We start from the raw sequence: 72,089 nt of genomic DNA, 5'->3' as shown, positions 1-72,089 counted from the left end.
CCAATTCACCAAACCTGATCGTGGAAGGAAACCAGAGCACCCGGAGGAAACCCATGCAGACAGATGGAGAATGTGCAAACTCCATACAGACAGTCACCCAAGGCTGGAATCAAACCCGGGTCCCTGACGCTGTGAGGCAGCAGTGCTAACCATTGAGCCACTGTGCCACGCCAAGAACTTGGATTCACACAGGACAACTAACCAAAACTTCCAGTGCTCATGTCAATTTAATGGTAAGTGCATACACTGTCTTAGGTCACAAATCTGGTTCAATAGCCTGTAGACATTTGCTATCCAGTCTTACACATCAAAATTGGATAAATCACCAGAGGATTGTTAGTGTTGATAAGTCTGAGTCAGTGCCTTCAGGAAAGGCGAGAAAAAGGAAAAGCAACAATTCAAACTTGACCATGAAAACAGCTGAGGGATGTTGTATTTAAATCAAGTCTTTTTGATACTGGGACTTGTAGTACTGTTTTCATTATTTACTTGATGAGCAGGGATTATATTGGAAATTTATCCTGTTGTTCAGATGGGTAGCAACACATCCATACTTACAAATTAATGATGAGTTTTAAACATAATATTAAAAATGAATTAGAAACATCGTGATAATTTAAAGGCAAGGAATAGGTCATTCAGCTTGGATCTGGACCATTTTTGAGCAAAATTGCAATGTGCATGATGAGTATTAAATGTTTGTTGGTAAAATTAATATAACTGTGAATATATAATTATGATTACCTCATAATGAAATGAAAGAAATCCCAATGGATGTTATTGTATTGCTGAGGCAGGCAGTAGAAGACAGCTCAATTTGAAAACAATTCTTTTGAAAAATTGGAATTTGCAGAAATATGAATGATCTGTGGTTTAGTTCCATTGAGTTTAGGGTATCATTTTCTCTGCATAGATAAATATTAGATGAACTCATGCACTGATTCTCATTTACACCATACCGAAAACCACATAATTTTCAGTAACAATGGAATCCAAACTGGATAACTTTTGCTATTCATCCCTGAAGTTATTTCAAATTAGCACCTATCCAGAAAATTAGTTCATAGGCTTTTTGGCATGAACAATGCAATTGCTAATAGATAAGGCATATATTGGCTTATGACAAAAGGCCACACCAGTGAAGTTTGGCCATTTTAATTAAACTACATTTTGGTGAATTTTCCGACGATGTTTTCATGATGAGAGTATTTGGGGTTTATGTGGACGCCTGTAGAAAACCAATTTGAATCAACGATTTGCGATACAATGATAGTACAATTAAATAGGCCAGGACGTGAAGCATGTGCTATACCATAGAAGGTTTGCAGACTAAAAATGTTCTGGTGCCGTGTTCTATATTCAGGTCTAAGTTCTTAATTGGTAGATAGGAAGTGCATGTCTATTAAGATTCAGACTTCTGACTGCATTGATGAAAACGAGGCTCATCGGGGAGATTCACAGCGATGCTCACCAATCCCAGTGATGTCACATGTAACAATTTCAGTCATAGTCCCTCCAGATCACTCAACTTCCAATTACTGCCAGTCACTTCCCTCTTGGATGTATGCCTTTACATTATCCTTTTAATAATTTCCCTGAGGCCCATCACTGATGATATAATGGCCCAGTCTTCCAATGAGTTGCCTTGCGAATGTATATTCAATGGTTCCAGCTCACAGTTTTCATGGATAATGAGGTTCAAACCTCAATGTTGTATTTACCGCAGATTTATCTATCAGGCTGGGGGATTGTGCCCTGTACTCTCTCCAAGCACATCTGCCTTCTCAGGTGGACATAAAAATTCCATGGAACTGTTCAGGTTAGCAGAGAAGTCCTCCTCAGTATCCTGACAAACTTTTTTCCAGCAAATAATAAATAATCAGCAAAATAGATTACCAAGACACCATCGTATTTCTCTTCATTAGACACTTCAGAAAATGCTGCAGCTTTAAAATGCTGTGAAATGCCCGGAGATTGGAAAAAGAGTCACCTACTTGTAGGTTTTCTCCTTGCATTTGCATACAAAAGTCTAAGAGATAATTCATTAGCTATGAATTACAATGAAACTTTTATTTGTTGTGAAAGGAATATTTTGTAATTTTATACCAGTACAAGTTCTTTATTTGTCTTTTTCTTGTACTTTATATTTCTTTTTGTTGATATGCACTCATTTGCTACCTTACTCTTTATAATTTTCCTTTCTGTTTATTTTTCATATTTTACATATTGATCATGGTATCATTTTTCAAGGTATTTATTGTGTTTGTAAATGCTGTCTCAATTTCAAATTTGATCTAATCTTGTACTCATGCATGAAACCCTGCCTTTTGATTTTTTTTTCCTGCTGAAGTGTACTTTTTTTTCCTTTCTATTTCTTGTGTAAATATTGCCATTGCTGATTTCATGGTTTGCTGATATTTCCTTCCATTTAATCTGGGTAATGTCTCTTTCTTATCTTGCTGTAATTTGCTTTGTTTTTTCCAGCCAAGTACCCTTATTTTTGATGTTTTATTATTCTTTTCTATCATTACATTGAACCTAATTTTACTGTGGTCAATGTTCTCTTACTTGTAGGTTGCTACTTGTTCTGCTTCATTATCCAGAATCAGATCAAGTACTTCTTCCTTATGTGTTGGAACAGAAAGAACCTTCAGGCTATATAACTTTCACTCCAAGCAAATTTCCGGTTCCAGTTTATTTTTGATAACTAAAATTATAGTTCTTTAATTAACATGTTTTTTTATTTCTGTATAAATTTCTCTCTACTGCACTTCCAGCTCTGTGACCTCTTGTCATTCTAGTCACTTTGAAATCATTGTTTGTTTCATTTACCTGTTTAAGTCTTATACTCCAGTAAAATTATATTTTGAATCAACATTAATCCTTCCTTTCTGTCTTCTGTAAGTTCCGTATCCAGGAATCTATAATTGCCAAATAAGACATTGAATCTACTCGATAAGCAGCATGTAGAAGTGTTGCAATAAAGAACGAGAAGTTTATTTAGTTAATTACATGCTCTGCTGGTGAAATGTGTCCTGTTTAGACAGCAATGTGAGAGAGGCATGATAGAACAGCTGAAAAAACATGGTCAGCCCAGTACTTAAATGATGGCAGATTTTCACAATGTGTTTATTTTTAAAGTCTTGCTGAATGATAAGATCGTGTATAGAGGTGGGGGGTGGGGGGGGGGGGGGGGAGAGAATGCAGCTGTACTGTTTAAAGAATGGAAATGGGATGCTGTGCTAGAAAATTATTTTCCAAAACAAAAGAGCAGAATTTAATGTTGGCAATGGAGCATATGCCCATCAACTAGATAGCCAATGGGGACTCATTGTCACTGTTCTCTGGGAGGGCGAATACTATGTTGGAACAATCAGATACGTCTCTGGACAGCCTCAGGCCTGTTGTTGGACTAAGCTCCATGCAAAGCAGAAAAACTGCTGGTCATTCCAAGGCCAGCGACTCTCAATACCCAGATTGGAATCCTGTCTTGGCAGATGGTGGAATTTGAATTGAACAGAATCCGGAATTAAAAGCCTAAAAGAAATATGGAGTCATGCAGCATAGAAACAGACCCTTCGATTCAACCAGTCCACACTGACCATGTTCCCAACCTAAATTAGTCCCACCTACCTGCATTTGGTTCATATCCCTCCAAATCTTTCCTATTCATGTACTTATCCAAATATCTTTTAAATGTTGTAAGTGTACCTGCATTTACTACTTTCTCTGGCAGTTTATTCCACTCTGTGTAAAAAAAGCTGTTCCTCAGGTCCTTTATAAATCTTTCTCCTCTCACCTTTAAAATATGTGCCCCCATTTAGAACTCTCCCACCTGAGGGGAAAATCCTTTGCTATTCACCTAATCTATGCCTTTCATGATTTTATAAACTTTTATAAGGCTCACCCCTCAAATTTCTATGCTCCAGTGAAAGAAGTCCCAGCCTTGCCAGACTATTTTTATATCTCCAGCCCTCCATTCCGGGCATCATTGTTTTCTGAACCATCTCGAGTTTTAATAATTTTAATAGCGGAGCGACCACAATGCACACAGCGCTCCAGAAGAGGCCTCACCAACATCCTGCACAACCTCAACATCATGCCCCAACTTATCTATTTAATGCTCTGAGCAATGAAGGCAAGTGTGCTAAATGCTTTCTTAATCACCCTGTCTACATGCAACTTGCTTGCGAAAGCTATTCTTCTCCGTTTTTGAGCTAGGGTCATTCATTTAACCTTCTTCTTCCATTTTTTGTTTAATTGTCCTCCATTATTCAGAATTACTGGAATAGGACTGGAGGGCTTTCATCTGAATAATAGGTTATGGGATTTGGGCCCATTTGAGTTTGGGACAGAGCTTTAGAATGATAGATACACTGTAAAGCAGTTTAGTTTCAGTTGCATGTGAGGTTAAATCTTTCTCTTTCAGAATAATAGTCTGTTATTACGTATCACACATAGGGGGCAGCAATACACTTCACTGACACCCACAGCAGCTGACTGATGAAAACTCCCCTACGTGAGACAGCTGCTAAAGTATTACTGCCGCAGCTATTGTGAAGGAATTATGCAATGACGTGACCACATTACTACACTGCATATTATGATCTGAGACACAAGCATTAGGCTTTGTTCAAATTATTGATATCAATGAGGTCTCATTCCTTATTTTAAAATAGGTTTCTGAGATGAACACAAAATGCTTTGCATTAAAAATCAATTTGTTTTTTTAAATTGTATCTCCTCATTGTCCCAGCAGATAAATTGTTCTGACATACCTTCCTTTCACGAGAATGCTAAATTCAACCTTCTTTATTCACGTCAAGAGTGTGGTGCTGGAAAAGCCCTTCATCATGATTTAGGGCTTTTGCCCAAAACATCGAGTCCCCTGCTGTGCCGTTCCAGCACCACACTCTTGACTCTGATCCCCAGCATCTGCAGTCCTCACTTTCTCCTTCTTTATTAATGTGTTGAGGTTACCACAGGTACAGTAGATATTTTGGTTGGTTCGACAATGCCTACCATGCTGATTTCAATACAAGATAAAAACTGATGTCATTAATGAGATAGTTAACATTTAGTTCTTAGGCCACAGTATGACAGTAAACTAAGCCACATCACCAACTAACTGCCCAATAACCCACTGGAAGAAATAACAACCAATATATGCATCCTCTCATGATAATATAAAATATGGACCAGTCAATTTTAAGTAATGTTGTCTGCTTTAATATGTGTGAATTTTGTGGACTGAAGTAATTTTAAAAAGAAACCAAAAATGCTGACTTGAAATGGTCATAGGCATCACCTGATCGCACAAGTGGCCAGTTTTCAACATGAGTTTTTTAAACTTCATTCAAGGGTTGAGGGCGTCGCTAACAAAGCAACATTTATTGCCCAACCCGAATTGCCCAGAGGGCAGTTCAGAGTTAACCACATTGCTGTGTGTCTGGAGTCACATGTAGGCTAGACTAGGTAAGGATGGCAGTTTCCTTCCCTAAAGGACATTTGAAAACCAGATGGGTTTTATGACAAATTGACAGTGGGTTCATGGTCGATCATTGTATAGGATGTAGATTCGGCCACTTTTGGAACATTGTGCGCAATTCTGATCTCCCTCCTATCAGAAGGATTTTGTGAAACTTGAAAGGGTTCAGAAAAGATTTACAAGGATGTTGCCAGGATTGGAGGGTTTGAGCTACAGGGAGAGGCTGAATAGGCTGGGGTCGTTTTCCCTGAAGCATCAGAGGATGAGAGGTGACCTTATAGAAGTTTATAAAATCATAATGGGCATGGATAAGGTAAATAGACAATGTCTTTTTTCTGGGGTGGGAGAGTCCAGAACTAGAGAGCATAGGTTTTGGGTCAGAGAGGAAATTTAAAAGAAACATAAGGGACAACTTTTTCACGCAGAGAGTGGTGTGTGTATGGAATGAGCTGCCAGAGGAAGTGGTGGAGGCTGGTACAATTATAGCATTTAAAAGGCATATAAATAGAAAGAATTTAGAGGGGTATGGGCCAAGTGCTGGCAGATGGGCCCAGATTATCCTAGATTATTTTATGGTATCAAGTCGGCATGGACGCGTTGCATTGAAGGATCTGTTTCCATGCTGTATGTTTCTATGCTCTAAGATTGTGTTAGATTCTTAATTGCAGGTATTTTATTGAATTCAAATTCCACCATCTTCCTTAGTGAACAGACGTTAGTGAACCAGGTGAGTTATTCCGACAATCAACAATGGATTTATCATTACTGGACTCTTAATTCCAGGTTTCTATTGAATTCAATTCCACTATCTGCCATAGCGGGAATCGAACCCAGGTTCCCTTGGTCTCTGGATTAGCATTCCAGCAATAATATGACTAGACCATTGCCTCCCATATTACAAAGGATACAATGGATTAACAAAGAATAGTCAGCATGGATTTGTCAAAGGGACGTCATGTCTAAGTAAACTAGTTGAATTTTATGACAAAATTCTCATGTTGAAGATGAAACTTTACCTAAAATTAACAAGCCTGTAAGCTTAATTTTTACACATAGAATGCACAAACAAGTTTTCAGCAGAAAGATGATACTAAGGACACAGCATTGAGCACAAGTTGAGAATGCTCTCTCTGTTTCTCAAGCCTCCCAGTGACAATAAAGAAACACCAGGACATAGAGAACTTGAGGAATAACTGAAATATTTACTGCTACTGATTGTCTAAGACACCAACTGAACAATTGTGGCTCCAGCTTATCTTATACCTCAGGAACACTGTAACGACTTGAAACTGTATATTTCTTTGTTTCCTTTATGCTAGTCACTATCGCCTTTGCTTTGGGTGTGTGAGGGTCCAAATAGTTGTAAGAAGGACGTAAGCTTGATGTTGCCTCTTTATTATTTTTCTCTGGATTAGCATAATAAACTTGCTCTTTATTTCATTCAAGGAGATTTTGTGATTGACTCCTTACTGTTTCTGGTGAAATCAGTTAGTTACATTTTAACTGGGGCAAAGTATATCTGTGCACTAAAAAGAATATGAAGCTTTGTTACAACAGAGGAGAAATGAATGGAAACCAATTCACACCTCCTCACCTGGTCAAAAAATTCTAAGAACTTTATGTCAGAAATTGACCATAGATTTTCAGCCCTTCTTAGTCTTGGCTGTGCTGCTCGAGGACCAGAGAATACTTGCTTGGAGAAGCTTGGATTAATGAGGAATAGTCAGTGTGGATTTGTTGAACGAACATCATGTCTGACTAAACTAGTTGAATTCTTTAAACAACAGAGAGAAGTGATGAAGATAGTATAGTAGAGTTTGTATATTTACACTTTCTAAAAACATTTGATAAAGATCACACAATGGACTAATGCGCAGAAACAAATGATATCGAAAGGATAATGGTAACTTTAGTATGTAGTTGGATAAGGGACAGGATTAAGAAAGTACGAGTGAATGGATATCTGGAGAGAAGTAAACAGTGGGATCCATAAGGCTCAGTGTTGCTTTTCTTGTTATATACAAACTGCCAGGAGCAAGATCAAGGGAGTACATTTTTGAAGTTGATGAATGATTAAAACAAAACTTAGCAATGGAGTAAATAGCAAATAGACTTTGGAAGGGATAGGCTGGTGAAATAGACAGAAACATGACAGATGCTATTAAATGTGGTTAAGTGTGGATGGTGCCCTTCAACAGAAACAACATGACATGCAGTATAATGCCTTTGAGTGAGCTGCAAGAGCAGAGAGACCTGGGGATGCATTTACACAAACCTTTGAAGATGGTGGTGAAGTTGGTAGGACAGTTGAAAACACATGCAAAAACAGGGATAACATACAAAATCACTAGTTATAGGATTCATAACAAGTGGAGTATTGTGTTGTGATTCTAGGCACTGAACTTTAGGACAGGTGTTTATGACATTTGGATGACCTTAAGGATGGGGGTTCTTTCGATCTATGGGAAGATAGGAAGTGCAGAACAGAGAGCAAGATCTAATGTTGATGTTCAAAATTATGGGAGTGTTTGATTGGGTACATCGACGTTTCTGGCATAAGCCCTTCTTCAGCCCGATGCCCAAAATGTCGATTCTCCTGCTCCTTGGATGCTGCCTGACCTGCTGCGCTTTTCCAGCAACACATTTTCAGCTCTGATCTGCAGCATCTGCAGTCCTCACTTTCTCCTGTTTGATTGGGTAGGCAACAGTCTCTTCTGGCAAACCGATGAATTATGAGAGGTCAATAATTTAGAATAATTGGCAAAAAGAAGTAGACAGAAAATGAATAGAAATTATTTCATAAACAGCATTGTTATTCTTTGGAATGCATTAACTGAAAGGATTATAAAATCAGATTTTATAGGAACTTCCAGAAGCCAAATGAACATGTATTTAATGAAAATTATTTTGCAGACCTATGGGAGAAAGCTGGATCATAGAAAGATATTAAACAGCTCTTTCAAAGATGGCCAAATGGCCTCCTTCTGTGCTGTGAGATTCTATGATTGTAAACAACTTTAATAATATCTTCATCATAATTTTATGACTCCCATGAGGATTCACAAATCAATATAATCAAATTTAACAAATCATCGCCAAATGATGAAATGACTAGAACAGTATCAAATTTTGTATTTTTTTTATTTGAATATGAAGCAGAATCAATATAAATTACAAAGAAAGTAACAAGCAATTTACAGTTGGTACAAACTATAAACGACATGTACAAATACTGAAACAGCAGAGACTCCCTGATTACTAGGCAGTGTCCAATTGGCCTGTATGAGAGCTGCTGGACGGAATGCTTGGCATGGCCTCATTGCACAACAGTCACACTGTTCTTCCAAATGGAATTTCAGTCCTGTTCCTTTTGCCAATTCTCTGCTGGCAACATTTCTGTATAACAGGAATCTGCCAATGTATCTTCTTTGTATGTATTTCTTTCCAAAGGCTTCTCAACTCTTCTCTCCAGCTCTTCTGTTTCTGCTACTGTCTCTGTGAGCCACATGATATTTGTACTTCAAATATGTTTCTATCGGTACTGCTTCCAGGATAAGAATCACCAGGTCACATGAATTGTATGTGTACCTTTCCTTTTAGAGAGTTCATCTTTAAAGATTTTGTGTACTGTGTTTACACAATGTTGTGACTTTGCCTTCCAATTAGTCTATTGTGGCTTTGCAAACTGCACATACAGAAATCTGTTGGCTGCAGTAATGTCTACTTCATAATTTATAAAGTGGTTTATTGTTTAAATAAACAGAGTTAATCCCTGACAAGCTTATGGATTGTTAAATCCAATCGTTAACATGACAACATGGGCCAATGTTATTTATTATCCAAAAAAAAATTACAACTGATGCACTTACAAATGATGCAACCTGGTTTAAAGCCTTTTTGAAACAAGTTTTTAAAATTACAGATTACCCAAAAGGTTTAAAACGTTTACAGATTTTCCTTCCTGTTTCTGCTGAGTCACTACATTAAACATTTTTGTTTGAGTTGGGATTTAGCATATTTTAGTATTCCTTCTGTTTTGGTCACCTTAATTGATGAATGCGACATAATGTGTAATATGAACGGATGACTCATGTCTCTCAGCGTTTTCTCCCATCTGTGAGAAGTGCAAGCATATTGGATTTTTTAGTAAATGTGTCTTTAGAGTCTGTGTTTTATCATTTATTCGCTAATATTCTGATTATGCTGCAATGATGGTACTAACATGAAAGCGGTATCATATGTGCTCTGCATGTAATCGTCATCCTGGAATTACTGTGGAGTTGGATTAGACAGTTCATAAACTGATAACTGGATTGCTTTCCTCATATGGCCATGTCGTCAGTGTCCTGATGATTTGCTATTTAAATGTTTCAGGCTTCGAGTCTACTGAGATTGGACATTTATAAATAATGCAATAGCTTTTAAAAATGTGAACATAAATAAAAAATTGATTTTGTGTTCTGCAGAAGCAAATGAGAATAACCCACAGTGGACGACACCTGATTCAGGCACTGTTAAAAGCTTCCCCTGATCTTGTTCCTAAAGCTGTTCCTAAAGTTCCAGAGCTACTTGCCTGGTGAGTAGAGTAGTGAATGAACATCTCGGTCAAATTGCTCTGACGATAGGCAGACCAGCTAAGGCAAACAGAGCAGTCAGTCAGTCAGTAAATATTGCCACAAGAGTGGTTAATGACACTGAAGAAAAGAAAATGTTAATTACAAAATATCAGTAACAATTATTTGCTAATACAGGACTTGAATAATGTTGGGAGGAGAGTCATGCTTTCAAAGCTTTCAGCCTGCACTCACCAGGACAAACACAGGAAGGCCAAATTTCAAATTCTCACAATAAAATACTACCAGGGAAAAGGTTGCCAATTGGTTATCTAGTTGACACTGATAGGCCAAAGTGTTAACATAGAGAAAAGAATAGGAAATTCTAAGCTTCAGAAGCTCCAGGATAATTCAAAAATGGAAGTTTAGAAGGCTTGGATAAATTAGCTTCATTTGTTGAGAATGGGTTCCAGCATAGTGTACAAAAAGCTCACTTATGCTTGCCAGAAGCAACACACATCAACACGCGGTGACCTTTCTGTGGTAAACTCAGTTTTATGATTGCACAAAGGAATGACTGGAAAATGAGTTAGGCTATTTTACGAGTGTGTGATCCTCTGCAATAATAGAGGGCCATTCACATAATGGAAAAGACATTGAAGGATAGGAATAAAAGGGCAGACCTCAGAATCCACATATGTAGACAATTTCTTTGGAGAGAATGCACAGTTCACATTTTGGAATCAGTGACCCTTCTTCAAGAGTTCTCTCTTTATATGCTGCCAGACTTGCTGAGTTTCTCCAGCAATTTCTGTTTTTGCTTCAGATATCCAACATCTGCAGTTCTTTGTTGTACTGTATGCAGACAATGTGTTTGTTTGGCGGTTCTACTGTTCCTCCGCCATAATTTTGCTGTAAGGGTGGCATGAATCAATTTGCACTTCAGAGTACTATGTGTACAATTGCCTAAATGTCTAACCACAGAAAAATGAAGGCATAAAAACAATTTTGGGATTTATAAATAGAGCATTGACATAGACATAGAGAAGTAATGAAAGATTTGAAAATATTATTTAGGTGAGTTGAATGTCTGAATGGCAGTTCCATTATGTAAACAACATTAAAGCATTCATCAAATGCTTTAGAATGACATAGGGAATGATAACCTTGAGTTGGATAGAGTCACACTGAGTCTATTTCCACAACAACAAAAAGGAAACTTCTCAAGAATTGTGTTTTTTTCCAATTATAAGGATTCTTAAAGTTACATTGACTCGGCAAACGTTATTTTCTCCCAAAGGAAATGCTGTGGATGCTGGAAATTTGACATAAACACAAGATTATATCAAATCATCTTGGTTCATATCATCAGGGTAATTTTTTTAAAAAAGCAATTCACTGGAAAAAACAGTTAGAGGATATATTTATTAGTTGGCTGTTGCCCTTGAGAACGAAGCTATTAATGTTAATTGACAGTTAACTGCCAAATGTTGAATGAATTTTAAACCAGGCAGGTTGACTCTAATTGGTGATGCCAGATTCCTGCACAACTCTTCTTTAGAACTAATAGTGTCTAGAAAAAGGTGGCATTGTGTGTGTGTGTGTCTTCAGATGGATTTACACATTCACTTCAGGGTGACTGGGGGTTCCACTGTCCAACAGATGCAGTGGGGTAATGTTAGGTTTTCCTAAATTTCAAGTTATAAATTACTTATTTACAAAGTAAAAGTTGTTGCAATTTTAAATACGAGCTGTGAGAGAAATGTAATAAATCAAATAATTTGGGATTTATGTCATTCGATGACCAGAATGAAAAAGGAGCTTTGGCGGATATTGATGGAAAGCTATTATTATAGTAATCCACATGCACATTACAAGAATTAAATTACCACAAAAGAAAAATTACATCCAATTATTCTAGGTTCAATTTCATGTTTCACATCGGCTCCTCCATAACAAAAATCATGCCACCATAATTTGCAGACCCCATGCAGTTTTAGTTTATTGCACTAATTGACAGGGATAGATGAGAAAATGGGCTCATGTAGAATATTACTACTGACATAGATGTATTCAGCCAAATAACCTGTTTGTGAGTTAGAAAGAATATACACAATGCACACAATTAATTTTTTTATGATTTATAAGATAACTCTTCTCCTTTAATTCATCAGTTTCAAACCACTTATAATGTAACATCCACTGTTTATATAGAAAATGAAATATGAATCTATAGATTTAAAACCATATTGAAAAAAAATGCAAAAAGTATTTGCATAATCCAGAAATTTTGATCTAATGGAATGAGAGTTAGTACAAAAACCACTCCGTACTCGCTCTGACACAGACATCCGATGTCCTAACATTACCATATTGGAATGAAAATTTCAATTCATAAAAAGTCACAGGTTGGGCAATGTCTTTGATATTTGTAGATTACAATTCTCCCTCTCTTCCCTGCAGTGTATTTGACATGAAAACCCATTAGCCTGCACTGGTTAGGTGATGACACAGGGAGATTTCAGAAAGGCTTGTCTCAGTATTCAAAGTAATTTCCTTCTCACGTATAGCAGTTTGTAGGACTGATGGCTTTGCAATTAAGAACAGTTCAATGAACTGAGTGAAGATTAAGGATGGTAACTGACTTGTTAGAAGATTCAGCACTATGTTGAAATCCCCATAGTCCAATCAAGGAGGCTTGTATTCATTTAAAATGAAACAAGTTGGCATAAAAATAAAACTAATGTCTATTGTTTTATTAATCTAACATGGTCAATGCCAGGTCCCGATATCTTACACTTTAAATTACGCCTACAATTGAAAGTCTATTGTCTGATGTGGGTCATCCAATTCATTTTCAATTCAGATAAACTCTTTAACCATTAGGACAAGAGTAGCTCATCATAACAATGGTGCAGAAGGCTAATTGGAAGGAAACATATCTGAACTGAACTGAAACAATGTTGGCATAAAATCTGATAGATTACAGCAGATTGTGGTTGATGTTGTTCACCGCTACCACATATTTACATGTCATTGAATCCAAATTGTCACTGTGGGTGAATGAAAATGTAATACCTCATTCATCATTATTTACTTACTAGGACAAGTGGACCTGGGAATTCAGACTTGTAAGGACAGTGTCATTAACTTCTGTGGCATTGCCTGTCTATCACAGGAAAATGCTACCTCTGACTATATCATTTTGGAAGTGTGTGCATTGATCACTGATCCAGACCCAGACCTGGTAGCACAGATAACTGAAGATCAAATTCACACTGTAACTTACACAGTAGGGCATAAAATTGAAAGTTGGTGGAAATCAAGATCAACTACATTTGAAGAACTACATTTATATAGCCATTTCACAAAATCGGAGATGCTTTAATAGTCTTCAGAACCAAGGAAGTACTTTTCAGGTTAAAGTATTTCTCCCTTGATTCTTGATAATGGATGTTGCAATTAATATCTTCCCGTATTGATTTAATTTATGACGGGACAACTCATTCACTTCATGCTTTCTTGATGAGGATGCGGGGTTAGTATGGTTTCTTGCATCTGGCTTCCTCAGCTGGTGTCTCCTGCACTCAGTAGTAGGCTGAACAAGGAATTGTATTCTTAATGGAAGCCTTTCCCATTTGATAGACAGCTGCACTGAAAAATATTGGTGGAATTTAAACTGTAGTCAAATGGGCATTGGGGCAGTGAGTGCCCATTCCCAGGGTAACAGATAATAGTGGTGGAGATAGACAGGAGGAATGACAAGTGACACCATAAGACTATTACAGGGAGAGGAGCCCTCATGGAGCACCAGAGCAGGATACTAGGGCAGGTGTCCGGAGAGGACAACTGGTGGAGTCTGGACCTGACACAAAATGGTCACAGTCAATGAAAACATCCTCACATGGCATTTTCTACCCCCACCTCACTAGCTTCATTACTACTCGGATTTGGAGAAAGTGAGGAGTGCAGATGCTGCAGATCAGAGCTGAAAAATGTGTTGCTGGAAAAACGCAGCAGGTCAGGCAGCATCCAAGGAGCAGGAGAATCGATGTTTTGGGCATAAGCCCTTTTCAGGAATGAGGAGGGTGTGCCAAGCAGGATAAGATAAAAGGTAGGGAGGAGGAACTTGTGGGAGGGGCATTGGGAATGCGATAGGTGGAAGGAGGTTAAGATGAGGGTGATAGGGTGGGGGTGGAGAGGTCGGGAAGAAGATTGCAGGTCAAGGAGGTGGTGCTGAGTCCGAGGGTTGGGACTGAGATAAGGTGGGGGGAGGGGAAATGAGGAAGCTGGAGAAATCTGCATTCATCCCTTGTGGTTGGAGGGTTCCTAGGCGGAAGACGAGGCGCTCTTCCTCCAGGCATTGTGTTGCCATGGTCTGGCGATGGAGGAGGCCAAGGACCTGCATGTCCTTGATGGAGTGGGAGGGGGAATTAAAGTGTTCAGCCATGGGGCGGTTGGGTTGTTTGGTGCGGGTGTCCCAGAGGTGTTCTCTGAAACGTTCTGCAAGTAGGCGGCCTGTCTCCCCAATATAGAGGAGGCCACATCGGGTGCAGCGGATGCAGTAAATGATGTGTGGGGAGGTGCAGGTGAATTTGTGATGGATATGGAAGGATCCCTTGGGACCTTGGAGGGAAGTGAGGGGAGAGGTGTGGGCACAAGCTTTGCATTTCTTGCAGTTGCAGGGGAAGGTGCTGGGAGTGGAGGTTGGGTTGGTGGGGGGTGTGGACCTGACAAGGGAGTCACGGAGGGTGTGGTCTTTCTGGAACGCTGATAGGGGAGGGGAGGGGAGGGAAATATATCCTTGGTGGTGGGGTCTGTTAGGATATATTTCCCCCAACCACATCTCCACTCCCGGCACCTTCCCCTGCAACCGCAAGAAATGCAAAACTTGCGCCCACACCTCCCCCCTCACTTCCCTCCAAGGCCCCAAGGGATCCTTCCATATCCGCCACAAATTCACCTGCACTTCCACACAAATCATTTACTGCATCTGCTGCACCCGATGTGGCCTCCTATACATTGGGGAGACAGGCCACCTACTTGCGGAACATTTCAGAGAACACATCTGGGACACCTGCACCAACCAACCCAACTGCCCCGTGGCTGAACTCTTTAACTTCTCCTCCCACTCCACCAAGGACATGCAGGTCCTTGGCCTCCTCCATTGCCAGACTATGGCAACACGACTCCTGGAGGAAGAGCTCCTTATCTTCCGCCTAGGAACCGTCCAACCACAAGGGATGAATGCAGATTTCTCCAGCTTCCTCATTTCCCCTCCCCCTACCTTATTTCAGTCCCAACCCTCGGATTCAGCACCGCCCTCTTGACCTGCAATCTTCTTCCAGACCTCTCCACCCCCACCCCCTCTCCGGCCTATCACCCTCACGTTAACCTCCTTCCACCTATCGCATTCCCAACGCCCCTCCCCCAAGTCCCTCCTCCCTACCTTTTATCTTAGCCCGCTTGGCACACCCTCCTCATTCCTGAAGAAGGGCTTATGCCTGAAACATCGATTCTCCTGCTCCTTGGATGCTGCCTGACCTGCTGCACTTTTCCAGCAACACGTTTTCCAGCTTACTACTCAGATTTGACTTTATGTGCCGAGTCAGTGGGGTGGACATTGATAACTAATGGGCTGCATTGTTTTTAAATTCAACCCAACTCTACTTGAACTCATTCTTGGGCTCGGCCTCTCTCTCCTTCATGGTAGTTACAGATAAGCCTGTATTGAAAGGGGATAACATAGCTGAGAATAGCATTCTGACTCACATCAGGCAATGTGTGTCTCTACTGGAACCAGTGAGAGACAAGTTGAAGTGAAACATTTTTAAAAATTCTGCAAAATTGATTACCTGTCATAAAAATGTTCCAAATTCTTCAGACTTAAAAGCTCCTTGCCTTTGCCTGTTTCAGGGAAGACAATTGCACCTTCCAAAATGTATATAGAAAGGCAAGGACTGATTATGGATAGTCAGCATGGCTTTGTATGTGGGAAATCATGTTTCACAAACTTGATTGAGTTTTTGAAGAAATAACAAAGAGGATTAATGAGGGAAGAGTGGTAGACGTGATCTATATGGACTTCAGTAAGGCATTTGACAAGGTTCCCTATGGGAGGCTGTTTAGTGAGATTAGATCTCATGGAATACAGGGAGAACTAGCCACTTGGATACAGAACTGGCTCAAAGGTGGAAGACAGAGAGTTGTTTTTCAGATTAGAGGCCTATGACCAGTGAAATGCCACAAGTATCAGTGCTGGATCTACTACATTTCATCATTTATGCAAATGATTTGGATGTGTGCATAAGAGGTACTGTTAGTAAGTTTGCAGATGACACCAAAATTGAAGGTGTAGTGGACAGTGAATAAGGGGGTTACCTCAGATTACAATAGGATCTTGACCAGATGGGCCAATGGGCTGAGAAGTGGCAGATTAATTTAGATAATTGTGAGGTGTTACATTTTGGGAAAGCAAATCTTAGCAGGACTTATACACTTAATGGTAAGGTCCTGGGGAGTGTTGCTGAACAAAAAGACTTTGGAGTGCAGGTTCATACTCCTTGAAAGTGCAGTCACAGGTAGATAAGATAGTGAAGAAAGCGTTTGGTATGCTTTCCTTTATGGGCCAGAGTATTGAGTACAAGAGTTGGGAGGTCATGTTGTGGTTGTACAGGACATTGGTTAGGCCACTGATGGAATATTGTGTGCAATTCTGGTCTCTTTTCTATTGCAAAGATGTTGTGAAACTTGAAAGGGTTCAGAAAAGATTTACAAGGATGTTGCCAAGATTGGAGGAATGAGTTATAGGGAGAGGTTGAATAGGCTGGGGCTGTTTTACCTGGAGTGTTGGAGGCTGAGGGGTGACGTTATAGAAGATTATAAAATCATGAGGAGCATGGATAGGGTAAACAGGCAAAGTCTTTTCCTTGGGGTAGAAGAGTCCAGAACTAGAGGGCAAATGTTCAGGATGAGAGGGGAAAGATATGAAAGAGACATACGGGGCGACATTTTCACACAGAGGGTGGTACATGTATGGAATGAGCCGCCAGAGGAAGTGGTGGAGGCTGGTACAATTGCAACACTTAAAAGGCATTTGGATGGGTATATGAATAGGAAGAGTTTGGAGGGATATGTGCCGGGTGCTGGCAGATGGGACTAGATTGGGTTGGGATATCTGGTTGACATGGATGAGTTGGACCGAAGGATTGGTTTCCCTGCTGTACATCTCTATGACTCTTATCCCTAGTATAAATGACCCCTCATCTTCTGGGTTTAAATCAACATCTTGGAGTGGTTGTGTGACCAGCTTTTATTTCCATTTATTGAAATTAGAGAAGTCAGCACTCTGTAGATAGATGGCAAGAAGGAACAAAATGGAAAAATTGGATGATGTGCTTTAATGGTAGAAAGGTAGCAGATAAAGTCTCTGTTCAATTTTTCTGCCACAATCAAACGCTAGAAATACAATCGAAAAAAATAAGGAAGTTCACATCTTTAGTTTATGAAATGGACAGAGTGATTACTTTCTGTTAAATTCCTTCAGGCTGGCTCACTAAATCACAGAATCATAGAATCCCTACAGTGTGGAAGCAGAGCATTAGGATCATCAAGTCTTCACTGACCCTCCGAAGTGGAACCCATCCAGACACCCCTCCCCCCCTCCCCCCACTTTAACCCTGTAAACCCTGCATTTTCCATGGCTAATCCACCAAGCCTGTACATCCCCTGGACTCTATGGAAAATTTAGCATGGCCAATCCACCTAACCTGCACATCTATGGACTGTGCAACTTATTGTGAGGTCTTCCACCCCACCATTAATTCTGAAGCAGAGAGCATGTGCATATTAACCCCTCAATTGCTGGAAAAGGAAGTCAGCAATGCAAAGTCCGGCAGTGACTAAAAGTCAAATCAATGGATCTAGCTTTGATGAAGTTCCCAGTCTTCCAGCTCAGCCTAATTCAGGTATAAGTTTTCCAGTTGGTTGGGACTGGCAAATCAAATGAATTTAGTTATGTGTACAGTTTCTGTTATTGTTGGAGAATTATGAAAGGTCTATAGGGTTAGCTTTAAAAGCATGAAAATGTGGATTATGGTCCATTTTGGAGTAATAGTATTTGGTTTGGAGTAATAGTATTACAATTCTAAAGAAACCAGTAGATTGGATACACTGGTGGAAATGGATCATTGTCAACATGGCAGATCTGTTTTCCACTGACAAGATTAACTTTATGCAAGAAATGACTTCATCAGGAATGTGGGGGTGGGGGATGGAAGGTCCAAGTGGGCTGAGAGAAAAATGGGAGGGGATGGGGCTGCGGGGAAGGTTGCTCCCAATTCCTTCATCTCTTCCACATCTGCTCTCAGCAGGATCAATTCCACTCCAGAACATCCCAGATGGCCTTCTACTTAGAGTTCTGCAATCTCCCCTCCACATGGTCAACAATGCCCTCTAGTGCATCACCTCCACTTCCCGCACCTTCACCCTTGAACCTCACCCCTCCAACACCAGCAAGGATAGAACCCCGTGGTTCTCACCTTACACCCCACGAATCTCCAGATATAGCACATCATCCTCCGCCATTTCCGCTACCTTCAGTCAGACCCCACCACTCATAGATATTTTTCCAATCCCACCCCTTTCAGCATTCTGCACAGACCATCCCCTCCGCGACTCCCTTGTTAGGTCCACTCCCTCCACCAATCCAACCTCCACTCCTGGCACCTTTCCTTGCCACCACAAGAGGTGTAAAACTTGTGCCCACACCTCACCCCTCACCTTCATCCAAGACCCCAAAGGATCCATCCACATTCGACAGAGATTTTTCTGCACATACAAACACCTCTTCCACTGAATAAAAGCAAATTACTGCGGATGCTGGAATCTGAAACCAAAAGAGAAAATGCTAGAAAATCTCAGCAGGTCTGGCAGCATCTGTAAGGAGAGAAAAGAGCTGATGTTTTGAGTCTAACTGAGCCTTTGTCAAAGCTTTGACAAAGGGTCAGTTAGACTCGAAACATCAGCTCTTTTCTCTCCTTACAGATGCTGCCAAACCTGCTGAGATTTTCTAGCATTTTCTCTTTGGTTACCTCTTTTACTGAGTCCATTGCTCTTGATGTGGTCTCCTTTACATTGAGGAGACAGGACACCAAGTCATGGAACATTTCAGGGAACATCTCTGTGACACATGCATTAAATAACCCCACTGCCTTGTGGCCAACCACTTCAACTCCCCTTCCAACTCTGCCAAGGACATGCAAGTTCTGGGCCTCCTCCACCACCAAATCCTAGCCACCTGATGCCTGGAGGAAGAATACCTCACCTTGCACCATGGGACCCTCCAACCACAGGCATCAACATCAACTTCACCAATTTCCAAATCTTCCCTCCCCATCTCATCCCAGATCCAACCCTCCAACTTGGCACCACCCCCTTGAAATGTACAGATAGGACATCTTTCTTCCCATCTATCTGCTCCACCCTCTGCTCTGACTTTTCACCATCGTCCCCCACCTTCATCTATTACCTTCCTAGCTGCCTACACCCCAGCTCCATCCCCCTCCCACTTATCTCTCAACTCCCTTGGGAACCCCACATTCCTGATGAAGAGATTATGCTCAAAACGTCAACTCTCCTGCTTCTCAGATGCTACCTGATCTGCTGTGCTTTTCCAGCGCCACGCTTTTAACTCTGATCTCCAGCATCTGCAGTCCTCACTTTCTTCTCGTGTTATTCTTGTGTCATTTGTTGTTTCTGTTGTAGCCATTTTTGTTCTATTTCTGTGCTGTGGACCTCTAGTTCTGATGGTTGATGTGTATAGGTGGTACATTAATCTCTGATAAGATGCCTATAGTTGTGGAACAACCTCTGCCATTGGGTATACTTATCTGCTGTTAAGACAGCATATCTGATCATTCTAGGCATATTATTGATGGGACATCTGCTTCACACAGGTTCCAAGCTGCCAAATGGCCTGGCTTTGGATGAGATTATTGAATACTTATCCACTGACCGACTTTCCAATACTCAGCCGTGGCAATGATTTGACAGTCTTGTCAAAATGAATTCTGACTTTCCACCATTACACCTTGATCTTTTTGCTCACACTTATTTCAGCTTTCGATAGATTTTTGCTACTGAAAGACTGGTTGTAAGCAGAGTGACAGTAACCTTTTTAAGTGGATTACTATCTGTGACTGCAATGCTTGTCCATGCTTGGATTGCTTTCAATATTAACACAATTTCTTTCAAGTTTCTTTGATGATTTTCAGTGCTGGGGGCAGTATGGAAATGATGTGTAGTGTTCCATTTCCCAATATTTCACAAAGTGACTGGATTCTTCACCATTGTTACTCATGACAATGCCAGAAAATCTGTAACTACTGATGTGTGCTCTTACACATTCGGTAAGTTCTATGCAGTCATTGAACCTGACTGGTCCACCTCCCAGTCGTTAGAACAGTAGTCTCCTGTGAGAAGATGGTGTATTCCTGTAAGTGTGAAGGGATCTATTCTTCATTTCATACACAATCTGTCTGGGATGTGTGTGTCATCAGCGGCTCTGTAGATTGCTTAGCTTGGGACTCATAACAAGTACCACACTAAGTGATGTTGTCCTCCATTTTGTTCTTCTTGCTTAGCTAATATAGCACATCTCTTGCCTTCCTCAGCATTGATTCAATTCATTAATGGCTTGAATGGATATGCTTTAACATTTCTCCAATTAACTCCTTTAGGATAATGACTCTATTTCTTTTGCACAATATGTCATCTTGGGCTGTCAATTCATAATTGTATGCCCATTGCTTACTTATAGCAATGGGTATGTTTTTGATGTTTTTGGGCCATCCTGTAAGAATTGTCACTTTCATAGAACATAGAACATAGAACAATACAGCACAGAACAGGCCCTTCGGCCCACGATGTTGTGCCGAACATTTGTGCTAGCTTAAGCACCTAAAGCTTGGCTATACCCTTCTTTTCTACATCTTCTTTCATGTCCTTGAGGCTGGCCCTAAGCACAGGTGGAACATTCCTTCGCAGATGTTGAATTAGTCCTACATTCTCATCTACTGGAGATTGTATTCTCCTAGAAGACCTCCTGACCCTGTGAATACATTATTCTACACATCTAGATGGTTTCTACTAATCATTTAGTGTGCTGTAACTTGGTGAATCACTTTTGGTATGTTGAAGATTACCAGTCTAACAATTCGTCTTGCTTTGGCTGAGATGAGTGGCATTAACCTACTTTTTATGTTCTGGAGTTCTAGATCCTTGTGTTATTACAATGGATTCACAATGAAGTCTTCCTTCTTAGCATGCATTTACTGGCATGAGATGCTATTAACCATATTCCATTTATGGATCACCAACTTGAGGCACTTTGCACAGATCTGTGAAGGTCAGGATATTGCATGTTGTGTATTCCTGATGAAGTGCTTATGCCTGAAACGTCGATTCTCCTGTTCCTTGGATGCTGCCTGACATGCTGTGCTTTTCCAGCATCACATTCTCGACCCTGATCTCCAGCACCTGCAGTCCTCACTTTCTCCTATTGCATGCTGTGCCAGACTCTATCTGACTCTGAGTTTACCTGAGACTTTCCTTCTGCAGTCCTCATTCCATCAATCACCAACCATGTCTTACCTATCAACTTGATTGAACTAACCTGATGTATAATGATTTGTCAGAATCTTCATTGGCTGTTTCTCCAGTGGCCATCTAGACCTGCTTGTTGTATACTATGTGTGTAAATCAATTCAGTCTTTTTTGCAGTGAGAACACCGCTTTCACCGGACTGGACATGCCTTCTTCTTTGCAAGATATTTTCTGCCATATTTGCATCCTGCTCTTAATGCTTGTTCTGCCCCATGTGTCTGGAGTATCTGTCATCAAAATGCAACACCTGCTCTGTTCTGCCATGCATATGTCCCATCTGTTGATTCACAATCTCTGCACTTCTGCACAAGGTCAATAGCTCTCCTGAATATAAGTTTATCTTCTCTCAATAGACGTGTTTTCACTTTGAATCCTTTAAACATAATACAATCCTGCCCCTAATTAGCTTGTCCTCTCATTGCACAAATTCATAAGGTTCTACAAGCTGAATTAATAATATTAAGTATTGATTAATAAACTCTTTTTCACTTTGTTCCCTTGTATTGAAATGCGTCATTCATATGCAATGTTCACTCAAGGCTCAAAGCATGCCTTCAAAGCTTTCAAAAGTCCAGCGTGTAAAATTTATGCTCCTTCAGACAGACATAGGGTGGAATATATTTTGAAATAGTCTCTTCCTAACAATGATAAAAACATAGCAAATTGTACTTGTTCTGGTTTGCTCAACATGTCTGTGCTTTTGCACAAGTCTGTCATTGTTCATGTAAGTTTTCTCATTTTTCTCCCTGACATCACCAGTAATTTGAACAGGAGCTGGTCAGGGAAGAAGTGCAGCCATTTTCCCTTAAGCAATATTTTCACTGTGACTTCATTTTTTTCCTTTCAATGCAACTGAGAGCTCTACAGCTGTGCTTTTAATTTGAGGTCTGGGCACTCACTTCAATGCCTCTTCTGACACTGTGTACCAAGGTCGAAGAGTGTGGTGCTAGAAAAGCACAGCCGGTCAGGCAGCATCTCAGTTCAACGTACCAAGCATAAGCTCGTCATCGGAATCCCGATGAAGAGCTTATGCTCAAAACGTTGATTCTCCCACTCTTCGGATGCTGCCTAACCGCTGTGCTTATCCAGCACCACACTCTTCGACTCTGATCTCTAACAACTGCAGTCCTCATCTTCTCCTGCTACATACCAAGGTGTTCAATGTGAGGACTCTATTGAAATGAAGCTTACCAGGGCTGCCTCCAGAGTGTATGCCTCGTGATAGAGTTCTCATGACTATGGCAGAATAGGACAGTCATTTGTATATAATTGTATTTCAATCCAAGCAGATATTGATCACATCAGATGAGCCAATATTCAATGAGCAACATGCTTCTGCTTAAATTTAAGAGTGAAATAGAAAATGCTTAACAATATGTTGACTGCAGGCTGACTCTCTATATAAAATGGATAGTAATCCCAATGACTTTTTTTTGGAGATGTGAGCAAGGAGACAATTCTCAGTAATAGATGTTGAGAATTATCCTGGAATAAGGATTGCGTGGATACAAGTCATTGGTATTAGACCATACTTTAATTGTTAGTTTCCTGAGATCCAAGTTCATAGATCCCCCTTAAGCATTTTTTAATCATTTCATGGGTTGCGGATGTCATTGGAAAAGATAGCATTTATTTCCCATGCTAATTGTCCTTGAGGTGATGATGGTAAAGTGACTTCTTGAAACATTTCAGTCTTGGGGGGTACAGGCACACCTGACAGTGCTGTTAGGGATGAAGTTCCAGGAATTTGACTCCATGACAGTGAAGGAACAGTGATAGAGTTCCAAGTCAACGTGGTGCATGGCTTGGAGGGGACCTTAAAGGTGATGATGTTCCCATATATTCACTGTTCTTGTCCTTCTCGGTAGAATTGTACTCTTGCACATTATTTTATCCAAATAATTGTCAATGCCCTTGTGAATACCTCAGTTGAACCTGCCTCCACACAATCCAGGCAGTGCATTGATTACGTACTGAAGAACATGTTTATTCTCATGTCACCTTTGCTACTGTTGCAAATCATTTACAATCTATGCTGTCTTGTTCTTGTTCCCTTTACACTGCAAACAGCTTGTCCCTATCTGCTCTCTCACACCTCCTCATGATTTTGAAATCCTCTATCAGATCTCCTCTTAGCCTTTTCTCTCCAAAAAGAACAGTCCCAGCTTTTTCAATCTATCCTCATAACTGAAGTTTCGCATTCCTGGAACTGTACTTGGCAGTTGCTTTTGCACTCTCTCTAATCTGTTCACATCGTTCCCATAATTGACACCCAGAACTGTACAGAGTATTCCAGGTGAAGTCTAACAAGTGTCTTACACAGTTCAGCATCACCTCCTTGCTCTTGTACTCGATAGTCCTATGAAGGAAACTGATGACACTCTGTCCTTTACTTACTGCTCTCTGTACCAGACCTACTACCTTCAATGATCTGTGCACATATATAACCAGGTCCCTCCTCTGCTGCATTGCTGTTAGAAGTTTAGACTGTTTTTTTACAAAATACACCATCCTATTCTTCTCTACAGAGAAATCCATGTGCCACCCATCTGCCCACTCCATCAGTTTACTATGCCTTGTCAGAGTTCTGATCATGTCCTTCTCACAGTTTACAATTTTTCCAAATGTTTGCAATTGAAATTGACATTACAAACCAATATCCAGATCATTAATATACATCAAGGGTCTCAACACAAATACTTAGGGAACAACACTACAAATATTCCTTCAGCTTGTTTCACACTTCTCTGGGTGCAGTGGAGAAGCTATTGAGAATAGGAGTTGGGAGCTCATGTTGTGGTTTTACAGGACATTGGTTAGGCCCCTTTTGGAAAACTGCACACAATTCTGGTCTCTTTCCTATTGGAAGAATGTTGTGAAACTTGAAAGGGCTCAGAAAAGATTTACAAACATGTTGCCAGGGTTGGAGGATTTGAGCTATCGGGAGAGATTAAATAGGCTAGTGCTGTTTTTCCTGGAGTGTTTCCCTGGAAGGAAGCCCTCCTGATGAAAAGCTTTTGCCAGAAATGTCGATTTTCCTGCTCCTCAATTGCTGCCTGATCTACTGTGCTTTTCCAGCACCACTCTAATCTTGACTCTAATTACCAGCATTTGCATTTGCTGAGAGGGATATGAGCCAAGTGCTGGCAAATGGGATTAGGTTAGGTTGGGATATTTGGTCAGTATGGACAAGTTGGATTGAAGGATCTGTTTCCGTGCTGTACACCTCTATGAATCTATGACTCTCATTGACCTTTTACGGTATTACTGACTTTCATCCAAACTGTCCTTTTGCATTAGCCTGAGATTCAGATTATCGACCAGTGACAGTACCTCAGCTCACCATCACACCATAGATCGTATGCTGGACAATGTTGCAAGGTTTAGTCTGGATGACAAACTAATGAATCTAAAATTAATGCAACATACAGTTATAAGTGAATTGCTTGCCATGTATTTAATTAAAGACTATAGAACATTTTGTCTGGGCATCCTCAATCTCTTAGAGCATTGTCTCTTCAAGATTATTCCCTCTCACTTCAGCAACAATTCCTCCTTGCCTCCCCACTTACCTGCTTGATTGGCACCACCAAATTTGGCCCCAGGGCATGCTCTATTTTGCTAGCAACATTTCTAAGCATTGGCCACCACATGCAGTGGTGTCTCTGGGACTGAAGAGCTGCTGGTCCTCTGAGAGACCAACAGGTCTTGGAGTTCAGATCTTCACTCTGTAAGGGACAAAGATTCTCCATGTCAGGCAGTAAGTTGCCTGATGGATTCAGACAAGTGCTAGGCAAAGGCAATCCCCAATAAGAGAGAATCTGACCATTATCCCTTACTAAGTAATCTCAGGATTACAACATGAGCCATGGGCAAACTAGCATAGGGGTACATAACGTAAAAGAGTTAAATACGTGGCTGAAAATCTGATGCAAAAAGAATGAGTTTTAGTTCATGGGCACTGGCACCAGTACAGGGGTAAACAGGAACTGGTCCGGTTGGACATGTTCACATGTTGAGACTAGTGTTCTGGCAAATCGAACAACTCAGGCCATAGGGAGGGCTTTAAACTAAATAGGCAGAGGCTTTGGAGAGTGTACACACAGGCTTTGAATGCAAAAAGATGTGCCAGCATTGTAGGGCAGTTAAATATATAATGTTGCCCAGAGGGAACAGAAAGGGCAAGAAATACAAGCATTAAAAGGAATTTCATAAATAGGGTCAAAGAGGGAAGAAACAGTAAAAAGGCAAAAATTAAAGCTCTTAATGCATGTAGTATTTGGAACAAAACAAATTAATAAACAGTTCAAAGACAGGTTAATGGGTATGTTCTTATAGCCATTATGGTGACTGGGAACAAGGAGACCAAAGCTAGGATATTCAGGTGTCCTCACACCCTGTGTGCTGTCATAGTTCAAGAAGGCAGCTCCTAGGCATTTTCTCCAGGGCAATTAAGGATGGGTAATAAACACTGGCCTAACCAGCATCACCCATATCCCATGTCCAAATAAAATAACAATTCCATCGGAGCTCTCAGAAGACCCAAGGCAGGGGTCACCTTATCTTTCTAGCCCTTTGTATTATCATCGCTGCTAGCATTAGAGTTACCCTATTACTTTCACAGTTTTGGGCATCTGTGGGATCACCTGGTGATGTTGCTTACAGCATACAAGTTTCTCTCATAAGGTCAACAGCAGGAATAGCACTTGTCCAACTGGCTCACAGCAGCTTAAGATCACAGTAGGCTTCTCCCCATTGTTCTCCCTTTCTGTGTCTCAGGACCTACATGTAGCCATCCTAGCAAGTTGCCAACCTGAAACTAGTTGGTACCAAAAGACAAGCTGCTTGCAGTGGTATTGCAAGTGCCAGTAACTTGTCCACATTATTGGGACGGAATTCAAGGCACAATTTTGAGACAGCCTCAGACTCAAGATTGCACTCATTGTGGCAGCAATATTCCCAATGCCTGGTTCTGATTGCGTGTCCAGACTCAGTAATACTGGAATCACTTCTATTTAAGAATGCAATTTTACAGAAAGGAAATACACAGCTCCAAATTTCAAAATATTTATATATATTGTTTGTTGTCTAATTTACCTGCAAATGGCCCATATGCCTCCAAATATTTCTTACTCTTGTACTTACCTAAATGTTTTTTAAATGTTGTAACGGTACCTGCATTGTCAGATGAAGGGGCAGTGCCCCAGAAGCTTATGATTTCAAATAAACTTGCTGGACTATAACCTGGTGTAATGTGACTTTTGACCTTGTCCACCCCAGTCCAACACTGGCACCTTCATATCATGTATAATAATATATTAGAGATATCCTTATTTGGATTTCTTTTCTCACAGCAGTTTAAATTCAAGAGCAAAGCTGGAAACTCTTATCTGCTTCACCATACTAAGATTAATGGAAGTGTTCCCTTTGTCCACTAGATACCTCCTTTCAGTGCATGCATTGCAGTGGTAGATTTTCTCTTACATTGTCAACCCTAATGACACCGTCAAATGCTTCCCAATCTTGTATGTTCAAAGCCAAATACAATTCATCATTTTGTTGCATCAGACCTATAAAATGTTTAAACCTGTCTCAGATTAACATCTTCCACTGTATCTGCTTTCCAGTGATGCAGAATTCAAGGGTAATTTTGTGCTTCAAAATCATTATCCTTTGTATCTGAAGTGGATATGAATCCCACTCCCAGGAGTGAAAACAAAGTGTTTTAGCACAGCACACCTTGTTCTTGATGCATAACTACTTAGAAGAGCTTTTGAGATAATAGCCATGGTAGGCTTATGCGGAAAGTCAGGAGGCATGGGATAGAGGGAAATTTGGCCAATTGGATAGAAAACTGGCTAACCGGTCGAAGTCAGAGAGTGGTGGTAGATGGTAAATATTCAGCATGGAGTCCAGTTACAAGTGGAGTTCCGCAGGGATCAGTTCTGGGCCCTCTGCTGTTTGTAATTTTTATTAATGACTTAGATGAGGGAGTCGAAGGGTGGGTCAGTAAATTTGCAGATGATACAAAGATAGGTGGAGTTGTGGACAGTGAGGAGGGCTGTTGTCGGCTGCAGAGGGACTTAGATATGATGCAGAGCTGGGCTGAGGAGTGGCAGATGGAGTTCAACCCTGCCAAGTGTGAAGTTGTCCATTTTGGAAGAACAAATAAGAATGCGGAATACAGGGTTAATGGTAGGGTTCTTGGTCAGGTGGAGGAACAGAGGGATCTTGGGGTCTATGTACATAGATCTTTGAAGGTTGCCACTCAGGTGGATAGAGTTTGTAAGAAGGCCTATGGAGTATTATCGTTCATTAGCAGAGGGATTGAATTCAAGAGTCGTGAGGTGATGTTGCAGCTGTACAGGACTTTGGTTAGGCCACATTTGGAGTACTGTGTGCAGTTCTGGTCGCCTCACTTTAGGAAAGATGTGGAAGCTTTGGAGAGGGTGCAGAGAAGATTTACCAGGATGTTGCCTGGAATGGAGAGTAGGTCATACGAGGATAGGTTGAGAGTTCTCGGCCTTTTCTCGTTGGAACGGCGAAGGATGAGGGGTGACTTGATAGAGGTTTATAAGATGATCAGAGGAATAGATAGAGTAGACAGTCAGAAACTTTTTCCACGGGTACAACAGAGTGTTACAAGGGGACATAAATTTAAGGTGAAGGGTGGAAGGTATAGGGGAGATGTCAGGGGTGGGTTCTTCACCCAGAGAGTGGTGGGGGCATGGAATGCGCTGCCCGTGGGAGTGGTAGAGTCAGATTCATTGGCGACCTTTAAGCGGCATTTGGATAGGTACATGGATGGGTGCTTAATCTAGGATAGAAGTTCGGCACAACATCGTGGGCCGAAGGGCCTGTTCTGTGCTGTATTGTTCTATGTTCTATGTTCTATGTTCTATGTTCTATGTTCTATCTATCCGTGCAGATCAGTATTGTGAAAGAAAGTCTTTTAAACATTGTTTTAAGCTCCTGATAAGTAAAGATCCTTGGAGGTCTGCATGAGTATCTAAGGAGAGTACTGTGTTCTAGTCATATAATGGGGTTGTGACGAATGTGGGCTTAATACAATCAGAATTATATTGCTGATTAAACTGCCTTCAATTGCACAGTTACTTTAATCAATGTTTGCCTAATTATACATTGTGATATTATTATTGAGATATTTTACATTCTTGTTTCAAACTGGTTCCTAGTTCCTTAGTTGGGAATTTATTTGTCTTGGCTGAAAATGTGTTGCTGGAAAAGCGTAGCAGGTCAGGCAGCATCCAAGGAACAGGAGAATCTATGTTTCGGGCATGAGCCCTTCTTCAGGAGTTTATTTGTCTTGTTGTAGTCATTAAAATATTTTTACCCTGGAAGCATCAGCAGTGATGCAGTGTCCTGGAGACCCTCTATATAGAGTATATTCTGTGCCATCCTATATGTGTCATTAAAATAGCACATTAAAATTGACCAACTGCTGCCTTACTGGATCAGATAAGAAAATAATTTAAAATTTCAACTTAGGCTACATTCTGGTAAATCTATCCTTATAGATGTGTGCCTCAATATTAATATAGACTATTTCCTAATCTTCCCATTCAAGCTTTTTAGACCCCTCCAGAGTGCTGATTCTGTAAGTTGAGCTGAGAGGTGGCTACGAATATTGAATGATTTCCAAAGGGAATAATCAAGTCTATCCTTGTGCATAAATATTAAGGTACTTTGATAGCAATAGACTGACTGAATGACGGAAACTCATCATGTTAATTATGCTGATAAAAAGTAAGGAGATGAGTTTTAGCTGGACAGGAGTTTGACATTGTTTTTCTTGGTTATTCTGTCTCAATCACTCTGAAGGACAGTGTGTCCAATTCTGCAAGACTAAACAGGTAAGCGAGAATTAGTTCTAATGAATTAAACCTAGAACAGCATAGGTTTTGGGAGTGCAGCACTGGTTGTTTTAGGAGCTAAACTAATGATGTATCAAGCTTATATGATGTGGAGAATTCTAAATCTGTAAAGTGTCCAAGGGGAGTCGTTGCTTGAAGTGGCAAACAGCTTTTCTTTTTGAGCAAAAGAATATTGAGATCTTGAATCAGCTCATGCAGCATTTGCGGACTGGAGAGTTTTTTTTTGGAATTTGAACTCCAAAATAGGGAAGCAAAGGAAGGGAGATGGAGACTATCCACAATATGGAAGAAAGGGCAGGAGCAGCCAATATATGCACAGGAAAGCACAGAGCATCTGGACTGCTGCCAAGTCCACTTCACACTTGATTGTTATGTTCCAATCTTCTGGGAGGGACATTAAAGGCTGTAACTACCACACATCTCCAGTTTGTCATTCCTCCAGTTTGCTTACCCATTTATTGTGAAATGAATCAATTTGGCAGCTTTTATCCTAAGCCCGAGTCTAGTGTACTGGAGGCAACCACATGAGGGAACATCATAAAACCAGTGAACTGAAATACAGTGACAGGAATTAGACAATAGACAATAGACAATAGATGCAGGAGTAGGCCATTCTGCCCTTCGAGCCTGCACCGCCATTCAATATGATCATGGCTGATCATTCCTAATTAGTATCCTGTTCCAGCCTTATCTCCATACCCCTTGACTCCACTATCTTTAAGAGCTCTATCCAATTCTTTCTTAAAAGAATCCAGAGACTGGGCCTCCACTGCCCTCTGGGGCAGAGCATTCCACACAGCCACCACTCTCTGTGTGAAGTAGTTTCTCCTCATCTCTGTCCTAAATGGTCTACCCCGTATTTTTAAGTTGTGTCCTCTGGTTCGGCACTCCCCCATCAACGGAAATATGTTCCCTCCTGCCAGAGTGTCCAATCCTTTCATAAGCCTATACGTTTCAATCAGATCCCCTCTCAGTCTTCTAAACTCTAAGCTTGCTACAAATTTTCTAGATATTGAGAGAGCAAAGGGTTTGTGATGGAGAGAGTTCATAACAAGGAATTACCTGCAACTCTGAACCTAAGAAAAATGTCTGGAATAAAGTCCCAAAACTGAAAATGATTTTTTGCATTAAATTAACAATGATATCAGTGTATTTATTTTAATTTTATATAACCTGATCAGTATTTATATGGTAATATGGCATAATTAATTCCTAAGTGAAATGCTGCTTAACCTTTCAATTATCATTCTGACAATTAAACAGATTTTTTCTTAATTGCACTGCAGATTTGATGGTCGTACTACAATAAAAGCATTATCTTTGGGTTTCAGTTTTCCTGTGTTCTATCAAAATAATTTAGATGTAAAATTGGAAAGCAAAGTCAGTTGATGCCTGATTGAAAACCTCAGTTGAGTTGAATCAACTTCAAATTAGCAGAAGCAGTAGAAAAGATAGTTGCCAATGAAAATGTGTATTGGGTAATATAGCACATTTGTAATTTGGACATGCCCAAAATGAACTGAGAATCATGAGCAATACCTGCTGAAATACCAAAGGCAGTGTTGCCAGAGGGCAAAGAAAAACAACTTATAAAGTTGCTCTATGTTTTTAATGTGCCCGTCTATCGTATCCGAATGGTTGACTCTTTAAATGAATATTCTTTCAGGCTGCTATACTGTCTCTTGCAAGTAAATGTGGAATGGATGGTGGAAGGAAATGACAGTCAATAAGAGCAGTCTGACCTTCATGCTGGATTTGTTTTGTTAGTTGGAACATCAGCTGCTGTACTGAATTGCAGCACTGGATGTGTATAAGCAAATATTCTGAAGTAATTTCCTGCAGAATTGGCAGCAGACCAGTGGCAAGCTAAATTTGTCAATGTCAAGAATTTGCGAGATTTCTCACTGCTTTCCCAGTCGCTTCTGGCACAAGAGAAGATGCTTTGTGGACTATTGGATGCTGCTATATATAAAGGGCAAAAGCTTTCTCAAAATGAGTTCTGCTTTGTAAGCTAACAGTTGAGACAATGAATGAGGGAGGCTGATGCATAATATAATCACTCCAAGGGAGTTTCTTGACCTACATGTATTGTCAAGCACTGGCAGATAATCACATTTAAATGGAGTAATAGACTTGTGTGAAACAAGTAGTGGATGCACATTTAGTCAAGGCTAATGATTACATCAAGTTCTCCATGGACGCTTTCAGCTGACAGGACAGATCTGTGAGGTTTGCATCAATTGTACAGTTCCCCAAAGTTCAGGCAGCCCTTGATGAAGCACATGTGGCCAACAGATCAATTATATTCCTTGTTCTCTGGAACCTGCTGTACATGAGGCATGTTTACTTGTTTGCATACACTGGCAGCCTGCCATCTGATGAGGATGAACAGGTCATAGGCCAAGGGATAACATTTACCCTCTTTGGAAATAGATAATGATGCTTCTTAGCAGTCCTTACAACCTGTTTCAACAATGTGAGTCATGAAAGCACTAGAGAAATAATAGAGCAGACAATTGGTATGCTCACTCAATTTTTGTTAGGACAGGCATTGAGTTGAGGCACAGATCAGCCATAACCTAATTGAGTGACAGAATAGGCCTGAGGGACTGAACAATGTACTGCTGCTCCTTTATATTGTTATGCAGTACTTTCAGATCCATGGTGGCTTAGGATATTTCTGTTGTTCAGACCACAAGAGAATGTCATGTTGTTTTGGTGCACTGTGTGTCACTCAACTTAATGTACAATGACAATTAGAAATGGAATCATCACTAACAGAGGCCTCCCCTCACTTAATGAGGAAGGGGTCAAGGATAAAGAGAATTTGGATAAGAGAATTTGGAAGTAGACTAACCTGGTGTGTGGCTAATACTCCATGCCAGTAACTGAGATATATCTGTCATTCACCCGAATACTATCCCAATGGTCATCTATATCATATAAATGCCTCTCCTGAATATGATAGCTGCATCCACTGACTATCACTGATGACCCTAAGACAGCGTGTTTAGTTCTTCTAAATGTATGTGATACAAAAGTTGCAACTTGCAAAGATGTGACATGATTGGCATAACAAGATAATTGCTCAGATGTTCCTTTTTTGCTCCTGTGGTACCTCATCCACAATCACACTGAAGAGCTCCCTCAATGGCGTGCACTTGATGGTAAAAGATTGTTAAACTTGGATAGGAGCCTTTGACATATTCACACTTGGTAATCACCCTCCTTGTAGCTTAGTATCATGAGGAGCTCCGAGGACAGGGGATAGTTGGCGCCCACTGTTTTGTGTTGCGGGGTGGAACTGAAGACCCAGACGAGGAGTGGCACATGATTTCTGTCCCACGTCATGATGATGCAGCTTTAGATGATAATATCCCTTGTCTGCTGGAAGGAGAGTCTAGTCCAGCCTGTATTTCTGCACAATGACAGGCAGTGGTGAATGGCATGGAAGCAAAGGGGGACATGGCATCAACGAATCATCAAATAGTTACAGCGTTAAAGGAAGTCATTCACATTTTGTGGACCCACATCTCTGAATTTTTCAAATAGCCCTGCAAAGCTTTTCTCTTGAGATAATTATCTGTTACGGATTGAAGGTCTCAATCAAATTTGCTCTCACCACACTCTCAGGCAGTGCATTTCCGAACTGAGAGCTTTTCCTTCTATCTCCTTTGGTTCTTTTGTGTTTCCTGGTTTTTGACCCTTCTACTAATATCTCTCTACCCACTCTATCCAGCCCCATCTGATTTTCAACATATCTCTCAGATCTTTTCTCAACCTCCTGTTCTTTAAGTGGAACAGCCCAGATTTTCCAATCTATCCTAAGGGAGTTAATAAATTTAAGTCCCTTATTCCAGTGTGTACCACTTCCATGAACCATCGACACTTAGAAAGGACTGTGGCTTATCCTCCCTGACCAGCCCAGGGACAGATTATAAGTGATCAGAAGCACAGATGAAGCCAAGGGCCCTTTTAAGATGGAAAGATGATACAGCTAAGAACTTGAAGATCTTCAGTTTGCACTTTGATAAGCTGCATTAGCTGGTGACACAGAATGTTTTGCATATTTTATTGTAGAGAATATGGTAGGATTGCCCCTGACCAGAAAGGGAAACATGCATAGTGTTGTCACTCCTAGGCAGCACGACAGTACCTCCAAGGATCCTATTATTGTATACTATGAAGGTGGCATCTCTGATCTCCACAGCAAAATAGGAAGTTCGGACTGTCACTGGGTAAGATGCCTCCTCAACTACCCTTTCCTCTAGCTCCTGCTACAAAACCATAATGTATGGGAGCAGAGGTAGGCCATTCAGCCCATCAGGTCTGCTTTACCATTCAATGATTTCATGGCTAATCTGATAATCCTCAACTCCACATTCCTGCCCTTTTACTATAACTCTAATTCCCTGATTAACTAAAATCTATCATAGCATTAAATATACTTAATGATCCAGTCTGAACAGTCCTCTGAGATAAATAATTCCATAGATTCAATAACCCCTGAGAGAAGAAGTTCCTCCTCATCTTTGCTTAAATGTGTGACCTCTTACTCTGAGATTAAGGGGTCTAGACTCTCCCACAAGGAGAAACTAACCTCTTAGGTCCCCTCGGAATCTTATATATTTCAATGAGGTTGCTTCTCATTCTTCTAAATCACAATGAGTACAGACAAAGCTACTCACTAAACAGCCCCATCACACCTATTATCAGGCTGGTGACTGGCTCTGGATTGTCTTCAATGCCAGTATATCTTGCCTTCAATAAGGGGCCAAAACTGTTCATAGTATTCCAGCTGTGGTCTGACTTATGCCTTGTACGGATTTCACAATTTCTCCTTACACTTGTACCCCATTCAATTTGCCTTCCCTGATTACCCACTGAAATTGGATGCTTTTTTTTGTGATTCATGCACAAGCCCTCCTAAATTCCATTGTTTTGTAGCTTTCTACGGTCTTTCCCTATTTAAATAATATGCAGCTCCTCTATTCTTCCTGCAAAAGTACTTCCTCACAGTTTCCCACATTATATTGTTCTTGCTCATTTGCGTGACCTGTTTATTTCCTTTTCCAGACTTTGTGTCATTCCCACCATTTGCCTTCTCAATTATTTATAGGTTATCTGCACAGTTGGTTCTTGTACATTCACTTTCCTTATCCAAATCTTTAATATATGCTGATAATAATTGTGACCCCAACACAGGTCTTTGTTACAAGTTGCCATGCTGAAAATTGCACGCTTATCCAAACTCTATGTCTTCTATTAGTGAGCCAATCCTTTATCCATGCTAATATACCACCTCCTACACCATGGGCTTTCATCTTACTAGTAGCAATAATGTTTGGTACCTTAATGAATGCCTTCTGAAAATTCGACAATATTGCATCCACTGCTTCCCCTTTACCAATCCTGTTTGTTAACTCCTCATGGAATTCTAGCAAACTTGTCAGGCATGATTTCCCCTTCATGAAGTTAAGCTAACACTACTTGATCAAATTATGTGCTTCTAAATGCTCAGCTATTATGTCCTTTATAATAGGCTCCAACATTTCCCCAATAACAATTGTTAAGCTAACTCCTCGTCACTGTGTGCTCTGTGAATCACATTGTGCATAACCCATTAGCTCACTATCTATTCCAACTGATCTCTGAACTGTTGACTGAAGAGAAAAAAATGAAAGATATTGTATGCAGAACTATTTCCAGAGAAGTGGTTCTCCATTTTATCACTTTGGAAGCACACTGCATAGCATGAATGAAGGAAATTAAGATTAAAGTGGACATAGATTTGACGAGATCTGGGGACCCATATTTGAAATAATGTAGGGTGTTGAGGATAAACAATATTTATCTTGCTCAATGAGTTGCTGATTGAAGGCCATATATTATCATTACCAAAAGGGGAAGTAATGGGAGTTATAATTCATATGGAGATATGTTCGCATATGAAACATTGTACATGAGACAATGGTGCAACAGAATCCATATTACCTTTTTAAAAGCAATGATAAATATTTTACGAAGAAAGATTTCAAAGGACGTTTGGGGAAAGAATGGAACTAAATGGATAGCTGTTTTGGAGAATGATCTCTTGTAAAGCCCAATGATTCTGTAAAGCACAGCAGCTACATTGTATTGTTTTTCTGTAAATTATCATTACAAACATATTGAATGTGCCTTCTGAAAACACTCCAAATTCAGTCACAATTACAATTAGTATGAAGCAGAAGATTTAATTTGAAAAGGCATCTTATAGTGAGCATTGAATTATGCAAAAAGCCACTGAGAAATGAAATAATGGATCAAGTCCCACTGTCAAAATACTACTGTACTGTGAAGAATGCATTTGTTCCTGGTTTTCATGGTTGCTATTATTCCTTGACTGGTGCATTCCATTTTTGCATGTTTGTACTTGCTAAAGAATGCAATGTTATTAATAGGCCTGGAACAAATGTAATATATTAACTTAGAAAGGTTTGCAGCTAAATTTGAGAGTTAGTGCCTCAGAATGCAATTGGCATCAATACTTTCTGGTGCCAACTCTGTTTCGAGAAATATAATTGCTTCAAAAGGCTGAGGGCAGGCATTAAATAAAGAGAGCTCCTTAAAAAGCATTTGGCACATTACCTTCAGATCCCTAAAGGATTAACATAAATTAGAAAGGATGGAGTTGTTGTTTGGATTTTAAGAGATTTGTCCAAGTGTTATTTTTCATTCATGTTTCTATTGTTCCCTGTGATTAACTGTGACTGTTACACACAGAAAGAAATGTTAAATCTATTTCCCCACAACATAACAAGATGAATTGTTAGTCTCAATGGAGTGACTTATATAAGACTACTCTTGTCTTTAATGGAGAACCCAGTCCATGGATTGATACCTTTCTATGTCTCATGGCAGCTGGGAAAAACTATACACCGATAAGATTTGCTTTGAAAATCAGAAAACGTTAATTAAAAAACATTTTTTAATGATCCTGTGAGTTTTCTCATATGTTCCTTGAATCAATGAGCAAATAGATTAATCTTTAATGTGTGGAATTTTGGGTTAATCCTAAATCCTGAAGCAAGACTGAAAGTGAGAAAGTCCTTCACCTCAGCTTTTATAAAGGAGATGAACATTGGGATAATAGAACCATCAGATGGTCATGTGTGTAGCAGGTAGTTAGGCGATTCTTCAGAGGAAAAGATGTAAGCAGTCAATCAGATATAACAAATATATTATATCCAAAAATATTAAGTGGTATCTGCTTCCAGGCCTGCTATGGTACTACATCAAATTTTGATGACATCATGCTCAAAGACTGTATTGCGCAGAACAGAAACACAATAGGATTTAGGAAGAGAGAGTGAGGACATGGGAGGGAGGGGAGAGGCCACGGATGGGGAAGTGAGGAAATAGGAGGGGGAGTGAGAACATGGGAGGGGGAAGTGAGGACATGGCAGGGAGGAATGAAGATGTGGAGGATATTGACTTGGGGGAGGCAAGACGGGACAAGAGAGAAGCGATGGCATGGGAGGGAGCAGTGAGGACGTTGGAGGGGGAAGTAAAGATGCTACAGAACAAACGGATGGCAATTCTGTTGTGTGACCCTTCAGACAATGGTGAAAAACTAATGGCAACCGTCACAAATGCCAACAACCAGTTATTCCATTTATATTATAAATGGATTTTAAATGATGAGTCCAGGCGAGTATAGTCCACTCAATCAGATAATAAGATGATAATGTAAGAGCAGAAATAAGCTATTTGACCCATTGAGGTTGCTCTACATTCAATTACAGTTGATATGTTTCTCAACCCCCATTCTCCTGCCTTCTCACCAGAACCCTTGATCCTGTTACCTCTCTATCTCTGTCTTAAATGCACTCAGTGACCTGGATTCCACGGTCTTCTCTAGTAATGAAGAAATTTCTCCTCATGTCAGTTCTAAAGGTTTGTCTCTTCACTCTGAGGCTGTGTCCTTAGGTCCTAATCCTTCCTACTAGTGGGAACATTCTCTCCATGCCTATTCTATCCAGGTCTCTCAGTATTCTGAATCAAGAGTGTGTTTCTGGGGCTCTTCTACATTGGAGAGACAGGATGCCTTCTTGAGGATCATTTCAGGGAACATCTCTGGGACACCGCCAAATCATTACCAGCCGACGCCTCGAGAATGAACGCCGCATATTCCACCTTGGAACCCTGCAACCACTTGGGATCAATGTGGCTTTCAACAGCTGACTCACTTCCCCTCCCCCACATTATCTCAGTCCCAAGCCTCCAACTCGGCACCACCCTCCGAACTTGTCCATGTGACCTATCACTTTCTCCCTTACCTCATCCACCTATCGTTTTCTCGGCTACTTTCCCCACAACCCCACCCCCCCAACCCCCTCACATTTATCTCTCAGCCCCGGCCCACAAGCCTCATTCCTGAAGAAGGGCTTATGCCCAAAGCATCAATTCTCCTGCTCCTCGGATGCTGCCTGACCTGCTGTGCTTTCCCAACACTCTCCCTCTCATCTCCAGCATCTGCAGTCCTCACTTTCTCCTAGTATATCTCTCAGTATTCTTTAAGTTTTAATCAGATCCCCACCTCATCCTTTCAAATTCCATCAAGTACAGACCCAGAGTCCTCAGCCGCTCCTCTTTACATGCAGAACAGGCAGGTCATACCTTACAATGATCATAGGGTAAGAGAACACAGCGGGGAATACAAAGCTACAGCTGCAAAGAATGTAAATAAAGCAAGATCAACATTAGATTTGAAATTTGAGAGGTCCAATCAGAAGTCTAATAACAGCAGTGAAGAAGCTGTTCTTGAACCTATTGGTACATGTGTTCAAGATTTTGTATCTTCTGCCTGATAGAAGAAGTTGGAAGAGATTATAATCAGGATAGCAGGGGCCTTTGATGATGTTGACTGCTTTTCCGAGGCAGCGAGAAGTGTAGGTGTTCACAACTCTCTGTAGTTTCTTATAGTCCTGGGCAGAGCAGTCACCGTACCAAGCTGTGATGCATCCAGGTAGAATGCTTTCTATGGTGCATCTATAAAAGTTGGTGAGGGTCCTTATGGACATGCTGAATTTCCTTAGTCTCCCGAGGAAGTAGAGGTGTCATTGTGCCTTCTTGACCGTTGCAACAATGTGGGAGGTCCAGGACAGATGGTGATTGTCACTCCTAGGAACTTGATGCTTTCGACCCTCTCCACCTCCGCACCACTGATATAGATAGGCGCTCTCCTCCCTCCTTCCTGAAATCAATGATCAGCTCTTTACTTTTGTTGATGTTGAGTGAGAGACTGTTATCTTCACATCACGTCACCAAGCATTCTATTTCTTTCTTGTTTTCTGTCTTATTATTGTTTGATATCCACCCTACAACGGTAGTGTCATCAGCAAACTCGTAGGTGGAGTTCAGATGAAATGTGGCCACCCAGTCATGAGTGTGCAGGAAGTACAGTCAGGGTAAGACAATCACTTCATCTTGGGATCCTTCTTGTCAACCTCCTCTGACCCTCTCTATATCAACACATCCTTTCTTAGATACAGGACCCAAAACTGCTCATAATATTCCAAATGCAGCCTGACCAAAGCTAGGTGGCATGGTGGCTCAGTAGTTAGCACTGCTGCCTCAAAGCACCAAGAGCCTGAGTTCAATTCCAGCCTTGGGTGGCTGTCAGTGTGGAGTTTGCCACGTGTCTGTGTAGGTTTTCTCCAATTGCTCTGGTTTCTTCCCACAGCCCAAAGATGTACAGGTCAGGTGCATTGTCAGTGTTTGAAGCTCTGATGACAGGTCTGAGCTGGAGTTCAGAAAGCACCAATGCTTACTACAGATGTGGTCACTATGAACCATAGAGTTATAGAGATGTACAGCACGGAAATAGATGCTTCGGTCCAATCCGTCCATGCTGACCAGATATCTCAACCCAATCTAGTCCCACCTGCCAGCGCCTGGCCCATAGCCCTCCAAAGCCTTCCTATTCATATACCCATCCAAATGTTTTTTAAATGTTGCAATGTACCAGCCTCCACCACATCCTCCGTCAGCCATACACGTACCACGCTCTGCATGAAAAAGTTGCCCCTTAGGTCTCTTTTATATCTTTCCCCTCTCACCCTAAATCTATGCCCTCTAGTTCTGGACTCCCCCACCCCACCTTGTCTATTTATCCTACCCATGCCCCTCATAATTTTCTAAACCTCTATAAGGTCACCCCTCAGCATCCGATGCTCCAGGGAAAACAGCCCCAGCCTGTTCAACTTCTCCCTGTAGCTCAAAGCCTCCAACCCTGGCAACATCCTTGAAAATCTTTTCTGAACCCTTTCAAGTTTCATAACGTCTTTCCGATAGGAAGGAGACCAGAATTGCATGCAATATTCCAACAGTGGCCTAACCAATGTCCTGTACAGCAGCAACATGACCTCCCAACTCCTGTACTCAATACTGACTGATAAAGGAAAGCATACCAAATGCCTTCTTCACTGTCCTAACCACTTGGAGTCTACCAGCTCCCAGGTCATGCAGTTACAACACAATTGCCTGACATCTCATTTTTACTTACTTAGTTCTTAAGTTGATTTTTAAAAATGTCCCACCAGTCTTTCACTTTGTAACCTGGAAATATACCCTGCCTCCTTTACCTTCAATCTGAAAGGAACCTATGACAGACAGTTAAATTAGGATTTATCACCAAACAATGAACTTACAGTTTACCTTGATAGCACCCCTTTTTGCTGGGCTCCTGATCCATGGCTATAATTTATCCTGTGAAGAAGAACTTGCAATGTGTGAGCCAAAAACAGCAAGCAAAAGCAACTCTTCCAATCTGCACCAAATTCCCACTTTGCCTACAAATTCCCCAAACTGTAGACTCGCTTGGGTTTGTTTCGCTCTGGATATGATCCCTCCTTCTTGACTGTGTGAAGCTTCCCAATGGTGAAGAAGCATTGGAAGAGGGAAGTGTGGTCAATTTTATTAAATATTGCAAACAGATTCAGAGGTATGATCTATCATGGTCACAGTTAGAATCACAGAGATGTACAGCATGGAAACAGACCCTTTGGTCAACTCGTCCATGCCAACCAGATATCCCAACCCAATCTAGTCCCACCTGTCAGCACTTGACCAATATCCTTCTAAACCATTCCTATTCGTATACCCATCCAGACGCTGTAATTGCACCAATGTCCAGCACTTCCTCTGGCAGCTTATTCCATACATGTGCCACCATCTGAGTGAAAATGTTTCCCCTCAGGTCTCTTTCATATCTCTCCTCTCTCACCCTAAACCAATGTCCTGTAGTTCTGGACTACCACATTTCAGTGAATGACTTTGTCTATTTATCCTATCCACGCCCCTTATAATTTTGTAAACCTCTATAAGGTCACTCCTCAGCCTCCGATGCTCCAGGGAAAACAGCCCCAGCCTATTCAACCTCTCCCTTTAGCTCAAATCCTCCAACCCTGGCAACATCCTTGTAAATCTTTTCTGAACCCTTTTAAGTTTCACATCTTTTCGATAGGAAGGAGATCAGAATTGCATGTAATATTCCAACAGTGGCCTAACCAACTTTCTATACAGCTGCAACATGTCCTCCCAACTCCTGTACTCAATGCTCTGACCAATAAAGGAAAGCATATCAAGCACCTTCTTCACTATCCTATCTACCTGCAACTTCACTTTCAAGGAGCTATGAACCTACACTCCAAGGTCTCCCTGTTCAATAACACTCCCCCGGACCTTAGCATTAAATGTATATGTCTTGCTCTGATCAGCTTTTCCAAAATTCAGCACCTCATATTTATCTAAATTAAACTCCATCTGCCACTCCTCAGCCAATTGGCCCATCTAATCAAGATCCCATTGTACTTCTTCGCTGTCCACTACATTTTCAATTTTGGTGTAATCTGCAAACTTAAGAACTATATCCCCTAAGTTCACATCCAAGTCATTTATATAAATGATGAAAAGCAGTGGACCCAGTACCGATCTTTGTGGCACTCCACTGGTCACAGGCCTCCAGTCTGAAAAGCAACCCTCCATCACCACCCTCTGTCTTCTACCTTCAAACCAGTTCTGTATCCAAATGGCTAGTTTTCCCTGTATTCCACGAGATTTAACCTTGCTAACCAGTCTCCCATGGGGAATCTTGTCAAACACCTTACTGAAGCCCATGTGGACCATGTCTACCACTCTGCCCTCATCAATCCTCTTTGTTACTTCTTCAAAAAACTCAATCAAGTTTGTGGGACATGATTTCCCACACACAAAGCCATGTAGATTATCCCTAATCAGTCCTTGCCTTTCCAAATACATGTACCTCCTGTCCCTCGGGGCTCCCTGCACAACTTGCCCACCACTGATGTCAGGCTCACTGGTCTATAGTTCCCTGGCTTTTCCTTACCACCTTTCTTAAATAGTGGCACCATGCCAGCCAATCACCACACTTGTGATTATCGATATAAATATCTCAGCAAGGAGCCCAGCCAATCACTTTCCTCGTTTCCCACAGAGTTCTATCCCCTTTTATGAGTTTCAAGACATCCGGCACTTCCTCCTTTGCAATATGAATATTTTTCAAGATGTCACCATCTATTTCCTTACATTCTATATCTTCTATGTCCTTCTCCACAGTAAACATTGATGCAAAGTACGCGTTTAGTATCTCCCTCATCTCCTGTGGCTCCACACGTAGGCTCCCTTGCTGATCTTTGAGGGGCCCTATTCTCTCCTTAGTTACCCTTTTGCCCTTAATATATTTATAAAATCCCTTTGGATTCTCCTAACCCTATTTGCCAAAGCTATCTCATGTCCCCTTTTTGCCCTCCTAATTTTCCTCTTAAGTATACTCCTTCTGCCTTTATACTCTTCTCAGGATTCACTCAATCTCTCTTATCTATACCTGACATATGCTTCCTTCTTTTTCTTAACCAGAACCTCAGTTTCTTTAGTCATCCAGCATTCCCTACACTTACCAGCCTTTCCTTTCACCTTAACAGGCATATACTGTCTCTGGACTCTTGTTATCTCATTTCTGAAGGCTTCCCATTTTCCAGCTTTTCCTTTAAGTGCGAACATCTGCTCCTAATCAGCTTTTGCCTGATACCATCAAAATTACCCTTCCTCCAATTTAGAACATCAACTTATAGATTTAGTTTATCCTTTTCCATCTCTATTTAAAAACTAATAGAATTATGGTCGCTGGCCACAAAGTGCTCCCCCACTGACACCTCAGTCACCTGCCTTGCCTTATTTCCCAAGAGTGGGTCAATTTTTGCATCTTCTCTAGAAGGTGCATCCATATACTGAATCAGAAAATATTCTTGTACACACTTAGCAAATTCCTCTCCATCTAAACTGTTAACACTATGACAGTCCCAGTCTATGTTTGGTAGGTTAAATTCCCCTACCATAACCACCCTATTATTTTTACAGATAACTGAAATGTCTTTCCAAATTTGTTTCTCAATTTCCCTCTGACTATTAGGGAGTCTATAATAGAATCCCAATAAGGTGATCATCCCTTTCTTATATCTCAGTTCCACCCAAATAACTTCCCTAGATGTATTCCCAGGAATATCCTCTCTAAGTACAGCCCTTGTCAAAAACACTACTCCCCCTCTTCTCTTGTCCCCATTTCTATCCTTCCTACAACATTTCAACCTGGAACATTAAGCTGCCAGTCCTGTCAATCCCTGAGCCACATTTCTGTAATTGTTATGACATCTCAGTCCCATGTTCCTAACTATGCCCTGAGTTCATCTGCCTTCCCTGTTAGGCCTCTTGCATTGAAGTAAATGCAGTTTATTTTATCAGTCCTGTCTGGTTCCCTGCTTTGTTCCTGGCTGCCCTGACTGTTTGATTCTCTCCTTTTCCCAACTATACTAGTCTCAGATTGACCTCTTTACTCAGTATCTCCCTGGGTCCCACCTCCCCCACCTTACTAGTTTAAATCCATCTGAGCAGCTGTCGCAAGTCTCCCTGCCAGTATATTAGTCCCCTTCCAATTCAGATGCAATCCATCCTTCTTGTACAGGACACCTCTACCTCAGAAGAGATTCCAATGATCCAAAAATGTGGATCCTTCTCCCATACACCAGTTCCTCAGCCATGCATTTATCTGCTCTATCCTCCTATTCTTACCCTCACTAACCCATAGCACTGGAAGTAATTCAGATACTACTAGTCTTGAGGACCTCCTTTCAAAATTTCTGGCTAACTTTCTATATTCTCCCTTCAGAATCTCATCCTTTTCCCTTCCTATGTCATTTGTTCCAATGTGTACAATGGCCTCTTGCTGGTCCCTCTCCCCTTTGAGAACATTCTGCACCCTCTCAGACATATCCTTGATCTTGGCACCAGGGAGGCAACACACCATTTTGATTTTTCACTGCTGGCCACAGAAATGTCTGTTTGTGCCTCTGACCAGTGACTGCCCAATCACAATCGATTCCTTGGAACGTGACGTAGCCCTCATTACATGACAGCCAGTCTCGATACCAGAAGCTTGGCTGTTCATGCTACATTCCCCTGAGAGTCCATCACTCCCTACATTTTTCAAAACAGTATACTTGTTTGAAATGGGGATAGCCACAGAAGACTCCTGCACTACCTGTCACCGTCTCCTACCTTTCCTGGAGTTGACCCATCTGCCCGACTATATCTGCAGTTTTTTTCCCTTCCTAAACTGCCATCCTTCACACCCCCAGCTCTTGTAAATTCCTCATTGTCTCCAACTGATCAATACTATCTGAAAGGATTCACAACCAAAGACACTTAATGCAGTAACATGGAAGCTCTCCCTAAACTCCCACATCTGACAGGAACAGCATGTCACTCTACTAAAGGCAACGTTTTGCTCTTTCACAATCTATAGATCCAGAAAATAGCACCATCTTTTGGTCTAAAAAACAGTGCTCCAGAGAGACAGATCTCAATAAACATGTAATCAAGAAAGAATCCACTCTACTCACTACTCTAGATTTACAGCAAGGTTACACATTAAAAACTATGCACTTATCTGTTCCTGTGTTGTGAGCTCACCCACACCAGTTCCTCCAAGTCAGCTATGAATTTCAATGTTTGTTAATTTTTCCTGGACACACTCCAATGTCCAGAGATACATGAACTCAAACAGCAAAGGCAATGACTGTGCAGATTCACTGCTGTGTTAGTGAGAAGTGTAGGTTTCTTTCTTTCTCTCCCTCACTGACCATGTGCTTGCTGCCCTTTGTCTGTCTTCTCCCTTTTAAAAATGCCATTGTTTTGATCTGTTTTCCCCAAAGTTCCAAAACAATGCACAGCTCATAAAACAGTAATTGCTTCTCCTAGAATTCAAAGAAATCACCTCCAACACATAAAATACCCCAAAAAAGGAACAGCTCTTGCAGCCACAGTTTTTTCTTGTCCTCCATTTTGGATGCATAAAATCTCTTTTCTGTATATGATAAGGGCTCTTTCAATACTGTGACAAGGCTTCCTACATGAAATTCTGGGAAAGTTGTACAGGTTATTAAAGGCAGGAGCACATTGGAGAGCTTTAGGAAAGATTGACATGTTGGAAATGGACTGGTTGTTGTTCTTGTATAGATAGAAAGGCCAAAGGTTACCGATGAGAAGGGTGATAATGGCAGATTTAAAAGGGATTGGGACCATCAAACTATGGGCAAGTTGCTCTCAGTTAAGTGATTGATGAGCAACTGTTGAAATTAAGATGGATCAAACTTGCTAAGTATTTGGACAAGCAGAGAAGTCAACATAGATTTCCCATCCTGCTGAAAAAACTTGATAGAATTCCACCCTCTGTCAATTTGAGGTAATCTAAAACTCCACTGCCTTTATCTTTACTCACAGCAGGTCTTGTTCCCCTCCAATGTCTGACCTATGTGTGACTTCCAGTCAAGCAAAGTCTAGATTTTTAAAATGCTCATTCTTGTTTTTGAGGCTGACTTCAGTCCCAATCCATCCTATTTCTTCCAGCCCCACAATCTTCTGAGAGATCCGTTAATTCTGGCCTCTTCTGAACTTTGGTTTTAAATCCTGCAAAGTTGGTGACCAAGCACTAAGTTGCCCAGACTCAAAACTCTGAAATTCCCTGTAGACACAAACTTGATCACCAGCTGAGTCTAATTAGAATTATTGAGGTCAATCTGTTCATAATTGCCTATCCTGGCAAATGTGGCATCAGTTAACTTTGTGGAGGAACCTGTGGCAAAGAAGCTGAAAGTGGTGGCTCCTCTGCCAACTAACGGTAAGGTGTGAACATGAGGTTCATTTGGCAACAGGCTTCATTACACCAGACTACAAATGTCTGATATTACTTATCTTGGGATTCTAAGCATTCAGAGGCATTGCCCTTTGAAGATGTCCAAGACCTTGATCTTGTGCCTACACACTTCAGGTTGTGGATATGATTTTCCGCTTGTTGTACCTTCTGCCCTGTCATCTGCCTGCTCCCCTGAGGCAGGCTTACTGTGGTTACCACTGCTGTTCGCCATCTTGGTCCTCAAACAACATTGGCCTCTAATGTGGTAGAAATTAGACAAAATACTGTGAGCAAAAGCATTTCTCACAGTTCAACAAAGAAATAAGCATGTGCAATCTTCTTGAATGAAATTATGTATTTTTTTTTAGAAGGCTTGGGAAAGTACCAACATATGTAATTATAGGAAATTGTTTAAAACCGGGATTAAGGACAATTTGCTCAATAAACTATATCATTTAAATGATAATAACAAGAGTGTAATCTGTAAATATTGAGACTTTAATTGTAGGAGGGGAATTGTTTGGTGAATACTATTTGTACCTGTCTTCAGATTGCAGGAGTAAGTGTTTGATGGATATCAGATTTAAAAACAAGAAGTGGAAAAGAATCCAATAATACCCTCATTCAGAAAAACACAGGAAGTCTCCTGCATGGAAATGTTTGCTGAATAAGTTGATATCGTTATAAAGACCTAATAGAGTGTTCATTTAGTTGTGGCAAAAAATGCTTACTTCTCAATTTAAGTTTTCTCTTAACTTCCGCTCTTTTTGTTAGTTTGACTTATCTGTTTATCATGAACTGTCTCTCCTCCCCATTTCTTGCTCTCCTCATGCTTACTCACTCTGCTTGGATGCCCAGAGTATCTTTGCCTTGCCTTGCCTTTCTGCAGCTATAGTGATTTTGCATGAAGCTATGAGTGACATTAATGATTGACAGCAACTATAAGTGGAATATGGAGAAATGGAAAGGTTTGGTAACAAAAATATAGAATCCCTACAGTGTGCAAATAGGCCAATTGGCCCATCAAGTCTGCACTGTACCACACCACCTACCCTATCCCTTTAACTCTGTATTTACCATGGCTGATTCACCTAACTTGCACATCCCCGGACACTACAGAGCAATTTAACATGGTCAATCAACCTAGCTTGCACATCTTTGGACCGTGGAGGAAATCAAAGCACCTGGCGGAAACCTATGCAGACATGAGGAGAACGTGTAAACTCCACACAGTCACCCAAGGCTGGAATCAAAGCCAAGGCCCTGGCTCTGTGAGTCAGCAGTGCTAACCACTGAGCCACCGTGCCTTTTTTGTGTGTGCTGGTAACACAATCAACAGCTGGGTTATTGTTCCTTGCTGTTTGAGAGCTTTTAAGATTATGCAATACAAAGGGATTGTTGAGAAAATAGAGTTTGTAATTCTGACATAGCCTCATGCATTAATATGCAGGAATATTGTCAACTCCCCACAAATATAATGATTTGGGCATTCTTTAATTAATTGGAAACTGAGGTCTGAACTTACCAAAAACCAGCAAAGTGTTATGCTCAGGAGAGTTTCTCTTTGTGAGACCCAGCATGTTTCCTTGCACATTTCTCTAATTGATGAGTTATCAGACACTTGACTGATCTCTGTAGAGCTCTCCAATAGATTTACTGCTAACCCAGGGCTGGTTACTTCGGACCTGCAGCATAGACCTGGATTTGTTCACTTGACTCCAATAGAGCCAAATAAATGAATGATTGATTGTGTTCAAGCCTCTGGACTGACATTAGACACTGCTCTTGATTGACCTTGGTGGAATCCCCTGACTAAAGGGAGTTCTCCTTGACAATACTACTCCTCTTACACTTTGAGACAATGCAGGTGTATTTGTTGTATAAACTGCTGCTGCTTGTTGTAAGTGTGACATTGACATAACATGTTCTGTACAGGTGGTTCTCATACAATGTGATAATTGTGTTCCAGCAAAACCCTGTTTAATAAAAAATCGCATTAATATTAATAATGGGGCCTTTGGGAAAAATGGAATTAGGGGCAGACCAGCAAAGAATATCACTCATGCTCTCTCAAAAATCACCCAAAATTCTAACACAAAGTATAAGACAATCTGAATGACGTTTGAAATAATATTTACTAATGAAACAAAAGTAAATTCAACACAGTACATTTAAAAAGTATTGTTAATGCAGAGACAGAGGGTCATCATGGTACGTTAGATAGACTCCCTCATTCCTATTAAGTGAGCTATACCACATAATATTATCCTTACGCTCAAAACACTTTATAGTATCAAGCTTCTCTTCAATGTTATAGCCTTTCTTTTGCATTCACCACCTGCAATTTTATCACCAGGACGCTTCTTGCTAGCATTCTTGTCACAATGTCTTCCCATTTTTTTCAAAAATAGGGATAATCTAGGAGTAGTGTACCTTTCACAGGAAGCTGCTCAATGTATGTCTCTCAGAAAGTTGCTTTCTGTACAGTACCTCTCATAGAAAGCTGCTATATCAGCAGCTGACACCAGCACATGCACAGAATGAAGAGCACAAAACCATCACCGCTGGAATTGCACGGTTCTCAAAAACACTGTTCCTTAATTGCTCAGTGATGTTATAAGCAAGTCGTGCTGCTGGAAAGTGTGTTATACAAGAACATGTTCATATCTTTCACTGATTACTGCTGACAAAGATGTGCAAGTTGGGTGGACTGGCCATGCTAAATTGCCCATAGTATCCAGGGATGCGAAGGCTAGGTGGATTAAACATGAGGAATGAAGCTTTACAACGACTGGGTGGGACACTCTTCAGAGGGTCAGTGCAGACGCACTGGGCCAAATGATCTCTTTTGGCACTGTAGAGATTTTATGATTTTATGACAGCCATGACGAGCTGTTACGTTTTGTGTCTGCACTGAAAGGCAAAAGTACTGCGAGCCTGTAAGTTTACGAACGAGGTGGTAAAATGCAGAAAGGCAAGGCAAGGTAAAAATACTCTGGGCATCCAAGCAGAGTGAGTGAGCATGAGGAGAGCAAGCAAAGAGCCATGAGATGCACTCTGCTCTAAACTATGTGTACCTGCGTGCAAAATGACTTGCTTGTAGTTTTATACAAAGAATAAGTGTGTGCTAAAGTGCAGCATAGAAGTGTGTCAGTGGGCAGGTGATGTGCTATGATGATGCTGTAGATGTCCAATGCTAACCTCTGTGGACAAAGTTTGCAGGCGGTCACTACCCATGGGGCATGCTCAGAGATACTGGAGACTGTTGTCCAAGATGGAGGCCCTGAAGATCAAGTGGTGAATTGGAGCTGTTGGTTTTCCATTTTATTTTTCTCTTTGCTGTGTGGGAGAGTCACTTTCAGCATAGAAAGGAGGTGAATATATGTAATAATGAGATGTTAATCCATACAAATAAGAATCTTACCATTCAGACCTCAGGTGGCCAATGAGACTTTTTATTATTGTGTTGATGAATCTCATTATTCCAATCTCACTAAGTTTTCCAACGGACCTTACCTATGCCCACCTATTCAGGGTCTGAGAGAGCTCTGCCCTCGGTACCAAAACAGGTCTTTTGAAACACTAACAGATTATGAAAGCCAAGGCATTGCTACACAGGGCAAAATTTAGTCAAGCATTTGAGTTGAATTGAATTCAATTCAATTAGCTTTATTGTCACATGTACTCAAATAAGTACAGTAGAAAGCTTACAAGTCGTTACTTACCACTAAGTTGATGTGTTTATTGATGGAGTTCTGGTTATAGATCCCATCTACCTTCCCTTGAAAAAAAGAACCAGAAATGATGTCACCCACCTTAAGAAACCAAGACCTATAAATAGAGAGATGGGACATATCACTAGTGCTTCACCGGACACTCACTGATGATGTTATCTAGTCATGGTGAAGCAATGTCTGAAAACAAACCTTCCAGCTCAGTGAGCTAACTTACATACTTTCATTTCCCTGTTTTAAGGTCCACTCAAACATTCACTGGCAGACTTCAACTATTCAGTAGGTGCTAGATTATTTATAAAATTGTCGGGAAATCATGCTGTTTTCGAGCATGAGCAGTGCAATAAGCATTGTCTAAACTAAGTGATAAAGCCTTTCTTTAGTTCATATGGAACATGGCCTAATCAATGAGAGCTGGCTTTTCCATTGGACATGAAAGAGATATCCAAAGAAGTTCAAAATGATAACAGAGCTGTTTATGTGAAATTCAATATGTTTTCTTTGATCAAATCAAGAATATTACATATCTGGGAGTGATTACATAGCAGTAATTTAATTGAGAGGTTCAGATAATATCACAAACACATTCACCAGTTCCATGAATCCAATATACTTTATATGAGGATAGAGTTTAATTCTGCTTTTATTTCTTGTGGCGGATATTATGGAAAATATTTCTGGACATTTTTTTTCAACAGCTGACAGTATGTATACTGACAATTTCAGTTCATTTAACTACCACTGTAACTTTGTTGACTGAACATCAACAGGTCATTAACACGAAATAATGCTATCAGTATACATATAAATGGTCCACATCTAAATGACTCTGAAGTTGATACAAATCTGTTTTTAAATAGGCAAAGACCCACAAAACAGCAATGAGATGAACGACCTTCATCTGTTGATTAAGAGATACATGTTAGCCAGAGCTGTTTCCCAAGTACCATGGGATTTAATAATTTTACAACACAAATGAAGACTTACAAATGAATTTTGCAGAATTACGTGGAAAGAACAGGTAATTAAATAGCGCTTTCAAGAGCTGGTACAGGCATGAAGGACCTAGTGGTCTTTTAGATTACTTTGATTAGATTAGATTACTTACAGTGTGGAAACAGGCCCTTCGGTACGGTGGGCGGCACGGTGGCACAGTGGTTAGCACTGCTGCCTCGCAGCGCCAGAGACCCGGGTTCAATTCCCACCTCAGGCGACTGACTGTGTGGAGTTTGCACATTCTCCCTGTGTCTGTGTGGGTTTTCTCTGGGTGCTCCGGTTTCCTCCCACAGTCCAAAGATGTGCAGGTCAGGTGAACTGGCCATGCTAAATTGCCTGTACCGTTAGGTAAGGGGTAGATGTATGGGTGGGTTGCGCTTTGGTGGGGCGGTGTGGACTTGTTGGGCCGAAGGCCTTGATTCTGCAAGGCCTGCCCAGTGCCATTTGCCTTACGGGCAAAGGTAGGGGCAGAAATCTGAAGGCTGGAAATTGAAAGAGTCAACAAACCAGTCCAATTGTGGAATGAGCAGAACCAGTTGTATCCAGTTTGAAGTCCGATGGGTCGGTACACCTTTGTGAGGATTTTGAACAAATGGTAAATCATTTTTTCCAACTGGATAATTACCCAACCCCTTGCAAGGAGGATTTCCACACAAAACTGGCAAGGAGACTGTTCTTCTCGAAGCTTGACATGAGCCACACATATTTTGCAATGCATTTAGATGAGGATTCTCAGAGGTCTGCTACAATTAATATCCATGACGGTTTGGACCAATGAGCTGCCATTTTGGGTATTGTCAGGTTGTTCAGTTTTTAAGTGGATGATGGAGAACATTTCGCAGAAAGTGTGGACTGTAGGTGCTGGAGAGGCAGAGTTGAAAAGTGTAGTGCTGGAAAAGCACAGCAGGTCAGGCAACATCCGAGGAGCAAGAGAGTCAACTTTTTGTGCATTAGCCTGTCATCTGGATGGAGAACATTTTGCAAGGTCTACCCCAGGTCGCTCATTTATTTAGACAATGTGCAAATTTTACATAGCAGCAAAGGTCAAACCCCTCTGAGAATTAGCCTGAAACACCAGCCCCAATCTATTATGGTGGGAGAAAAGGTCCCTTCTCATATTTAAACCCACAACACCCAGAAAAGCTCACCTTGACTCCCGTAATTTGTGAGAAGTGTGGTTAAATGAAAGGAATCCCAGATCTCCACTTTATAAGCCACAATTTATTGATTTAACTCTAACAATGAGCAAATTAACAGAATTACTAACAAACCAAAGAGCTCCCCCAACTGCTAACTGTTCCCTTACTGACTTAAATTCTACTGATATGCCATTTTAATAAAAATACAAGTCCCAATTATATAGATCCAAGTAAAAAGAAAAACAATCAATTAAAACTTGGTCTCTCAAAGTTCACACTGGATGTGTTTTCCGAAATGCTCTACCTTTTCCTCTGTCTCTCCAGCCTTTCTTCTGCTGATCATGCTGTCTGGGATGTTTCCTCTGTAATTGCTTCTGTTCTGAATGCCTCTCCCACTGAAATCTGGTGTCAGGAATATTATCTAAGAGTGCCGTCTACACTTACGAATGGATTATGCTTTTTCGAGAGCATGGAGATTGCTGTGAGAGTAAGACGTTTTCCTCAGATGTGGGTTTGCTGTCTCCTCTCTGTCCAATTGCCCCTTTCTTTATACCCATGATGACATAACAATTTTCTTACAAATTGGATTGGTTCAAGGTCATCGAAACCATCAAATTTAAATTTAACTGAGTTTTGATATCTAGGGCTAATATTTAAGCTGGTTGCCTTAACATCAAAACAAGCCTAAGGTTTTCCAGACACACAGCCAATTGTTGCATGTTTCTATTTTAGAACTGTCTGTACATCTACAGCTGCTTGCAGCCATGTTTTCGAAATGTCCCAGCTTTGAAAAGCACATCACCTCTCAAAGAGACCACGCATTCTTTCCTCCTATCATTTTTAAAAACAAATTCTAGCTTCCTACCTTCCATTTCACGAATACTCTACACAATGTTGTAATACTAATAACAATGAAGACTAATAAAGAATACTTAAAGAATTTGGGCGTAGTCCTTAGAGATTTTTTTCCCAGGTGAGTGTATGCCTAAGAGGGGAGAAAGGTGTGTTCCAGGTCCCCCAAGTGATCTACCTGGGCTACACCGTCAACAAGACCAGGTTACACCCATTGGAAGATAAAATGAGACCAATCAAAGGTGCCCTGGCTCTAACATCTGTCCCACATCTGTCCTAGAGTTTAGGTAATTTATTGGGTGAGGCGTAACTGTTAGGTGGAGAGAGAGATCAGAGAGGGAAAAGCAGATGCACAGATAAAGGGCTTGGGCAAGATCAACCCATGAGAATGAGTAGCTGCTAATGGGGACTGTTGGTGGCTGACAATGGGTTGTTAGGTGTAGCATCCCATGTGATGACAAAGTCTGGTGTGTGAGGGTTGAGGTTGTTGTTGCATCCCGTGTTCCTTAATGTCTGAAAGTAAAATAAGATGTTGTTTGTTAGAACATCAAATAAACCAACAGATAAAAGGAAACTGTGGGGCAAGAGCTGGAGGTGTACAACACCCCAATCTCCACACACTAGACCTTGTCATTACATGGATTGCTACCACTAACAACCCATTATCAGTCACTAATGGTCCCCATTAGCAGCTATTCAATCTCCCAAGATGACCTTTACCCATTCCTTTGTCTGTACAACTGAGTTTCTTTCTCGCTGCTCCATCTCCACTGACCATTTACTCCTTTCCCACCCCTTAGCCTTTCTCTAGCATATATACCAATCTTTTCCTGGCTACAATAAATTTTGAAATAGGGTCACTAGACCTGAAACGTTAACTCTCCTTTCTCTCCATGGATGCTGCCTGACCTGTTGGGTTTTACCAGCAATTTCTGATTTTGGTTCAACTCCAAGTTGGATTCTGCTAGAACCAGGTAAAAACAATGACTGCAGAGGCTGGAAACCAGATTCTGGATTAGTGGTGCTGGAAGAGCACAGCAGTTCAGGCAGCATCCGAGGAGCAGTAAAATCGACATTTCGGGCAAAAGCCCTTCATCAGGAATAAAGGCAGAGAGCCTGAAGGGTGGAGAGATAAGCTAGAGGAGGGTGGGGGTGGGGAGAAACCACTCAGTTTAAGATTTCATTATAGCTTTAGTCTGTCATGAACACAAGCATTACGAAACTCCCAAGGTGTGGATAGGATGACAGTATTGCATAAATAAAAATTTGACTGAGTGTGGCACCACTAAGGATGGTGGAACATTGAAATTAACAGAGATAAGGGGGAGACTCATGAGCTGGAATTATACATTCTATAATGGACGAGGTTGGGAGACGAATCATGTCATTTCCAGAATATGATTGCTGTTTAACTGAACCATCAATTATTCTCCTTTCATCATAAGCTGAGAAGTGGGCTGTTTGTTGACGATTACATAGTGGTTCAGCTGCATTCCAAATCTCTCTGATGGTGAACCCGTCATGCCCACATGCAATAAGGTCTGGACAATATCCAAATTTGTCCTGATAAGAGCCAGGAATAGTTTATTACTAAACCTCACGCAATATACACAAAACACTTTTGAAATACAATTTTTAACATAAACGAAAAGCTTAACTTTTTAAAGCCTGCTTAAAGCCCATGAGTGGATATATTTAGTAGAAAATCATGATGGTGATAACTTGATCTGGGCTTGTGGTCAGTTTTGTGGTGATGCCAGTGTGTTGGAAAAGGTTGTGGAAGCTTAAGATTATGTTGAATGTCACATGTTTAAAATTCACTGACCTTTGGTACCAGTTGCAAAAAAATAGTTTAATGTAGAAGAGGTTCCAGATTGTCGATCTTTCAGGTTCTCATTGGAAATCCTAGGCTAGGGTTTGTGCTCTGAAGTATGTGAAATGCTGATTAAACCTATTGTCTACAGACAATGGCCAACATTTAATACGTTTGCAACATTCTAGTAGGGTCATAATTCTGAATTTGTTGATTATAATCCTTAAACTAAGTGCAGTTTTGATTTTTAGAGTGCTGAAGCAAAATACAGATTGGCCAGAGCAAGTGATATGAAATGTGTAAATATTAAGTAATGTAACGACTTAATACTTGAGTAGGGGTAAAAATGAACTGATGCTCTAGGTTGGTTGATTGCATTCCTTGGACAAAGTTAAAAATCACACAACACCAGGTTCTAGTCCAACAGATTTATTTGGAAATACAAGCCGTTGGAGCACATGAACAGTTAATCACATACTGTCTTTTGCTTTCAAATTATGATGTTCAGGTAATCTACAAGATCCAGCACCATCATGTATAAAGACTGATTTCTGCGAGGTGTAGAGGTCATTTTCAGGTTTGCAGTGGGATTGCGCAGTTGGGAATGTTTATGGCAACTAAGTCAATTCATTGAGGCAGAGTAGGGCAGGTTTTATTCTGCATCTGACAGCAGTATTATGCGAGTGCAGACAATGCATACTTATAACAGAGGATGTCTATGTGTTTCTGTTCTGAATATAAAATTCACCAAAATGCAAAACATTAAGTTAAAAGAAACTTGTATAGTAATCCATTTTTTCAGGATTCTGCAAGTTCAATACTTAAGCACATTGACTGTCAAATTCATACTTCTCACAACTAAGAAAGGAAATCAGATTTAAACGCACACTGTGAGGATGTATCCTGCCTACTGCTTTAATTAGTTTGGCATCCAATGATGCAAATTGGGTAAAATTGTCTCGCTTTGACAGTATATGTTTTCCAGATGTAATTTTAAGCAAGTGTATACATTGCAAAGTCCTGTAAAATGAATATAAAGCGACAGATATTACATTCAAATATGAGTAAAAGCAAATGAAAACAGCTAAACAACAAATTAAAGTGACTGCATGCAGTGCATCTTCTGTGCCAACTGGCATTCCCCTGCCTTTTCACATTAACTTTTTGCATTTTGGTTGATGCCAGTGTACTTGTGTTATGATAAAGATTTATAATATGTTGTTATCTTTTGGGACTGTGTACTTGGGAAAGTACATTTATGCTGTCAGTTCTGTGGAATTGTTTGAGAGATCAGAGTCAGCTTACTATTGAACAATGAGCTCCACATACTTTCCACAGCAGATGCCATCTCCCAATGCTTTTACTCATCCCTGGAACATCTGGATAACAAGGACACCTACATCAGACTCCTATTTATTGACTTTTGTTCCGCCTTCAATACCATAATTCCAAACAAACTAATTTCCAAACTCCAAGACCTAGCATTCTGCACCTTTCACTGCAACTGGATCCTTGACTTCCTGACCCGGAGACTACAATGAGTAAAGATGGATGACAACACCTCCTCCACCATATTCCTCAACACCAGTGCCCTGCAAGGTTGCGTACTAATTCCCCTACTATACACCCATGACTGTGTGGCAAACTTTGGCTCTAACTCCATTTACAAATTTGCTGATGACACCACCTGAGTGGGTCAGATCTCAAACAGCAGAAAGACAGTGTACAGGAAAGAGATAGAGAGCTTAGTGGCATGGTATAAAGCTGACAATCTCTCCCTCAAGGTCAGCGAAATAAGGAGCTGGTCATCAACTTCAGGAAGCAGAGTGGAGGACACCCCACTACCTGTATCCATATTGCTAAGCTGGAGATGGTCGAGAGCTTCAAGTTGCTCGGTGTAAATATCACCAACAATCCTGGTTTGTCAGTGTGGTAATAGTAGCCGCAGAGCGGGAGGGCTTATCTTTGCGGGAAGAGTGTGGGTCCAGAATGGGACTCGAACGACAGGGTGGGCCCAGCTATGAAGAGATGGCACCTGAAGAGTGACGACTCGGACGTTGATGAGTCTGGTACAAATGATGGTATGGGTGTCATCAGTCAGCCAGCTCAGGGTTTAGGACTCATGGAGGAGCAAAGATGAACTTTCTTTCAGCTTTGTCTTTTTATTCTTGAGGTATTCGAATGGTGCCAGATTGTGGCGACAGTTGAAGTTTTCACTGTATTTTACTGTGTTGTTCATTGGAGAGTACAAGTATAAGTCATCATACATTCATATTAACATAATTAGCCGCAGGAACCATTGAGCCCACAGTCTGGCTTAGCATGCCCATATTTTCATGTAAGTAAAATGCTAACTATTATGCTATAAAAAAAAGAGAAAAAAATGGTGCGGCCACATCTGGAGTATTGTGTGCAGTTTTGGTCACCATACTATAGGAAGGATGTGGAGGCACTGGAACGGGTGCAGAAGAGGTTTACCAGGATGTTGCCTGGTATGGTAGGAAGATCGTATGAGGAAAGGCTGAGGCACTTGGGGCTGTTTTCATTGGAGAAAAGAAGGTTTAGGGGTGACTTGATAGAGGTGTACAAGATGATTAGGGGTTTAGATAGGGTTGACCATGAGAACCTTTTTCCACGTATGGAGTCAGCTATTACGAGGGGGCATCGCTTTAAATTAAGGGGTGGTAGGTATAGGACAGATGTTAGGGGTAGATTCTTTACTCAGCGAGTCGTGAGTTCATGGAATGCCCTGCCAGTAGCAGTGGTGGACTCTCCCTCTTTATGGGCATTGGATAGGTATATGGAGGATAGTGGGCTAGTGTAGGTTAGGTGGGCTTGGATCGGCGCACAATCGAGGGCCAAAGGGCCTGTACTGCGCTGTATTTTTCTATATTCTCTCTATGTTCTATCTTGGTCCTTCCATATCGATGCTACAGTCAAGAAAGCAAGCCAATGTCTCTACTTCCTCAGGAGACTGAGGAAATTTGGCATATCCACAATGACTCTTACCAATGTTTATAAAGTACCATAGAAAATATCCTATCTGGATGCATCACAGCTTGGAATGGCAATTGTTCTGCCCTGAACCATAAGAAATTACAGTTTTGAATGCACCCCAATCTATAATGAAAACCAGCTTTCTCTCTATTGACTCCACCTATACTTCCTGTTGCCTTGTCAAAGCAGCTAACATCATCAAAGATCTCTCCCACCTCAGTTATGCTTTCTTTCACCCCCATCCATTAGTGGAAAAATTAAAGTTAGAAACACATACCAACATAGTCATAGAGTCATAGAGATGTACAGCACGGAAACAGAGGCTTTGGTCCAACTCGTCCATGTCACAAACAGCTTCTTCCCCGCTGTTATCAGACTTATGAATGAGCCTCTCATATATTAGAGTTGATCTTTCTCTGTAGCTGTAATACTATATTCAGCATACTAATTAATTACACTGAGACACTTATTTAAGGTATAGCACTGGATAGCATGTAAAATAAAAATTTCTACTGTACTTCGGTACATGTGACAATAATAAATCAAATCAAGGAAATCATGGAAAGTAACTCAATCAAGTCCCTGGGAAATTGAAACCTGAATGTTTACAAAGTGGTACTTCTGCAGCTACAGAAAGGCAGATGGTCAGAGGCCAGAACTAGGTTTCATTTCAGAAGAACAATTCCATATCAGCAGAAGGGCCATTATTTGGCAAAGTCTCTAAGACTCAAAGAAGTCTTTAATTTTTTAACATTCCAAGGAAGAGCACCCAAAACAGACCCTATTCCTCCCCTAAAATTCAGTTGAAAGAATAAGTCAGTTAGTCTATTGTGTCTCTAGAAGAGACATAATGGAGAGAATCATAATGGTGAATGTGCAGGCAGGCTCAAATGAAATGCTTGTGAAATGGTCCCTTTCCAAAGAACTTAATGAGTGAAGTTAGGGTGATACTTGAGTGACTGAAGGATATTAGATGGGAAGTGTTGAAACATTCTTTATGCTGTTTATGTTAAGATCCTTTTTAAAAAATAAGTTCAGTAATATAATATAACAATATAGCATAATGTAACAGAATATAATGTGCTGTGATTTTCTTAGGTGATGAACTTGTGTCCTTTTGTTAAAATAACATCAGCACCATTTGTGATTATATTTAGTGACTGACCATTGAAGTAAACAAGTGAAAAAAATGTAAAGCTTATGATCTATCAAACCAGTCTTCAATCTGGGATCTGATCTATCCTGTATTATCATCAGCTGGGATCATGACAGTGTTTCATATTGTACTTTTCCATTGAAGGATATTGCAGCCTGAGGACGAATGTGAGACTATTGTTAAAGTTGCTTCACACAGTGCACTCTGTCAGAATGGATAGATGAAAGTGAAAGACCTTGATATGGCCTTGATGTCCAACAAATGCTGCGCAATGCAAGAAACATAGAAGGTATGAAATGAAAGACTGTGTCTGTTTTCCTTTCTGTTATTCTATTTCTTTTGGAATATAATCAAGCTATATTGGTTTGTCATGAGTAGCAAACATACTAAAATCATAAACCACTTGAAAATTGTTAATTTTAAGAGCACAAAATAGCTATATTTAAAGAACCATATTGCTTATGTAAAATAATATTTCCTTTAGAGGTGAAATGTTTAATCTGTTTCTATAATTAGTTTCAAAGAAGATGATTTCTGCCACTTAATGACACCTAACTACAATTTACGTTCTTGTAACAAGTTGGTTAATTTTGTTGCTATGGAGTACAATATGTGTCGGTGAGGATATTCAAGAATTTTGGTTCAAATGGGACAGAACACAAGACTCATGCTATAAATGTGCATCTATTTGAAATTTGAACTTGGGTCAAGCTGTCACAGAAAGCAATCAGTATGGAAAGAGCCATTTATGTGTTTGGCTGACACTAGAACTCAGAATCTAAATTCTCAAGAGGCTGCTGTCAGCAGTTTATAAAGCAGGTCATTTGGATTTTTACGATGAGGTACAATTCATTCATTGTCTCAGTCTAGCAAAGGTCAACAAATTGCACAGAATAAACTCCAAGAAAGAACAAGTGCTTATACATTGTGAGTGTTTTGGAATATGTGTAGGGCTGGTTAAAATTAAAGCAAAAAAATCTATTGTGATGGTTCCTGATTATGAGTAAAGATCAGGATATAGGACTGTGGGGATAGGGAAGAAGGATCAAATTCCAGTGATCAGGAGCTACATACAGAGAGCTGGAGAGGACACACGGACACACCATAGCTCGATATTTGGCATGGCTTTGTATGTTGGTCTAATGAGATCAGGTTAGACAAAGCAACTCTTTAGGCAACATTTATTCACAAAATATAGAAATAGGCATGGAAACAGATCCTTCGGTTCAACTCGTCCATGCCGACCAGATATCCTAAATTAATTTAGTCCCATTTGCCAATATTTCATCCATATCCCTCTAAACCCTTCCTATTTATATACTCATTAAGATGCCTTTTAAAAGGGGCGGCGCAATGGTTCAGTGGTTAGCACTGCTGCCTCATAGCACCAGGGTCCCAGGTTCAGTTCCAGCCTTGGGTAACTGTCTGTGTGGAGTTTACACATTCTCCCTGTGTCTGTGTGGGTTTCCTCCCACAGTCCAACGCTGTGCAGTTTAGGTGAATTGGGTATGCTAAATTGCCCAAAGTGCTAGGTGCATTAGACAGAGGGAGGTGGGTTCGTCTTTGGAGGGTCGGTGTGGACTGGTTGGGCCGAAGGGCCTGTTTATGCACTGTAGGGAATCTAATCTAATCAGTAAGAAGGTTGTAATTTTACCAACCTCTACCTCTTCCTCTGGCAGTCCATACACGTATCACCCTCTGCATGAAAAAGTTGCCCCTTAGGTCCCTTTTAAGTCTTTCCCCTCTCACCTTAGACTTATGCTTTCTAGTTTTGGACTCCCCTACCCCAGGGAAAAGGACATGTCTATTTACCCTATCCATGCCCCTCATGATTTTATAAATCTGTATAGATCACCCCTCAGCCTCCGATGCTCCAAAGAAAATAGCCCCAGCCTATTCAACTTTTCCCTGTAGCTCAAACCCTCCAGCCCTGGCAACATCCTTGTAAATCTTTTCTGAACCCTTCCAAGTTTCACAACATCCTTCCTATAGCAGGGAGACCAGAATTGCACACAGTTTTCCAACAGTGGCCTAACCATTGTCCTGTATAACCACAACATGACCTCCCACTCCTATACTCAAAGCACTGACCATAACATTGCAGAAGGGATCCCTGACTAGAAATGCGATTGTTCCCAAATCTCTAGCATATGACTACTAAAGACATTGTTACATCACAGCAGCCCTTTGAGCAGGAATTGATTTACAGGCTCTACTCTATGGTTTTCAGGGACTCCTTTCTCTTTCTCACTAACTCACTATTTATTAAGGGATACAGGCGTGTCGTAACAATGCCTTCTGTATTTGTGTTGACATAGTGGATATTTGGATTTACACAGAAGTCACATTCCAAGATTTCATCAGTAACCTCAATTATCAGCAGTCTGCTAATCTTCACCTCCACAGCCTGCTTCTTCTCTGGGATCCTGTCCAGCAATTTTTCTCCTGCCCTTGGAGATGCATTCTCCCAATCCAGGTCCTTACATCTCTGCTACTGAGACTCAGCTCACTGGACCTCCTAGACTTGGCCAGCAACATCCACTGAGACATGAGCCTTACTGATTGTAGTCCCGAGGACTGGCCTAAGCAATCCTCAAAACTGCTTGAGACCCAGGTATGGCCAATATCATTCCCCTCACCTTGCTCCTGAGGTTTAGATTTGGTCAATGACATCCTTTGGCATTCAGATTAGGTGAAATGTATCTGTATAACAGCTTCCCATCTCCACCCATACCCCCCACCTCCCTGCACTTCAGGCCTATACACAATTGACAACAGTCCTAGAAACATGTTCAATGATGCCATTTATCTTTCCAGAGGTCCTTCCAAACACAATTTGGCTCTCTCTCATGTTTTCTGCTGATAAAAGCTGATAATTGGAGAAGCTCCTCAAAGATTAAATTTTCTCGGCTTAAGGGGTGCATTCAAGCCCCAGCCCCATCCTCAAAGCCATCAAATTGCCTGGGAACATTTAATGCTGGGGGTGGCCAAAGAAAATTCACCCTTTAAATACAGAAAATGGAATCTCTGAGGAGCTTCTCCAATTACCAGCTTTTATTGCACAGTGTCTTCTAAGTTCTGCCTCAGAGGATCAGCTGCATATTCATTAAACCTTAACTCTACATCACTCTATGATTCTACATCTTCTCCCAAACGCATTCTCATTTTTGAAAACTATTAGCTCAAATCCGTTTCCTAACATTGTTGGCTGAAAATATTTAACGAAAAGTATTCCCATGTACCTGAATGTATTTCCAATCCCATCATCTTTCCTAGAGTACATTGTTCAGATTTTAGAACCTGATTTGGTCATCTGAAGTAGCATGGGGGAGTGATATTCCATGGACTGATCTTCAAATGGTGCTTTCAGTAGCTGAAATGAGTGCTGTAGAATGAGCAATATCAGCCCTGAGCGAATGATAAGGAAAGCTACATCCATATGCTGCATTTTCTCTTGCCTGCCCTTTGATTGCTCTAAGTGTGTGCCACCCTTTCACAGTAGCTACGATAGAAAAGATCGCCGGCTATGAATCACAACCGAATGGTAAAGTTTTATCCTTGAACAAAAACTGTCGGCATCACCATTCCGCTTCATCAGAATCTAATGGCATCTTGAAGCTCTTATGTTGTTTTATCAAGTTTAGGATGAAGAAATGAATGAAATTCTGGGAAGACCGCAGAATACCAAATCACTCCGTCAAATTAGTCTCACGAAGCCTCTAAATTATTCCATGAAAGTTTATGATATATTATTATTATTGCCAAACTTGGATTCTAAAGTGGAGAGAACTATATATACCTTTATGTTTGTATGGGTTAAGAAGAGAAAGACGTAGCTTAGTTTCAGTTTATAGTTGTTTTGTGACTAGCGCAGGGTTGCCTTGAAATTTGTTTCCATGCATTTAAATTAGGCTTTCATTAAAAAAAAACCCTTGAGGCGTAGAGGTCAGTGTTTTAAAGAGAGAGAGAGAGAGAGACAGAAGCCTTATAAGGTCAGGGAATGTGCTGGTGATTCAGAAAGGAAAATGACTGTAACATCGTCAATGCAGTTTAGCAGTTTCCAAACAATCAGGGAGGAGAAAATAAGTCAGGTGGCAAAGAAGTAAGCAAGAGATAGGTGCAGAAATAGAAGGCTCTGCAAGAAGAATGTTAAGCACCCCATGTTAAGAAATAAGTTGCAATTTTATTTTAGGGTATCAGGAAGAGACATTAACTAAAGAGAGAGCAGTGAATGAATGTTGAGATATTCTCGAGGAAAAAATAAACAAAGTACAGCCATGTGCACTAAACAATGAAATTTAAAATGGAAAGAGCTGACTACTCACTGAGTGCGAAGTTGGGTTGTTGAAGGTAGAAGGGTTGAATATTTATTTCTGATATTTGTAATACATGTTTTTGGAAATACAGTGGTGACCCCGGAATCCGAACGCCCTATTGTTTGAACAACTTGGAATCCCAACAATTATTTCAAGAAAATTTTGCCCTAAAATCCGAACACATTTTCAGAATCTGAACATCACGTTGCATTCAGGTCGCACATTGTTTGGGCAGTTCGTCCCAGGAAGTAGTCATGAAAGCATCTCTCGTGTGTCCATCACTCGTTTACCTTGTGTTTTCACCTTGATTTGTGCTTTTTTTTTTAATTATCACCCTTGTACATTCACCATGGCATCCAAAAAGAGCAGTGAAGCAAATAAGTGCAATCACCATTAGCACTCCTCACTTATTTTCATGTTAGTACATTTATTTCTTGTTTTTATTATTATTACTTGATATTTAAGTCATTTACTCATCTTATTTTACCTTAACCATGTGTATTTACAGTTAAAAGTATCTAGAAAATGTATTTTTTTTGGGTCCAGAAACAAATTAATTCACTTTCCATTATTTCTTATGGGGAAAATAGTTTTGGACTTTTCGCAATCCGAACAGCCTCCTGGAATGAATTAAAGTTGGATTCCGAGGCACCACTGTAGTTCTTTATAAGTGTAACATAGTGCTTCATTCCTTCAGTCCAAAATGCATTGATATTCTTTTATTAAAAGTAAATGTACAGCTTCTTGTGATTATGTTCAGTTACTTAACACCACATTAAACAAATCATGAAAATAAAATTTGTGGTCTATTAAACTGGATTTTACTGCAGGACCTGATTAGTCTAGTAGTATCATTGGTTAGGATCATAACAATTAGTAATCGTCGTTGAGAGTACAGAACTTGAATATTACTGAGAAAAGGCACATTTTGTCAAAGTCTTTCATTCTGCATTCATCAGGATAATTCTCAAGAAATACCAAATAAAGGGAAAATAATGTGTATACTGGATTTGGGGAGAGTTCTGAATAGTTGGCATGTGCACTCTGAAGCAGAAATAACAACGATTGGTGAATATCTCCTGCAGACATAGCCTCTTGCACTGGAAGATATTATACCAGCATGCCAGGATTGTGTCACTGGTTGCTGTGAACATTCTTGGACAAAAAGGCAACGTGAGATGATCTTTTTGATGAAAGCTGTTGGTTCCTACAGGGGCCCTGGAAAACTAAATGAGATGAAGAAACTTCTGGACTTTCATGCAAAACTCCTCCATAATTATAGAACGGTTTTCCTACATGTGCAAGTTTTATCCTCTGTAATCTTACATGAGCTTATCAAAACAAACTAGTTGTTGCTGGTTGAAAGATCACTTTGACTACCTTGCATTATAGATGACCCTGACACTTCCATCACATCCTTAGGAGCTGTGTGTAGTGTTTCTTCATTTATACTGTTTGTCACATAAACTGCTGCCACTGTAGAGGTAGGTAAATAATTCTGTTCACAATCTTCTGGAGAAACAGTAAGAGGGATTTTGATCTTCTCCATCAATGATGAAAGAGTCAGGTACTGCAGGAGTTATTTCTTGATATGAAACTGGACTTTCTAGTGGCATGTTGTCTAGTTCACTCACTTGGTGTGTCTCCTGCCTTTGAGCTTCTAAAGAGATAGGTTCATCCTCTTCAAACACGATTGCAGGAGGACTGTCAACAAGCTGACCAACTTCTTGGAAAAGTTACGGAATTTCTTGTCAAATGAAAAATATCATCCAATCTCCCTGGAATGAAGCTTGAGTAGTTTGGAAAAGCTATGGTAAATCTTCAGGAAATATCATTCAATTTTCTTGGGACAAAATCTCATGGTTCTGGAAAGGCTAAGATAATCCCTGACCAAAGAAAATATGATCAACATTGTAGCTTGAAGTGTCTTGACTTGTCGTGAAGTATCCTGTACCATCTGAAGAAGATTTGGTGATACGTGTGCTTGTCAAGTCAACTAGAGTTTGCTATGGTTCTGTAAGCTGCAGATAGCCTTATTAATGAGTTTGTGATTGTGAGTAAGCATTAGCACAAATCTACCTTTCAATGCAAAGGTGTAGCCCTGGCTCCTAATGTTTGTTGGCTGCAGGTGTAGTGTCAAGCCATTCTAAAGAGTCAGGTAACAAGTTAACAATTGTTTCTGATTTGAGAAAAAAAAATCTTGAAATGTTTAAGTTACAGGCCAATACCCTGGTTCAGATCATTAACTGGAGGGTCAATATAATTCACTTGACCAAGAAAGTATGTAATTTCTATGTTTTATCCTCTTGTTCAATTTTCTGGCTTCTCTGTCATTAAGGCAATTCTTTAAACAGTTATTCATTTATTTATCCATCCAGAACATGATGTCATAGTCTAAGGTTACAGGTTAGGTAATTTAGGACTGAGATGAGGAGAAATTTCATCACCCAGAGAATGGTCAGGCTGTGGAATTCTTTATCACTGAAATTTGTTGAAGCCAAAACATTGAATATTTTAAAGGAGGACTTGGATATAGTTCCTAGGGCTAAAGAGTTCAAATGATATGTGGAGGAAACTGCAGTAAGATACTGAGTTAGATGGTCAACCATAATCATAATGAATGGCAGAGCATGCTCAAAGGGCTAAATGGCTTACTCCTGTTTTCTATGATTTTATTAATATATAGATGATGTTATGGCAGCTGGCATCTCTTCCTAGAGCTGAACTTGTTCCAACCTTCCAGCAGAGTTTCTTCGCATAACGACTGCGGACTCTGTTATATCAAAGCATAACTCAAAGGCTCATCTGCACATTCTTTGAATCCTATCTCCACATTTGACTATTGAGAAGGAAAGGGAAAAAGCTCAGTGTGTTTGGTTGATTGCAGGAAAGGGGTGTTGAATGGAAGTTCAATAATTCTGACAGCAACCGCAGTACAGAAGTTGAAAATTTGCATGAGGGTTGGGCTGTAGCAATCAAATGTTATCAGGCTGAACTCCCCCTGTTTGTGAGACAGAAGTTTTGCCTACTCACCCTCATGCCACTGGTATCTTGCACCACTTTGAGCTTTGACCTTTACTATTTATATTGCGCAGCCGAACAAGTTATTAACCCATTACCTACTAGTGTTACATTGCTGGAAGTGTAAAACAAATAAATCATTAATGTGATACATTAATTAGCAGAAAAGTAAACGGTAGTCACCAACTAGAAATAAGGTTAATAGTTATGACTCAAACATTCCCGTGGGAGCCAGATGGAATAAGAATACTTTGCCCAACTTCCCAGTCATTGCAAAAATTCCTCCTGGATTGTTGCCCATTGCACTTTATATTTGTGCTATTAAGGCAAGTGGTGCAGCAACTCTTAGTTTACAAATGCATGAGTTGCTTAAGCAAGGACAGCTGGTTCCTACAGGTCACCAGAAAAAATAACTAAAACATAATTTTGGGCCCATTGGTTCAGGCAAGTTACCAATATTATTTCAATCTGGGACTTGAAAATGAACCCAGCCAACTTTCTCCCATCATGACAGAGTGCTCATTCCAGACTGATGAAGGTCTCCAAATAAAGATTCATATTAATAATTCTAAAGTCAAGAATAATTGCTCGAGGGTAATACAAAATATATAAAATCCTTAGTATTAGAAATTGGCAGAAAACCAAATGGTCTTGAGTATGGTTTCATTTCACAATCTTTTTAAATCATAAGTGTAGGAATAGTATAATGATAGGAAGAAATAAATTGCATTTATAGAACACTATTCATGTTTCCACAGATATCCCATGATACCCCAACCAATTAACTATTTATTTAGTTTAGTCATTGTTGTAATAAAGGTAATTAAGACAGACAATTTGCAGAAAGCAATGTCCCACTGACAGCTTTAAGATAAGTGATCAGGCGATCTGTTTCAGTGGTATGTATTGAGGGATAAGTATTCTCCTGAACCTCACAGAAACTTTCTTCTCCTCCTTTAAGATTGATCAGAGGTCTTTTACATCCCTCTGAGTGGGCTGGCTGGATTTCAGTTTGATGCGTTAAGGGAAAGGTAGAACCTTTGAGAGTGCAGCACTTCCTCAATACTGGAATGAAGTATCAGCCTATATTATCTGATTAAATCTTGGAGCAGCACTTGCACGTACAACTGTTGAGTCAGAGAAAAGATTGCTGGTGAATTAAGATAATAGAATTGTTTGAGATACTTAGGTTGACAAAGAAATTGAATACCTACTTTGTTTTGATGAATTATAGAAGTCCAATATTGGGATAATCTACTTATTTTCCGTGTTTTTGATATATTCTATTAATTAATTTAAGAAAGGGCTATTCTGAAAATGCAACTCGAGTCCATCAATTTTATTCATATTGCTGTGGAATATGGATGAGGGAAATAGCAAGGCTTGAGGGAACGTGAAAGGAAGAAAGTGTCTAATTAAAAGCAAACAGGGATGATGATGTCGCTATATAAAAAAAATGGATTGCTGAAAGGCTGTTTGGAGTCTGTAGTTGCTGCCGATTTTTGAACTGAGAAAGATCACATAAATGCTGACAGACACTACAGCAAATTTTGCATGACAAACCATGTCATATACACTGTAGCAGATCATTCACTACTTGAAGTGTGGTGTCTTCACAAAAGTGCCACATGGGACGTTGGCTGGTTTTAAGATGGTCTCAGTGACCTTATCAAATAGAATAGGAAAGCAAGCAGTGTTAAAGAAAGAAGAAGACAGAGAACTGCTACAGTTAAAGAGAAACAGAAGAGGGACATTCAATCACTGTCTGCCCCACAGAAATTGGCTGGTATAGGAATTAAAAATCAAAGCGATATACCCGCAATTTACAACTCTTTCTCTTTCACCACCATTAACAAACTCTTTGTCTCTTGCAATGGGCCTCTATACCATCTGTACCCTTCTCCCGTACTCTATCTGCTTTAAGTATATAAAAAAAATTCTGATATCTTTCAATTTTGAAGAAGAGCCATACTGGTCTAAAAATGTTTACCCTGCTTCTCTCCCCACAGATGTTGCCAGACCTGCTGAGTTTCTTCCGTATTGTCTACATTTGTCATATCACTGCAGGAGTTTGTCAGGGGAGCATCCAAAGCCCAATCAACTTCAGCTGTTTTGTAAATTACCTTTCTTCACAATATCAAGGTATGGGATGCTTTCTGATGATTATACAGTGTTCAGTATCATTCACCTCAGATACTGATGTAGCCCATGTCCATTTGCAACAAGAGTTGGACAACATCCAGGCTTGGGCTGATATGTAACAAGTTACAGGTGTGCCACTCTCGTGCCCTGCAATGATCATCTCAAACGAGAGAGCATCTAACCCTTGATGTTCAGTGGCGTTACCATTTGCTAAACTCCTAACTATCAACAACCTGGGACTTCCTTTCCATTAATCAAAAACCAAATTGGCTCAGCCACTGAACTGTGACTACACAACCAAGCCAGAGAACAGGAATTCTGCTGCAACTATCTATCTCTCCAAACCCTGTCCACTGTTTATAAGGCACAAGTCAAAAGTGTGATGAACTACCTTCTATTTGCTTGAAATCCCTAACAATATTCAGGAAGATACTATTTCAAGTTAAAGCAATCTTTTTGAATCGCACCCCATCTGCTACCTTCAAGATTTGCTGCCTTCACCACTGTAACATCAATATGTACCATAGACAAGATGCACTGCTGAAATTTACCAAGGCTTTTTCAACATCACCTTCCAAGTTCATGATTCTACCATCTAGAAGGACAAAAGCAGGAAATATATGGGAACACCACCACCTGTGGGTTCCCCTCTAAACCATGTATGATCCTTACTTGGAAGTATTCACTATCACTAGGTCAAAATCCTGGAATTGTCTCTCCAACAGCTCGGTACCTATGCTGTGCGGGACTGTAGCAGTTAAAGATGGAAGCTCACCATCACTTTCTCAAGGGCAAATATGTGATTGGCAAAAGTGCAGGTCAAGCCAACAACACCCACATCTCAGGAATTAACTCTATGAAAAGGCTGCAGAGGTTCAGCCGCAGCATGTAAATTCTAATTGGAACACACGTGAAGTACTCTGGGCAGCAAACATATATTGGCTGTTGAGCATATGCAGTGGTTACTTACCAGAATGATGTGAGGACCCCAGGATGGCTTGTATTCTCTGGACCTTAGAAAGTAGGTGGTAAGATAGTCTTATCAAAATATTTACCCGCTGTGATAGATGTATTATCAACTGTATGAATAAAACTGCACCAGGTAACTACACTTAGATAATATCAATGAATCTTTTTTAAATGCAAAGAAAAAATGATTACGTTCAATTATTCTGATTGATTACGCTGGTTCATAGATGATTTTTCATTTTGTGATTAAGCAAATGAGTTTGGAGGAAACCTGAGCCATAACTTCACTTTGGAAAGACAGTACAATTTCAAGTGTAATTTGTGGCCCATTCCCCTCATGGCAATCAAGGAAAATTCTCTACCCCATCAGAGTAAGAGATCAATTAAACATCCATCTCTTCATTAAAAAGAGAACAGCCTCTGTCTATTCATAACTTTCTGGTCCTGATTTCAGGTTTGCTAAATCTTTGCATTGTAGCTCAGACCAGGGTGTAGGTTCAATTCACAAAATGAAGTGTTTTATTTTGCAATTGTTTTCTGGAAAGTAGAACTGTCTAACCTACAGGGCAAAATTATGTCACCTGACCAATTGAAGCTCATCAGGAAGCCTACTTCCTGCAGGATGCATCAGCACTCCTGTCAATCTTAAATTATAAAGTGTGGATTTGAGAAATAAGTATCTTGTTTCTAAGTGTTTCTCTCATCTCTGCAAAATGTAGGGAAGCTTATTAATTTGTGTGTAAGTAAGGCAGGAGATAGCAGGCTGATTGGTTTCAACTTTTACACCATCGAGGGGGGATAGCTAGGGAGAGAGTGGGAAGATTAATCTGGCAAGGTTGGAGTGTGAAACTCAGCCAGGTCTCATTTGAACAAATAGTTGCCAACTCTCCCTGACATCTGACCAGGTTGAAGACCCATTTGGCAGATGGAAGCGGGAACTTAACCAATGGTTCTCAAGACTCAGTAACTGAAAATAGATTTTCTCACATTGTGGTATGTTGGGCATTGCTAGGGTTTACCCGTTTGGACAATCATGGGATACAGGCTTTGAGAAGGCTCATAAGGATTCTTTGAGGGTCTTCTGGGTGCTGAGTAGTCCTATTTCTCCTGCCTTCAATAATGGGCAAAGGTTTAACATGCAGTGGGTCCTCTCCGGGTCAATTTGGTCACTTCCCACAATGTCTTTGTTGCTGGGCAGCAGACAGTGTGAGATTCTTCTTGAGTTGACCTAAAGATTACATGACATCATCAAGCTGTGACTTTTGTGTGGAGCCTGGTCCAACCTCTCAATTTTCACTGTTAGTATTGTGACTGGACACAACGCCACTTGAAAACAGGAACCCAATGACCAGGATTTTAACACCTCATTAATCCTTACCTCCTCAGCTGTGGTGGTCATAGGGATGGGTAGGGCAGGGGAGACGTGATTCAGAACCCTAAAATTGAGACTGATGAATGTGTTTTTGGAAAGAAGCAATCAGAATATTCGCAGGGTTAGCACTGGGCCAGTCTCAAAATGGGCATAGTTTAACAGGTATATCTGGTCTACAGTCCTTAAATGTTCAAGCTGTCTTTTGCAAAATGCATTTAAAGAAGAATGTCCTGGATATTCTGAGGAGTGATGACCACAGTCAAAATACCACTCCACTCCCATATATTTTTGTTGCTACTGAGTTCCACATTTCCGGCCAGGAATTTCAATCCTAGTTCCATCAGAAATTGTGGAATGAATGACAAATCATGCAATTCCCTTTGAGTACAGGATTGTCAGAGGAAGTCAGCCCAGGCCCCTTTTGCAGAAGTCAGTGAGCCATAGTCTGAGATTTAAATGTTCAACAACACAGCCAGATGTGAAAGACTAAATATTTCAGGTAAGTGTGGGGTTAGGGTGACAGTTGGATAAGGGGTTTGGACGAGGTTGTGACCAGTGGATTTGGGGGTTATAGGAGGAGAGAGGTATAAGGGTGCACAGTATTGGATATTCACTCCTTAGTGGATGCTTTAACTAGATTCAAGCCAGGAAAGTTTCCTGAAGAACAGTTTACTGTCAGATCTCTGGGAATGGGGGGGAGAAGCCCCCATTACACACTCAGGTATCTGTCAGTCCCATGATGTTGGCAATCAGAGATGTTGTATGAATGTTCAAGCAGACACCAGAACATCAGGGAACTCATGGGGGGCAAGAACCTTGACCATACAATGGTTACAAGAATGCACTAATACCACAGGGACTGTTGTTGCTTCAGGCATGCAACCATCTGGCAATCTCTATGGACACGTTGGTGGCTGCCATGGACAGCAGTCTCACAATCTGTTAGATACGCATAAGGCCCTGTCCTTCACCATCCCAGTCATTGGTCCCCATCACCAACGTCAAGGTAACGGGGAAACGAGGGATTTTGACCCCATTCCAGATGTCCCTTCCTCAGATGAGTTGTTCCTAGTAGCAGAAGAGCAGATAACTGATAGATGCTGATTAGCAAAAGAAAGAGCTAACAGGAAGAAACATGCTTAGAGAGCATAACCGCATCCCTCGCCTGCCATTTTCTATAGCTAATCCACCTAGCTTCCACATCCCTAGACAATCTACATACCCTAAGATTGTGGGAAGAAGCTGGAGCAAACTCACACATACAGTCACCTAAGGCCGGAGTTGAACCCAGGTCCCTGCCACTGTGAGGTAGCTGTGCTAATCACTGAGCAACCATGCTGCCCCAGGTTGAATGGCCTCTTATGTGCTGTATGGCATCCTCGTAAAAACTGCAAAGTATTTTTTTCTGGGCAGCTCCTGCAATTATTACCATCAAACCAATAAATTGAAAAATGTGCTTTATTCCACAAAATATGATTAGATTACTAGTCCCATTTTTCAATAATCTGTGCAGTTACAAGGAGCCATACATTATATAAAAAAAGTGGAAGAGGTGTTGAGTTATTTATTCTGATTTTGTGATTTAAAACGAACGATCTTACCTACAAGCGTCCAATTCTGTCCCTGCTGCTCATAAAAGGTTTTTTTTATAAGCCTGCAATAAGTACCTAATTTAATTCTTCTTTGTTCTCTGCAGGCAGGAATAGCTTAGTGTGTAAATGTAGAATAAT

This window comes from Chiloscyllium punctatum, chromosome 19 (assembly GCF_047496795.1).
Source record: "Chiloscyllium punctatum isolate Juve2018m chromosome 19, sChiPun1.3, whole genome shotgun sequence".
Taxonomy (NCBI): Eukaryota; Metazoa; Chordata; class Chondrichthyes; order Orectolobiformes; family Hemiscylliidae; genus Chiloscyllium; species Chiloscyllium punctatum.
Note: the sequence above shows the minus strand (reverse complement) of the source record.